This window comes from Mercenaria mercenaria, chromosome 14, assembly GCF_021730395.1.
Source record: "Mercenaria mercenaria strain notata chromosome 14, MADL_Memer_1, whole genome shotgun sequence".
NCBI classification, from domain to species: Eukaryota; Metazoa; Mollusca; class Bivalvia; order Venerida; family Veneridae; genus Mercenaria; species Mercenaria mercenaria.
The window spans coordinates 32,622,695-32,694,783 of NC_069374.1; the positions used below are offsets into that span (position 1 = coordinate 32,622,695).

At 34.8% G+C, this 72,089-nt stretch overlaps 3 protein-coding genes and 1 long non-coding RNA gene across 6 annotated transcripts; 2 read left to right on the forward strand and 2 right to left on the reverse strand.

Moving 5' to 3' along the window:
• Positions 1 to 779: 779 nt before the first annotated feature.
• On the reverse strand, positions 780 to 8,134 carry LOC128548154 (rho-related GTP-binding protein RhoQ-like). Its single transcript, XM_053522575.1, has 2 exons — positions 7,893 to 8,134; positions 780 to 1,588 (listed from the first exon to the last, which is right to left on the reverse strand). The coding sequence occupies exons 1-2, from the start codon at positions 8,035 to 8,037 to the stop codon at positions 1,197 to 1,199; spliced, it is 537 nt and encodes a 178-aa protein (XP_053378550.1). The 5' UTR covers positions 8,038 to 8,134; the 3' UTR covers positions 780 to 1,196.
• Positions 8,135 to 22,275: 14,141 nt separating this feature from the next.
• On the reverse strand, positions 22,276 to 28,492 carry LOC128548433 (GATA zinc finger domain-containing protein 14-like). The gene is made up of 2 exons (XM_053523218.1): positions 27,553 to 28,492; positions 22,276 to 26,106 (listed from the first exon to the last, which is right to left on the reverse strand). Exons 1-2 carry the CDS (start codon positions 28,133 to 28,135, stop codon positions 23,897 to 23,899), a joined length of 2,793 nt encoding a protein of 930 aa, XP_053379193.1. The 5' UTR covers positions 28,136 to 28,492; the 3' UTR covers positions 22,276 to 23,896.
• Positions 28,493 to 34,747: 6,255 nt separating this feature from the next.
• On the forward strand, positions 34,748 to 50,342 carry LOC128548434 (zonadhesin-like). Of its 3 annotated transcripts, none has more exons than XM_053523220.1 (7): positions 34,748 to 34,885; positions 36,793 to 36,935; positions 37,637 to 37,766; positions 39,459 to 39,557; positions 43,902 to 44,789; positions 47,321 to 47,420; positions 48,153 to 50,342. In XM_053523220.1, exons 1-7 carry the CDS (start codon positions 34,822 to 34,824, stop codon positions 48,640 to 48,642), a joined length of 1,914 nt encoding a protein of 637 aa, XP_053379195.1. In that variant the 5' UTR covers positions 34,748 to 34,821; the 3' UTR covers positions 48,643 to 50,342. The 3 variants fall into 3 exon arrangements, with proteins under 3 accessions (XP_053379195.1, XP_053379194.1, XP_053379196.1); XM_053523219.1 differs by having other exon boundaries at positions 43,899 to 44,789; positions 48,153 to 50,340; XM_053523221.1 differs by lacking the exons at positions 47,321 to 47,420; positions 48,153 to 50,342 and adding an exon at positions 45,405 to 47,314 and having other exon boundaries at positions 43,899 to 44,789.
• Positions 50,343 to 51,498: 1,156 nt separating this feature from the next.
• On the forward strand, positions 51,499 to 56,528 carry LOC128548276 (uncharacterized). Its single transcript, XR_008366913.1, has 3 exons — positions 51,499 to 54,023; positions 55,266 to 55,395; positions 55,764 to 56,528. It is a non-coding gene; the product is annotated as an uncharacterized LOC128548276 (long non-coding RNA).
• The last annotated feature ends 15,561 nt before the right edge of the window (positions 56,529 to 72,089 follow it).

Here is a 72,089-nt window from a genome sequence, read left to right on the forward strand (position 1 = left end):
GTGTCTCAAATCTTTCGTCCTCAAACTCTGATAGCTCATGTGGGGAAGTTGGCAGTTACTTGCGGAGAACAGGTTTGTACCGGTACAGAATCCAGGAACACTGGTTAGGTTAACTACCCGCCGTTACATGACTGAAATACTGTTGAAAAACAGCGTTAAACCCAACACAAACAAACAAACAAATATGACCCAGAAAAGAGCCTACGGCTTTAGTATCTTGAACAATGTGATGGGTCCAATCACTAAGGTGACTAAGTCTCAGACTAGCTGAAACACTATGTAGAATGTCCTGTGCTTAAATGAGATGGTGAGACCATATATCTCATATACGTATACACTCCAGTAGGATAATCAGGTCTTCACCTAGAACAAGTGAAATGATTTTATATCCGCTGCTTCTGATAACATAACACTCGTACAAGCCTAAACGTAATAATCTTCTCTTAACATGGAAGGGAGGAAAGCGCATTTGTGATGAACATTTTATTGCTCTTTTGTAATAATAGCATTGAAAAGGAGAAAATTCTCTATGATGTCTTGTACACTAGATATTTGCATTTTGCACCTAAAGGTTGACATAGCAATGACTTCAATACATGTAGATAGACAACAATATAACACAATAAGACAGTTATATGCTTTACAATTATTTATTCCAATTTGCGATCATAGCTATGAACTAGCTGATATATTATCGAGAAATATGTGCGCGTTCTGCAGCGGAAATATTTGGCGACTTTAGGAGCGCAATATTATTCCGCTACAGAACGAGTGCATATTTCTCGATGCAAAGGCTAATAATATTTTTATTACATACGTATATACACATATTAATATTGTATAAATGTGATGAATTTGTTCAATAGCCTGAATGAACAATGACAACATTGACGTAAATATAAGAAAATAACGCAACGTCAAACATAAAATGATGTCATGCACACGATATGAAATTTAAACGTCAATATTTCCGGTTCCGGTTTCACTGTAATTAAACGGAGAATAAAAACGATAATGAAATAAGTTTATTTATTTTTCTCGTTAATTTACGACTGTTCAGGCTAATATGCGGCTGCATTATTTCAGGTTTGTTTGGCGCTTTTTTCCACTTGCAGAAGAAACAACCATTCACATTATTGGAAATGTGGAGTTATGAGTTATAATTTTTCACCTTCTAAATAATTTCGAAATAATATTTACTCTCTTTTCACAATTTTCATTACAATGGCCTCAAAAAGTGCGGATGTACTTTCGAAATCATACATTGAGGCTTCCACAAAGCGAAATGCACCAATCTTTTTTGCTAGTGACATTCCTTCACTCCGTATGCCAGCTTCAGACTTGATATCAATCAAGTCACAATGTGTTGCTACCAGAACGATTTGTGTGCCTTTCAGTGTGTATTCCTTAATTTCTGGAATCCAAACCTGTAAGACGTTGTTAAAAGATGCCCGGTCAATAACAGAGTAGCAGACGATAATTGTATCGCTTTGGGCATACGGGAAGTGACGTAATCCATCCATGTCATGTTGTCCAGTTGTGTCAAAAATACTGACCGTATAGAAACCATCTTCAGTATGAATATTTCCTATGAAATAAACATAAACAAGAAATAAGATCTATTTGATAATTTGCAGTTGCTTGAAATCCAAAATTTGAATGCAAGAAATTTTTTTCATGAAAGTTAGTATGACAAGTTAAAGCATACCAAAAGTTCCTTCTAGGGCACATCTATATAAATATAAAATGACCATCTTGTAAAATTTTGGTTGCAATGTCTGTTTTATACTGCCAAAAATATCAGGTAAGTATTTACGCTAGTTATTTAACATAAATTGTTAAATCCAACAACAAATTAAATCTGTTACCTCTTTCAGTAGAGTAAATACGGCAATAAGACATTGACCTGGAGTCAATGTGTGAATTCCTTGCACATAATTAGAGGGTCACAATGGGGTTTGTTTTCACATATTAACCATGCATTTGAAGGTTACGATAATATTTGGTTGTTTACATTTAAATTTGCTGATATATGTCTATCTAGTGAATGTACATATGTTATGTTCAGGAGGAAATAAAAGAATCAATTAATCATCCTCGGGTTTAGTATTGTGTAATCCATGGAGTCGCCTCAATTGAGAAAGAGTAGTTTAACGTCGGAGGTTATTTCTAAGGTCACGGAGTGTAATTGGCCAGCTTGTAATTACAACAGCTTTCGACATCAGTAGCTCAGTCAAGCGTGACTTATTGAATTAAGATATAGTAGATGCAACTTGACCCCGATGGTTGACCTTTGTATTATAATACATAATTAGGCACAACCTATTATTGAAAAGGAGTGAACGTAAAACACGAGCTGCATGAGGAAGTGGAAATATAAATTTGTGAATATAAAAATCAGTGTATTGGAAAGTTTTAACTGATCAAATGTAAGTATACATACTTTGATAATGCTCTGTAAACGAACTAATTCCATATGAATATACATGGCTACCCTAATCACCCTTTATTTCTACAATGAAATAATCGATATGAATAATCAGCCGAAGGTCAACCATCGCGGTCAAGTTGCGACTACTATATTCCTTCTCAAGAGAAGGAATAATAAAAAAAATCAAGCTTATTGTCAATGTCAGAAATCACGTGACTCATAATATAAAGTGACTCGGCTAAGTTGGCATTTTACTCCGCGACAATTGAAAATGTAAAAGTTTTTTTTACATTCTCAATTAAAGGAATTTATGTTCTTTTGAGAAATAAATTTATGTTATTTTTCGGTAGGCACGCAAGAGATATAATTTCTGCTTCTGTTATTTCAATCCAGACCATATAACGTGTCCCAATTAATCAGTTTCACGCACAAGCAGTTCACGGGTGTGGTCATTTTGGTCGTTTAATATTTCAAACCGGTTCATACCTTCACAAATAACTAAACAAGCAAGTCGGCACTTCGTGTACAAAAATCATGTTCATCACATGTTTGAAGAGCTAGCGTTTTCCAGTAAGGATGCAAGCAAAATGCAGATAAGTTTTTGAACAAATTGTCTTTTTACTTTATTGCGCATTTCACTAAATCAAAGATGAATGAATAGATACAATTATTGTTCACTAAAGCTCATGAATAATTTCAAATACTAGTTCATGCGTTATTTATGTCGAACAATCATTGGTTATTTTATGATATCAAAAACTGGGTTCTTTTCGAGGGAAATCCCCGTTTCTTTTGAAAAGTAGCAACAATCATCATTCTTTGTTTGTCACCATTTTGTTGAGACATTGTCATTTGAAAATTGGCTGACTGTTTTACATTTGTCATATCCTAGCTTTGACACGGCGCAAAATTCTAATAATTTAGGACGAAAACACAAATGTTCACACTGCTTATACAGTCAAACCTGAACGACTACCCTAAGTGAATAAATGAAATGTCTTTGAACATTTGAGGACAGAAGGTCTCAATGCATGCATATTTTAACAGCATTATCAACAACATTTCATTTGTTTTGTTCACTACTTTCACTACTGACTTAAAGGCCAGTCTGGTGTAGGCCCTACACCCAAATTGTAGGAGGAGCTTCCTAAAAATAAGTGAATGTGAGTTAGGTCAAGAAAGGGTCAGTTTGTTAAATCCAGGTGAATCTGAGCTGTCTGACCCTGATAAAAGATATTAGCAGAGTATTTGATCCCTGTTGATCAGCTACACATGTAAATAAGGTCAGAGGAAATACTCATAATTTACTGCTAGAATTCAGCTGATTGAAGAAAAAAAAACAGTAGTAGCATACTTATTAAATCATTGTAAGTCGTCCACAAAAAACTCCTTACCAGGAAGCGATACCTTAAAATACACCTAAAATTGGAAAGTAACATCTATGTTGTACCACAGTAAAGTGGTCTTGTTTTTTCCCTACGACCAATTATAAAATGTTACAATATACGTTATTTATAGTAACAACTAAGGGAAGTTAATCTTTAAAAAAAAAGTCCACACAAAAATCTTTACCAGGTAGAGACTGGTCAAAAAACACCTCAAAATTGGATGTAGCATGCATGTTGTACTACAGAAAAGTGGTCTCGATTTTTCCCTACGACTAGTAATGAAAAAGTTACAATAACAGCTATTTAAAGTAACAACAAAGGGAAGTAATTCTAAAGAAGTGAACTGCGCATGACACTTCGTCTCATGATGGTGTATAATTGTGCCAAGTTACATCAAAATCCCTCCATGCATGAAGAAGAAATGCTTCGGACAAAGTCATTCTTGTATCTGACCTTTGGCCTCTAAGTGTGACCTTGACCTTAGACCTAGGGACCTGGATCTTGCGCACGACACTCCGTCTCGTGGTGGTGAACATTTGTGCCAAGTTATTTCAAAATCCCTCTATGGATGAAGAAGAAATGCTCCGGACAAGGTTTTCATAATTGTATCCTTTGACCTCTAAGTGTGACCTTGACCTTAGACCTAGGGACCTGGTTCTTGCGCATGACACTCCGCCTTGTGGTGGTGAACATTTGTGCCAAGATATATCAAAATCCCTCCATGCATGAAGAAAATATGCTCTGGTCAAATTTTTTTAAGAAAATATGATAAAGGGGAATAACTCCGATAATATGCAAGGTAGAGTTATTGTTCTTATACAATGCACTTCCTCCCAATGTGTTCTATCAGTGTATGAAGTTTGAAGAAAATCTCTCCTGTACTTTTGGAGTTATGCTCCGGACAAATTTTTTTAAGAAAATAAAATAAAGGGAAATAACTCAAAAAATAGGCAAGATAGAGTTATTGTTCTTGCACACTGCACTTCCTCCTAATGTGTTCTATCAGTGTATGAAGTTTGAAGAGTATCCCTCCAGTACTTTTGGAGTTTTACTCCGGACAAAGATCGTTGCGGACACACGGACGGACGGACGGACGGAGAGCATTTTTAATATCCCCTTCGCCTTTGGCGGGGGGATAAATAAAAGTCACGGCTTTATCCCATTCAATCAGCATTTGTAATTTATCGTCAATATTCAGAAGCGACAGGCCGCTCTTACTGATTTATGGTTTAAATCTAGGTCACTTTTCCACACCCTATTACCTGATGTCCACCACGCCGAGGGATGTGGCTGCCACAGAGGTAGGAAATCAATAACGGCGAATAGTGGTGTTAGTTTTTGGAGCTGTATTTTTTCATTTCGACTTTCCATGAAGATATTCTGGTGCAGGCATGTGTGTAAATGCCTAAACATATTATATGATTAATCCTGGTCGCCAACTTTGCGAAATAAAGAAGTAATTAGCTGTTTAAATTGGACGTTTATTAAAATTAATGCGAAAATCATATTCAACGGCCCAATTCGGAGTGTTTACAAAATGATTTGATCGGGTTTACCTCACACGTCAAACGAACAATCATCTGGGGATAATCCTGGCAAGTTTCAAGTCTGTCCGTACGTCTACACCGACGTTATGACCCTCCAAAGGGACCCGGGTACAGTCACGCATGATAAACTTTACCGCAGAGGGCATTTTTAAATGATGCCCATCCCGCCGAGGAATCAAAATATAGGGTATCGTTTACGACAGAGGGAAATTTTGTGTAAAAATATCTATTTTGGCTGTTTGTTTTGCTTTTGAGACCTGGGAGGTCATGGAATTATTTGCAGAATGCATTGTTTATACTTGTGTTTAATAATGGACGATTTTCAATGGCGAACACCGCTGTAACACGGTGGTAATCAGTTTAGATTGAACTTCTATCTATCTCCGACGTTGTTTTGCTACTATTTAAGTCTTCGTTTTGTAAACTCAGTTTTGTTTCAATTTCTTTTATCATGAAATATACAGAAATAACGATATCGTAAGTCCTGATGGTATCGGTACTTGCGTTCTTGCTGGATTCAGTGTTGAATTTACGGTTTATGATAAATCGTTTTGCAATCAGTCTAGATATATATCCTACATTGCAAACAATCTTATACTGTACATGTATAGTGTTCTTTTCCCACTGAAAGTCTTTGTTTTGTAAAATCATTTTTGTTTCTTTTTTATCATAATTTACAGACATTTGCTGCCAGCAATGAAATTCTGAAGCCCTGGTACTTGCGTTCTTGCTGGATTCAGTGTTGAATATAGGTTAATATAAAATATCAAATTATTTTGCATTATCAAGCTTTCATACTAAGAGGCTACTAATAGTAACATAGTTCTACATAAAAGATCCGTTAGGCTAGAAAATTTAAATATATTTCTGGTCAGTGGCATAAGTCAAGTGATCGGTTCTAAATAAAGCTGTTATTCATTAATCGTTTACAGAAATGTTCTAAACAATTTATTTTGTATTCAATTTCAGAACCAAAGATGAAGGCATACACGTGTTATTACTGTAACAATGATTTTGAAGTTAACACTGGAGTGATTGACCATTTAGTTAATTGTCATGTCAAGAGAGATCTATCAAAATGCAATGGAAATAACTAAACCATCTGTTATTACCGAGTTACTATCTGAAATGAAGATTTCATTCTGATCGATCTCTCTTGAAAACTTTAAAGATGTATTCAATTTTGATATTTTGCCCTTAACTTCAATACATGCCCACACGTTGGTCATTAGAAATGAATATTTCACCTTCATTTGGAATCACGTCGGTATATGTTTTCTGTCCTATATCCAGCATTCCAAATGTTTTCATCTTAATCCAGTTCCATGTACTTAAATGGTCAATCACTCTAGCGTAAGCTGCAAATCAGCGTCTTAGCTTTTTTAAACAATACTCATGCATTTCAAATATATATGCTTAAATATACTACTCGACAAACTGTGTTAAACTATATGATCTGATGTGTATTTAAATGAAAGCTGTATATAATAAATGCATTTAACGATTTAATACCTAATATTAACCGTAACTTCAACACAGAATCCTGCAAAAACGCAAGTATCAGGACTTCAGATATCATTATTTCTGTATATTTCATCATAAAAGAAATTGAAACAAAAATGAATTTACAAAATGAACATTTACAGCAGCAGAATCAATCTATACATGTAGCAGATAGTTAAGTATGCAATATCGGAGATAGAAATACAATCTAGACAGATTAACACTGTTACAGCGGTGTTCGCCATTGAAAATCGCCCAGTGGCATTATTAAACATAAGTATATAAACAATGCATACTGCAAATGATTCCATGACCTCCCAAGACTTTAAAGCGAAACAAACAGCCAAAATAGACGTTTTTACACCAAATTCCCCTCTGCCGTAAACGGTATCCTATATTTTGACTCCTCGGTGGGATGGGCATCATTTAAAAATGCCCTCTGCGGTAAAGTATATCATACGTGACTATACCCGGGTCCCTTTTAAGGGTCATAACGTCGGTGTAGACGTACGGACAGACTTGAAACTTGCCAGGATTATCCCCAGATGATTGGTCGTTTGACTTGTGAGGTAAATTTGATCAAAATATTTTGTAAACACTTCGAATTGGGCCGTTGAATATGGTTTTCGCATCAATTTTAATAAACGTCCAATTTAAACAGCTGAATACTTCTTTATTTCGCAAAGTTGGCGACCAGGATTAATTCTATAATATGTTAAGGCATTTACACGTATGCTTGCACCAGAATATTTTCATGGAAAGACGAAATGAAAAAATACAGCTCAAAAGACTAACACCACTATTCGCCGTTATTGATTTCTGACCTCTGTGGCAGCCGCATCCCTCTGCGTGGTGGACATCAGGTAATAGGGTGTGTTTTCATCATGGTTAAAACAACATGCCTTTCAGAGTGCGAGCGAGTCTGTCGCTTCCTATGTCCTACTGATAAAATAATTACAGAAGCAAATGTATATTTCCTTGGTTTTAAAGAATACGAAGGTCATTCAACATAGACACACTTACCAGCGAAGTTATCAAATACCGTAGGTGTCGGTCTATCAGTTCTTTCTTCTCCCAGGAACTGTTTGATTAAAGTAGTTTTTCCAACAAAACTGTCTCCTACAATGGAACATCGAACAATTCTCTCTTTAACTTTATTGCTTTCCATTTGTTTTAACTTCTCGTTTCAATCATCTAAGTAAGCTCATCTAAGCGGTCTTTTGATTTCAATAGATATAATTCTAGCAAAGTATCTTCCTTTTATTGACAGAAATGTATTATTTCTGGTAAGTGATAATTGACAGTTCTCTGTCTTTACGTTTATGTAAAATCTGTTATGTACTCACTGACTGATATACCATTATGTATCTTGCGTGTTCTGACCTTCCTTAACACTAAGCTTGTGGTTACCCCAGCAACACTTGAAAAAAATCTTGTTATTCGCTTCCAAGATAGAAACTTTTTATAATGTGCATTTTTGTATTGGTGTTGTTTCAACCCAAGCACAAGATCTGGTATGCCGCATCTTCGTATGTTTATTGCAGACAAGGTTTATGTGAATAATATCGCCAGCAACACTGGTTTATCAAAGAAAGTCTAAAAGAATCAAGCAAAGTAACAACAGACTCGGTTTGATTGAGTCTGTCCACAAGAGGTAATGAAGTGTGCAAAACCTCTCACACTCACTAGCACCGGCTTAGGTGGAACACCATTATAGTAAAATTGAATAATCAGGAATTATAAGGATCAGGAAATATAAAAAAACACTTAGTGAAAGTACTTGGAGACTCCTTACCCCAGCAATCTCATCTAGCACCAGCTTAATCGGAACATTACTAAGGTAAATTTGAATGTATTGCTTGATCCCAAAGGATCAGAAAATTGAACAACACTGATTCCAAGTACGTAGAGACCTTTTAAAGCCACCAACCGGTGTAGAACGCAACCAAGAAAACAGCCTCGGTTTTAATGCCTTTGTCACGTGGGCTTATTTGCATTTTTTTTCTCGAACTTTATACCTTTTGTTTAGATATATACACTTTTTGAACATTTACTGCCATATCCAATTTCGTACACCGTCTTATATCAGAAGCAATACTTTATGATAATTATTTTTTATAAACCCTTAGCATGCTAAATTTCTAGAATAGACTGGCCTACCATTCAATTTTGGCAATACCATTTATTATTCCAAGGGGTGTTCACTGAAAATTTACTGACTGAATAGCGAACAGTGCAGACCATGATCAGTCTGTACGGATGATTGATCTGGACTGGTCGCACATTCAGAATCACTTGCCACCAGCAGGCTAAAGGTTAAACAATTATGCCAGTGAAAATCGGAAGTAAATTCATCGAGAAATGAGAATTATTTTTTAATATATAATACGCTTACACTAGCCGGTTTTAAAACGCATGTGTGCTTTCTATAGCACTTAAAGTGCTAATTAAACTCGTTTCTGCGTTGTTAAAGTGCTAATTGAAACACGTTGGTCATCTTTCTTCGTTGTTATAAAAGATGTCTCATTGCATTTGCAGTAGATCTATTTCCGCTCCTCTCTTTTGCTGACCTTGACACCAAGCTAGGTTTGATTATGTCCTTTTAACTATAAACTTACTAAACATACACAAGAGGAGAGAAACTAGCCTGTTAACATCTTGACAGATAATTGCTACCATACACGTTATAGTTATTTGTAAAGTCTTCCTGCATTCCATCTCAAGATATCTGAGCCGTGCCATGAGAAAACCAACATAGTGGCTTTGAGACCAGCATGGTTTCAGACCAGCCTGCGCAGCCTGGTCAGGATCCATGCTGTTCGCTTTCAAAACTTATGCAATTAGAGAAAACGTTAGCGAACAGCATGGATTCCGACCAGACTGCGCGGGCTGGTGCACAGTCTGGTCTGGATCCATGCTGGTCGGAAAGCCACTATGTTGGTTTTCTCATGGCACGGCTCATCTATAGTTTACTCTGTTATTACCAGTACCATGAAAACAATTGGAAGTATCCCGATTTTGTCAGATCAACATTGATGAGTCTTTGACGCTCTAACAATTATGTAGATATTGATATGTATTCATTTCTACAGCACTTTTGAAGACATTTTTAGATTGCACTGCTGAATCAAAACTATCACAGAGGACGTTTTAAACCTACATATAATGCACCAAACCTAACATAGAAACATAAACATTTTGTACACGCTTTCATAAATATATAACTATGAATTGTGCCTTTAAATTGCATTAAATTATGAATTCCGGAAGAAAATATCCGTTGCGTTTACTATATATTTTAGATGGCCGCGATATGTATCTTCTGTCGGTAAAAGAAAGCAGTAATCGTGTTACAGCAATTTTTACAATCCATATAAATTGTATTTTTTGTAGCCATAATTTACGTTTCCCTTAGATTTAATCTTTAAATTGCTCGAAGTTAAAGTTTACTTTATTTGTTAAAACAATTACCTTCACCTGTTTTTTCCAAGTCAAATAGTCATGTACTTTCAAACATGTAATTATTATATATTAATTAAGAGCTAAAAGATAAACATCAGTATCTCTGACAGTCACTATAATAGACTTACAATTTTATCGTTTACTGCAGTGAACAACAATGAGGATGATTTTTGTATCAGCTTCCTCGTGTTTAGCCTATAATTCATCCATATCAAGTTCGTTGGATTTCGACTTCCTGAAAGGCTCAAACAACAACCAGTGTCTTTCCTGTAGGGCCTTGCATGATTAGCTCCTGTTAAAATATCTTGCCAAATCCATTTTATTTCGCAGGACGTATTTTAAAGTTTGACCAGGTTTTTTTGATAATGGTAATACTCTTTTCACTTGTTGATATCTCCTTGTGTATTGTATTTGGTGTTTGATGTTATATACAGGTCAAACACTACATTGATTCTTTGTGCTTTGTTTAAAGAAAACCAACATAGTGGCTTTGTGACCAGCATGGATCCAGACCAACCTGTGCATCCGCGCAGTCTGGTCAGGATCCATGCTGTTCACTTTCATTGTCTATTGCAATTAGAGAAACCATTAGCGAACAGCATGGATCCTGACCAGACTGCGCGGATGCGCAGGCTGGTCTGGATTCATGCTGGTCGCAAAGCCACTATGTTTGTTTTCTCATGGCACGGCTCATATGTTGTTTCTCCTATTTCCATACTTTGTAGTAATGCTTAGCCATTAAAAAGGATATGTAGACTTTTCCATGTGAGTTCACGCATATCGAGGGCTGAGCGCGGAACTATTGTATCTTGTTCTTTATTTACATACAGTTACAACAGTTTCGAGTTCAGCCCACGATCTATGTTCAAATTAATTCATTAGTTGTAGAAGAAACTATTCCCTGTGATATTGTTTTGTAAGCGAGCCCCAATACCGCTGTTTAAAGTGTTTCCAGCCAATATCTGATGAGCGGCTATAGGACCCAGTAGACTGGATTCCACAAGATATTTTCATTAATTCATTGGTATATGCAAACCACCATTTTTGTTATAAGGAATTCCCTGTATGCAGAAACTGCACATTTCAAATCCATAAGTTTAAAGTAATGAGTCCAGTCTATCTTATATACACATTTGAACAACAGTGTTAAATGTGTCGATTGATGTTATGATCGGCACGTTGTCAACGTTAGTGATATTTGGGCCAGTCTCACTGATAGACGGGTTGAAAGCCGACCACGTCGGCTGAAAATGTGTATTTAATAAAGATTAAATGCAATATCAGAAGCTGTTGCTCGTGTTGCAGTTTCTACTTCATTTCCTTTGATGAAAATGGCTTTAACGTTTGGCCTGCTGGCGGCAAGTAATTATGCCTTTGCGACCAGTGCAGACCACGATCAGCCTGCACATCCGTGCAGTCTGATCATGGTCTGTTCTGTTTGCTATTCTGTCAGTAAATGTTTAGTGAACACACCTTTGAATAATAATTGGTACTGTCCAAATCGAATGATGGACCAGTCCATTTTAGAAATTTAGCAGGATAAGGGTTAATACAGCGTTATAACGAACGTTTGAGTAGCGTTCTTTTACCATTCTAAGGAGACAAAATGACTTTCACATACTCTGGGACTTTTAATGTCTCTCTTTCGGAAGTACTGATCTAGGCAAGTTCTAGCTTAGGGGCCGGTGTAATGAAGTATTTCGACCCCCATAGAATAATGACCCCCGGTCATTATTCTATAGAAAAAATGACCCCCCGGTCATAGTTTTATGACCTCCAGATCATAGTACTATGACTTCCCCACGTGAAGTAAACTGAACCTCACGAAGAATATTGACTCCCATAAAAAAACGACCCCCGGTCATTTGGTCAAATTTAGTGATAACTCATGTACCTAAGGCCTAATTGCTGCATTTTATGCCCCCACTCGGGGGAGGGGGGCATATAGAATTGCCCTTGTCCGTCCGTCCTTCCGTTTGACCATTAGCCCCAGATACCATCACTTGACACTGAAATCAGAGTATTCCGCAACGGGAAAAGGGATTCTATTTCTAGACGCTGTATCTTGGTGTATACATTTTTGTTCAGGAAAATTTGAGATTTGGCCTAGGAAATGCATGGGTAAGGCAACTCCAGTCCGGCAGCTGACTTCATCCCACCGCTGCCACCATTTGTAACGTTTTAGTTCCACACAAATTCCGTCGGTAAAAAGCTAGCTCATCACCAAAGGTGATTTATTGCGCCTATGTACTTTCATTTTACTCCAATGACAATTGACAGGTTTACAAATTTGCAAATCAATTGAATTACTTCCCTTTATGCATTCAGTAATCGTTACAATATTATCGTCGAAAGTCTTTTTAGGAGCCGGTGTTTTACACGGAAAGGGTAACTTTTTTAAATAGAATAATGTCTGGGAATCAATATTGTATGAGAATTCGAATGTAGTAATTTCGGCAGTGAGTATTTTACATGGAAGGAGTCACTTTTTCTATAGAATAATAACCGGGGTCATTATTCTATGTGATTCGAAGGGAGTCATCTTTAGGGAGTCAGTATTTTACTTGGAGGGGTCAGTTTTTCTATAGAATAATGACCGGGGGTCGTTACTCTATAGAGTTTTCAAAGGGAGTCAGATTTTTATAAGAGGAGTCAATATTTTACAGGAAAGGAGTCACATTTTCTATAGAATAATGACCGGGGGTCGTTATTCTATGGGGGTCGAAATACTTCATTACACCGGCATTTGATATTCTGTGGAGGGAGGCCTGGGATTTCTTTTGGGGAAAAAGAAATCCTACGATGGTTTTGCTGAAAGACGTTCTTGCTTCAACATATTGACAAAAAATGCTCCCAAATCATTGTACTTTCTGAAATCAACTTTCTGCCAAGCAGTAACACGTGGTTACGTAGAAAGTACATTTTCAACCAGCTTTGAGTCACTTATTCATCGTTGTTTTTAATGAAATGTGTGTAAGGTTCAGCGGAATAACATGACTAGTTTCTGGATTTATCGATGCAGAAGCTGATGCGTGTACTTTTAAGCTCAGTGTATGCCCTGCACAATGAAATAGGTTCACTAAGTTTAGAAATTGACTCAGCCATCTGGTACAATATACTTGCAAGACAAACGTGTTTAGGAGTTCACGTTTTACCACTTCTCACTAAGTGTAGTAACTAACCAAGCAATCTTGTGAAATATACTCGCAAGACAAACGTGTTTAGGAATTCACGTTTTGCCACTTCTCATCCCATAAACAATATATTGTGCAACACTTAATATTTGTGTTTGCTTTTCGGATTCAGGATATTTAGGGTGAAATTCTTTATCTAGAAGTTCTTAGACTACGTACACTAAATTTGGAAACGTGAACAGACCTCTAAAACACAATTTGTTGCATCATTGCCACTCACACTCCGAAATGTCCCATGACGACTTTCCTGCTTTGATGGTGGAGGAAGACACCAGGTACTCCTCCGTGCAATATCTCATAAAGAGAGGGCACCTGGGTACAACTACCGACCTTCCGTAAGCCAGCTGGATGGCTTCCACACATGAAGACGAATGATGCTCGAGCCCATATTGGTGAGGGGCAAGTAATTTGATACAGCGACCTTAACCCCTCGGCCACGGAGATCCTACACCCTCTCTCTCCCCCCCCCCCCCGCCCCCCACTCCCTCCATTAAAATGCTATGTGTGCCAGTGACACAAAGTGCAACATATAACAGTAACACAAAGTCGTCACCAAAATTATAAGTCGGTATTGTCAGCATTTGATCACACGTTAGCAGTACCATAATGGGCATCACTAAGCCTATTACTATATCCCTTTCATCGGAAGGTCTATGTTGTAGACTTACAAACTGAAACTGGTTTCTCACTGCAAAGCTCCCTTGTATGATGAACTTCTAGAATAAAATTTCATATGGAATTGTTGCTGAAATCATTTCAATAAGTATTCATTACATGTTCAATAATATTTGAAATTTGCTGTATTTTTTATTTCGTTGCTATGGCCTATTTAAGTTGATGTATAAAAAAGATCATGGAAAGGTCTGTATATAGTTTGTGAACTCAGTATCTAACAGCATTTAAACATTTGTTATGAGAGTTATCCTTTGCAGCAATGGGATCGTTGACGTCAGTGAGCCGCAATTGCATTGTATTGTCAAGTTAAACATCAAATGAAATACTATCACTGACTTGGGAGGTAGTATATTTTGGTATAGACTTAGGGTATTCATGTTAAAGAGATCCAAACGTCTTTATGTTAGTCACCGACATGTCTTATTTTCTAAATGATAGAAACGGGATAGAATATGTTATAGACATGTTAATAATAATATTTATAAGCAACATAATTTTCAATCTAACACATCAGTGGCTTTTTTCCATTGTATGAATGACTTTGGATATTTCACTTTATTTTTTATTTTACATTGTCTTTAAATTTCCTTTTTGAACCACTTGGGGAGGGGGTGCTTTTCAGTTCAGATATCTTTCTTTTCGTACTAACTTTTTCACAAGGGAAGCTTTAAACCGATGGAAGTTTAAAAGGCGAAAAAAATAGTATATTTAAGAACGACAGAAAAGGATCGGCAAATCCATTAATCGCACTAGCGATTCGTGTTTAATTTGCCGATCATATTTTGGCGTTCATTTCGCATGCACTCTGAAAACAGTTGATTCGTTTCTTATATTTACATTATATTTCCTTTCCATTTGTAAACAATATTATATTATAAATTGCACGCATGTTGCTGTATTTGAAATTAAAATCAGCTTCCCGGCCATTCTGTTCACCAGACGTCATCTAAGGAACGTTCTCCCTGACTATACAAACTGTCGTCAAAACAGCAACCCTTTAGCACTAAACAGCATTGGTATCCATTTGGCGCCTTTCCTTTTGCTGCTAATTCAAAATGAACGTCATAATTTTCAATGAAAATGAATAGGGCGAATGTAAATATAAACTGAGCTAAAATCATAGCAAGTATTTCAGAAATAAAGCTGTGTTTACCTATTCTTTATCTCTATGTTATATCTTTACTATTCTCTTGAAAGTAAACAATTCCCTGAAAACTAAAGATAATTATTAGAACTCATAATTTTATAAAGTATATATAACTCCTGAAGATAGGAGTTTCATCTTACCATCATTATTAAGTCCCTTGCTACACACATACAAATAGATCCAGATATGTTTGTTTACTTATTTGTTTTGGGTTTAACGCCGTTTTTTTTCAACAGTAGTTTTGTAGTTCAGTTTAGTCTGGATTACCTGCCCCTTAACTGCTACGCAGTGGTAATATTAGTACACGCCGGGAACCAGGCTATATTTCAGTTATGTAACGGCTGGCAGTTAACATGACCAGTGTTCCTGGATTATGTACTAGTATAAACCTGTTCTCCGCAAGCAACCGCCAACTTTTCCACATGAGTCAGAGGTGGAGGACGAATGATTTAAGACACAATGTCTTTTATCAAATCGTCACATTGAACATACCCTCCCCCTACACCCCCACTGCCCCGCCCCGCCCGGGGATCGAACTCACGACCCCGCGATCCATATACGAGCGCTCTCCTTATTGAAATTAAATATGAACTATGAAACAGTTACAAATTGATAAACTTAAGCAATGCACGGGGATTTTAAGGTTCTTTCTGTGACCTATCTAGCATTAGTAGTTAATTAACGTTTTTAACCACAGTGATAATCATCTGCACATTGTTATTTCAGGCAAACTAATCACATCAAGCTTTTTGCTAAACCATCTTTTTTCTTAATATATCAGTGCTTGATTAGCTTTGAAGTTTTTCCTTCCTTCTGCAAGATTACGTTTAAATATTTTATGAGAATATCCAGGATAGAGCTGCTGGCATTACCGGAGTTGTAAGTCTGTGATATATGTTACAAAAGTTAAGAATAAGAAATACATTTTACAATCAGGAGGACCGGTAACAAAGCAGACGATTCAAGAAAAGAAAAGTAATCGAAAAATGAATGAGTTAGTTTAGCAGAAATACAACTGTGTTTTAGTGCAAATTCTATCGGAAAAATCCCCTTAAATCATCCGAGACAGTCCAAAAAAATCTAAAAAGTTATAAACATTTATTTTTTTTTCTTCAATATGACAGTAATTTTGTTAACAAGGCAATATAAAGCAAAATCTCAGGATATAACTCAAGAAAATGCCTTACAATTGAAACACGAGGCTTGTGACACAACATTTAAACTCATACTAGAGAGTTTATGCATATACTTCAAAAGAGTGAAACCGAAATGAGCCGAAAAGTGTAAAATATGCTTATTTTTCTTCTTCTTCATCATAAAATCCCTTAACGGGTCATGTACAATATACTTCAAACTTTACTTTCAGGGAAAGAGGTAAACACATGAAATTTTAGCAGTTACGCGAAGGGTAATGAATTGGTATAAAACAGAAAAAGTGGAAACTCCACAGATCGTTCAACTCGACAAAAACGAAAATGTTGCAGGCTCGATTTGATTGAGCCTGTTCATGGACGGAAGTGGAAATGCATGCTACCGTCCACGCCCTCTAGCCCCGGGTTGAGCAGAACTCAACATGTAAAAATGCTAAAAGTACAAAAAGCAATTTAGAGACATCCGCAGATGTATTCATACGGCGGTGCACATGGAACCTTCAATGATACACGTGTTGTGGCGTGTAATTCCATGAAAAGCGGCGTATGGTCCCCGGATAAAATAATGGGTTTGCCCCAAACGAGAAAACAATGGACAGAACTAAACAAACTGGAATTTAGAAGGGGGATCTGAGGTTATGGAGCCTGCATATCACAGGAACTGTCAAAAGACAAAATTAAAAAGCAGGCACCACATCCAAGGGATGATTATACAATACCTAAGGCTATGAAACCTGGAGTATTGGGACCACCCAGGCCGAAACGGTCATGCTGAGAAACTAAGCAGTACCAATAACACGACATAAAAGTCGTGCTGAACGATCTGAGAAGATCGAAATATAACAGCCCTGATTGAATGTGCGAGGAGACTTTTAAAGTCTTGCCCAGGTTGCGAAGTATACTACATCCGCAAATGAAACATAGTTCGATATCGCCAGTAGTTGCTGTGACATAAAGAATGCATATTTTGCTCGGGTCGAAGCAGCACAAAGGTATTTAATGACAATATCAAATGAAGTAGTTTAATGTCAATATCTCAAAATGAACAAGCATACATAAAATAGTTTTAACAGGAGTATTGAGTGCCTTCTAACCAACCTTCTGGATCATTGCTGACTTGACTTAGCTCAGAGTTATACTGTTATACTGCTCGTGTAGTATTAGTTTTTAAAGCTATGTAACGCATATTGATATTCTAATCGTAACTAGAATTGTGTCCTTAGGACACGGTTGCCCCCATATACTGTGCCAAGGGCATGGATGCCCCCACATACTGTGCCATCTTCTATATAGCAAAATTATCAAAGGGTAATAAATGCAGTAAAATAGTCACAGAAAAATCCCTTCCTTTAAGGTCATCTGCATATCAAGCTTGTTTATCTGTGAAAGTTTGAAGCAAATCAGGCTAATAGTGTGGGAAGAGTTGGACACACACTATTTTTCTCTGTATTCCATGTAGCAAAAACAATCAAAGGGCCATAACTGCAGTAAAAATAGTCACAGCAAAAATGCTTCCTTTATGGTCATCTGCACATCAAGCATTTTGATCTGTGAAAGTTTGCTTGATCAGGGATGACGTGTAGTCGGTGAACGCCAAGAAGAAGAAGAAGATCTGGGAAAGTTTGAAGCAAATCAGGTTATATGTGTGAGGAGTAGGACTCACAAGATTTGCCTCTATATTCCATATAGAGAAAACCATCAAAGGACCATTACTGCGGTTAAATTAGTCACAGAACAAATTCCTTCCTTTATGGTCATCTGCACATCAAGGTCGTTCATATGTAAAATGTTTGAAGCAAATCAGGCTAATAATGTGGAAGGAGTTGGGCACACACGAATACGGGACGTACGGACGGAAGTACGTACAGCAGCAACGCTATATACTCCCAATAAATGAGTGTGTGAGTGGGGGGGGGGGGGGGGGGGGGGCATAAAAATGTACAGATGTGATAATAAAGTTACCAATACTACATGTACAATAACATTGCATTCCCTTTCCATTGTTAAAAATGTACTATGTGTGTTACACTTTTATTTTTGAATTTAGAAAAGAGAGTCAGTCAAATGATTTAAAAGGAATGTTATCTTAATCTTTTAAACTAAAATTTAAGAGGTATAACAAAGTAAATCAAACCAAGACTTACTGTAGCATTGTTTTGTTGCGTTCTTCGCTCATAAGGATCTTTCTACATTATTTATTTAAAAAATGTATGATATCCGTGTGAAACTGTAATAATACGATTACGTTGAAGACTAGGTATGATCAGAAAAATTAATCGAATGCTCTTTATAAATCAATACCTATGAACAAAAGCATCATGTATTCATTTTAAGCTAGAAATTGTACTGGAAATGAATCTAACTGACTATCTGTAGGGTATGCAACTGTATGAAAAAGAAAAACATGTACAACTCTTCTATTTTAGATGTTAAAACCCAAAATATCAAAAATAAAACTGCAGATTTTGTACAAATTGTTTCACTGTTATAAATAAATCTAAGCAAACTGATAAAAGTATAACAAAATATGTAGCTCTTTATCTATTTGTAAATTTAGAAGGTCTTCTTCATTAAAATCTGATGGCACAACGCACATCAGTAGATTGCCTCTGTTGTTTCAGCGAGTTAAAGCGAAAAATCAATGTGGATATAATGAGCTTTAGTCTGATTCGCATTTGCATGGAATCCATTCTATGGAGAATGTCTACAAACAAACACGGGCAATTTCAACTGGATATAAGCATATTTCGTAATCTCTTTAGTCAGATACAATAAAGTCATAATAGAAAATTATAAAGATTTAATTTGCGATATACAATAATTTTTTTTAGTAGCATCAACGGAGACTAAGTGCAAACAAATGTCACAATAAAGAGATGAAAATCATTCACCCAATACAATCTAACACAGAAGTAAAATATTAAAAATTGTTCATCGCTTAATTTAATTAATTTAACAGGAGAATCCATTCCGTTCTCTTTACTGATTCTGATCAATGCGATATTGATCAATGCTGAAATATTTTGATGCATGAAGCCGTTCTGAAATTCTAGATATTATTTCTAACGCACAAAGAAGAAGAAAAAGCCCTAAGAATTCTATCCGTGAATAGCCATGTTTTCAATGATGTTCCAATTTTTAGTTGAGTCAAACTACATTTTCAATTACTAAATCTTTGAAAGAAGTTAAAGTAACTGTATAAAACTGTTACTTCTATGCAATTAAACTGAAATAAACGTTAATATCCATAGCAGAGAACGCACATTTTAATCAGAGCAAGTTATGTTTTATTCAAGTTTTATGCAACAGAAATCAAGTTTCGATTTATTTAATTTGTTTTCTCCTCTCAAACAGTACATGTTTAATATGCATTTACATTATTATAAACCGCTGTACAAGTCAAACGAACGGAATATAACAGAGCAGTTTAAAAGATTAGTAATTGCGATACGGAAATGAGTAATCGTAATTTCACCTAAGGTTTTATGTGCGTGCATTTTCATTCTATTTAACAAAATGATCTGTACATATTGTTCACAGTTTGACAGGCGTGTAAGATGATTTATTGGATGCACTGAAGGCAACCAAGCAAAATGATGGGAGATGTTTTAAGTCTGTTCGCAAGAGGCAACGAATAGTGCATCACCCATCACACGCTCTTCAGTTGAAGTCCAAAAAGAACATGTTCACAACGGATCATACATAATAACTACAAGTACGGTGTGATCTTTTTATGGTCGTCATGAGACACTTTAAACTTAATTATGTGGTAAATGAAGAAATAAATATCTTTTAATACATTTAAGTTTACAGATGCAAACTTTTACCATCAAAATTTGTTTGAAATTTTCTTAAATGTATGTTTACTAATTTACATTTTCAAACCATAACCTCCTTTAATTCTATTTCCATTTTCTAATTGAAATCCCAAGTATTATTTGATTACAAGAATTCATCTAGAAAACCAATTCTGCTCAGAAATGACTCAGTCTTAAAAAAAAAACACACACACACACACACACAATTTACATGTTAAGTAAGAATTAGAAACAGAAAATTGAATATTCTTTTCATTTGAAAGTACAGGTAGAACACTTTGAATCATTGATTACATCCAATTGATAGCATTTGTTTACATGCTACTCTAACATCCAGTCAATCGGAAGCAATTGCATCACATTCATACATGAGTGTAGGAATATATGATACAACTACCGTTAAATATTCTGAAAAAGCTTAAAGAGAATTCCTATAGTTTTTTTTTCCTTTCATAGATTTTTTTTTTCAAATTCACATTATATGATAGGACAATTTGTGCTGAAAACAATGAACAAATAAAACCAATGGGTCACACTTTTGTGAACTTTTTTCAATCAAAAATACCCATAGTGAAGAATATATTTTTTTAATTTTGAAAAAACTGTTTCATAGATTTTTTGCCTGTTTTTCTTGTGTATAAATAATTGTATTGTGAACATAAAAATGGCTAAAACGCATGGGTCACCAGGCTTAATTTTATGTTAAGACCGTTTGAATATAACACCTGTTCGGACGAAAAATGGCGCGAACCTGACCAAATTGATTACATGTATATCTGCTAGAAGGTTAAAAAAAAGTTTTAAAAGTTCTTAATTCTTTCTATAATTGAATACTAAATAATCTGAAAGGAGACATTGTCTTATCAATACAAAGTAAATTGTCTAACATCATATGAACAACACTATCTTTGTACTAAAATGCGCTTTCAAAACACAGCCACAAAAAATGGCAGGATACATGTCAGGCATGATACATGTCAATACAACATAAACCAGTATCAACATTTGATTGCTGATAAAACTTATCAAAAATGTTATTTTATTCAAGATTCCTCATATTTAAGATTGTCTGTCACATGTTTTAACAAATGTTGACTTCAGTTCAATTTTCCATAGATAGTGTCGGCTGCGCAGAAAGATGCGCATAAAAACTATAGGAATTCCTTTTAAGATGTTATTACTGTATAAACGTACCTTCATTATATAAAAAAGTTAACTTGTTTAATTATTCCACAGAAGATATGGTTTATCATAACTTTCTACAATAACTACTGCGATTTGACAAAAACAATATTTATATAAAGTTTATAATATAAGTCTTGCTAAAATGAGTGTCACACTGTTATGGTATTTCATCAATATGAATTTGTAGAACAACAACAACAAAAAAAAAAACAACAACAAAGAATCTTTGATATCATTGCGTGAATATAGATCAGATTGTTTATTTTGTTAGAAACTATGGCAAAATTGTTTATTTACTAAAGTATGGAGGTCAAAATAAATATTTACTCTTTCTGCCAGAAACATGACTTTCTAATGGTCGTCGCGGGCACCCATAGTCCAGGCGTAGATTTCATACTTAATCAATCACTTTCGAATGATGCAGTGTATTCTATGTCAAAATACGCGATGAAACATAAAAAAACAAATACAAATATCTTTACTATAATTACAAAAAATAAAAAGCGCATTAACATAAAAATAATATAACACGATAACAGTAGTCTATAACGCCATAATCAATGTTTGAAATGTTACTTATAATGCACTCATATGTCAGCTACACAAAGTAAATATTACAATTAAACAGCATATATATATATATATATCTCTCTCTCTCTCTTAAAAACGAAATTTAGACTGACGATTAATGTGTTACAGCTATTTGGTAAACACACGACATTAGGTCGATAAATTAATATAAGAATAGATGAGATACATTAAAACAACAGTTCATAATTTGTACAAAGCTTTATGGCTGTATATATGGTGTGACCACAAGACGACTGAATATCAACATTTTTATGTGTCACATTAAACGCAAAAACGCTTAATTTTTGACGGTAAACAAGATGATTTATCATCTTGTATATGCACTCCTTTAAAGCCCCAAATTTATCATATTGTATATGCACTCTTTTAAAGCCCCAAATTTATCATATTGTATATGCACTCCTTTAAAGCCCCAAATTTATCATATTGTATATGCAACTCTTTAAAGCCCCAAATTTATCATATTGTATATGCACTCCTTTAAAGCCCCAAATTTATCATATTGTTTACGCACTCCTTTAAAGCCCCAAATTTATCATATTGTATATGCACTCCTTTAAAGCCCCAAGTGATTTTTAACAAAACAAAGGCTGCACAATCCACTTTATGAAATTTATGGTAAGAAGTTTTAATCGTATTTGATTATTAGAACAGTGAAATGTTACAGTTTTCACAACATTGACTCGTCACGTTAAATGACACAATCGGCTTTTAGACAATATGTTTGTACATGTAGATTCGGAATTAAGCCGTTTTGTTTGAAAACACATGGTCTTGAGTAGCTAGTAACTTACCAGGAATAAAATAATCAGAGAATCTGACGATACTATAAAGTTGTTTCGGTCACAGGTCTTTTCCTATCGTTAGCATGCCTATTATGCACCACACTCATATCTTGCTGTGCTTTATTAATTTGAACCGTATTTATATTCACTATTGGCGAATGTTGTAGGTTCACATTGTGATAAGAATGCTCTGATAAACTTTTGGTGATTCATACTTTCAAAAAAATTCTCTTGTGAATGTTGATGATTCATAGTTTGACTAGAATGCTCTGATAAACTTTGGTGATTCATACTTTTATGAAAATTCTCTGGTGAATGTTGATGAATCATTGTTTGATTAGAATGCTCTGATAAACTTTCGTGATTCATACTTTTATGATAATTCTCTGGTGAATGTTGATGATTCATAATTTGATAAGAATGCCCTGGTTAACTTTGGTGATTCCTACTTTTATCAAAATTCTCTTGTGCATGTTGATGGTTCACATTGTGGTTAGAATGATCTGGTAAACTTTGGTGATTCCAACTTTTATGAAAATTCTCAGGTGAATGTTGATGGTTAACATTGTGATTAGAATGTTCTGATAAACTTTGGTGATTCATACTTTTATGAAAATTTTCTGGTTAATGTTGATGATTCATAGTTTGATTAGAATGTTCTGATAAACGTTGGTGATTCATACTTTTGTGATCTTTCTCTGGTGAATGTTGATGATTCATAGTTTGACTAGAATGTCCTGATAAACCTTGGTGATTCCTACTTTTATGAAAATTCTCTTGTGAATGTTGATGATTCATAGTTGGACTAGAATGCTCTAATAAACTTTGGTGATTCATACTTTAATGAAAATTTTCTGGTGGATGTTGATGATTCATAGTTTGATTAGAATGCTCTGATAAACTTTGGTGATTCATACTTCTATGAAAATTATCTGGTGAATGTTGATGATTCATAGTTGGACTGGTGATTCTTACTTTTATCAAAATTCTCTGGTGAATGTTGATGATTCATAGTTGGACTAGAATGCTCTGAAAAACTTTATACTTTTATGATATTTCTCCGGTGATGGTGAATGTTTATGATTCATAGTTTGGTTAGAATGATCTGATAAACTTTGGTGATTCCTACTTTTATGAAAATTCTCTGGTGAATGTTGATGGTTCACAGTTTGGTTAGAATGCTCTGATAAACTTTGATGATTCATACTTTTATCAGAATTCTCTGGTGAATGTTGATGATTCATAGTTTCATTAGAATGCTCTGATAAATTTTGGTGATTCATACTTTTATCAACATTCTCTGGTGAATGTTGATGGTTCGTAGTGTGATTATAATGCTCTGATAAACTCTGGTGATTCATACTTTTATGATAATTCTCTGGTGAATGTTGATGATTCATAGTTTGATTAGAATGCTCTGATAAACTTTGGTAATTCATACTTTTATCAAAATTCTCTGGTGAATGTTGATGATTTAAAGCTTGATTAGAATGCTCTGATAAACTTTGGTGATTCATACTTTTATGAAAATTCTCTGATGGATGTTGATGATTCATAGTTTGATTAGAATGCTCTGATAAATTTTGGTGATTCATACTTTTATCAACATTCTGTGGTGAATGTTGATGATTCGTTGTTTCATTAGAATGCTCTGATAAATTTTGGTGATTCATACTTTTATCAACATTCTCTGGTGAATGTTGATGGTTCGTAGTGTGATTAGAATGCTCTGAAAAACTTTGGTGATTCATACTTTTATCAAAATTCTGTGGTGAATGTTGATGATTTAAAGCTTGATTAGAATGCTCTGATAAACTTTGGTGATTCATACTTTTATGAAAATTCTCTGGTGGATGTTGATGATTCATAGTTTTGTTAGAATGCTCTGGTAAATTTTGGTGATTCATACTTTTATGAGCATTCTCTGGTGAATGTTGATGATTCATAGTTTGACTAGAATGCTCTGATAAACTTTGGTGATTCATACTTTTGTGAAAATTCTCTGGTGAATGTTGATGATTCGTAGTTTGATTAGAATCCTCTGATAAACTTTGGTGATTCATACTTTTGTGAAAATTCTCTGGTGAATGTTTATGATTCATAGTTTGATGAGACTGCTCAGGTAAAAGTTGGTTATCTTGAACTGTATGATGAAATGAATGTGAATCTGTTGGTTGCACATTTGCCTGTTTAGAAATGGAATATTGCCGTCTAGTTTCAAAAAGTCTCATACCGGTAGGTATTGGTCCATCTCCCATATGAACTGCTATCTGTTCTGTGTTACCTATGTTTTTGACAACAAGTGTAAGTCTGTTCATAGGGATTTGTCCATCTGTCACATCTGGAACTTTGTCACTAACGGTCTGTACATCAGACATTGAGGTAGATTTATTTACATTATTATGACGATCTGTATTTAGCGGCTTTCTATTGGTTCCATTGTTTTTGACATTTTTGGTATCCGTATCTGCAGATTTGACAGAATTATATTCATGCAAGATGCTTGAATTTCCTATATTATCTGTCTTACGTGCACTCGGCAATAAAGGCAATTCGTCGTTTTTTACCAACTGCATTAAAGTGTTAGTGGGTACCTCTAATGGTGGATTATTAACATGATCTACAAGTCCTTCATTCCAGTGTATTGTTTTGTCAGTCTGTTGATCTACAGATGGAACAGTACTACCTACGTTTCTAGCTGGGAACATAATTCTCCGATTCACAATAGGACCGTTTACGTTTATTTCACTCAAATGCATATTTAATGCTGGATCACTATTAATAGCGACTGTGCTTTCCGTTTTATCCGCAGGCCTCATTTTCTTCGTAATGGTTTCTTGCGCTAATTCTATTCTGCCTTCCTTATTCGGCACCCTGTTCAGTGGTAAGCTACGCAATGTATCAAACAGCTCATCAGGTAATAACCATATCGGATCGGCAGTGACCTTACCTGTTTTTCTTTGATTTAAGGGAAGCCTATCTAAACTGAAAATACCAAGGACATTCTGCCCCGGTGGTGAGTTAACGTTCTTTAATTGTGGTGTACCAGGCTTGTCCAGGCGATTCCTAACATTAACTTTGTCAGAAAACACTGGTAATGTATCAAGAGCAGGCTGTGACTTTAGATGTATTCGTCCTTTTCTAGAAGGAACATTCGAAATTCCATCACTCCGACAATGTATTGCCACGCACTTGGCATCCCGTCTTTGCCGACATTGACTACACATATCTGCAATAATACTCAAAATCATTGAATCGTGTGAGAGATCTCTGATCCTTACAGTACCAGAAGCTCCTTTTGTACAAAATGGCGTCCATCAACGATAAATACAGTTATGCGTATTTAAATTATAATCACCATGTCTTTCTAGCGGTCAAAGCAGATATTAGAAACATTTTATATAAACAACGAGCCATAAACTACTACATTTGTGAAGGATTCCCGTGACCTAATTTAGATGAAAAAGTATATCAAAATATATCACAGAACGCAAGCATCGACTTAAGGTGAAGTTTATTATAGAACATTGAATGGATGCTATGATCTCAAAAGAACAGGAATAACAACATCACCATGTCCACGAAGAGGACAAATTTTACGGCTACGACGAAGCATTTTGGATGGCTGCTGTGAATGATTATAAGATCTATAATAGCAATTAAAATGATAGAAAACTATGTTTGATTAAGTCTGTTCATGAGATGAAACTGTCCCTAAATCCACCCCTCTTCCGCAGCCCCCAGAACGTACAACAACACAATATGTAAATATTAGCAAATGTTCACCAAGTTCTGCCACAGGTAGTATCTTGTCTACTTCAAAGCAAATAATAGCAAAAGGATATATCTAAATAAATACACTTCTGCTACGAACAATCTGATTGCTCATTATATCCGAAAAGCGAAATATCTAAAAGAGGAAGTAATCGCCAGCTTTTAGTATTACATAGATGTACATACATACATCACTTTTAAAGATCTTCTGTTTCTCAAGATCATTATCGCCATTTCTTACTTAACACAACTGCCTGTGTCAATAATTCCCCACTCCCACTCCTAAGTAGAACATAGCCCTATCAGAAATAACAGTTTCAGACTTTGCTTTACAATCTCCAGGACCCTGCCCTTCGTTTGGTCATCTGTGCGGTGTTGAGCTTTAGAGCCTTGCATTTGCTCGTAACTTTGCTTCCTAAGTTTAAGAAAAATATTACAATTATGGACATGTGTAACCTGGCTGACACATCAGTGACTGTATCGGTATATTGACTTTAAAGATCATAGAAGCTTTATACTTAATCTTATGTGATCCAAATCCTTGTTTCCTGGATTACAGCAGAACCATATTAATACATTAAACCCAGTTATATTGTATGTCAAAAAGTAGATAACTGGTTTGAAGAGACGTAATGTACGAGTTCATTTACCACTTTGTTATACTACTATTTGAATGGCTAGTCTTTAATGTTCTCTAATGTTTCACATATTGTCGCTCGTATAGCTTCAAATTCTTCGAATCAAAATGCAAGTAACGGTAAGACTTTGGAATGAAGAAAATGGTGCTATGCATAAATATCAAAATTCTCATTTCATATTGTTCAAATTAATATGTGTTGTATATATAAATATTATTGGATCAATGTTCAAGCATAAAAAATATGACAGAAATCTTACATACCCGATTTAGTATTCGTTTTGACTGTATGAAGGACATCCGAATTCTCTGTCATTCCTTTTCCCGTGTTTAGAAAAAGCATGTTACCAATATCGAAATTATGTGATGTGTCTATTGGCTTATCCGTTACATGGTTTTTTACAGGAAAAAATATTTCGTCTTTGATTTGTTGCGGGTTAGTCTTTGCAACTCCCTTTCTTTTGGTTGGATTTCCTGAATTGGCGTCACGCGTCACTCCCTTTCTATTGGTTGGATCTTCTGAACTGGCGTCACGCGTCACTCCCTTTCTATTGGTTGGATCTCCTGAATTGGCGTCACGCGTCACTCCCTTTCTATTGGTTGGATCTCCTGAATTGGCGTCACGCGTCACTCCCTTTCTATTGGTTGAATCGCCTGAATTGGCGTCACATTTATGTTTTGCTGTTTTTGTCGTCTGGTGTTTACGAATATCATCGGCAAGATTGAACAAAGATGACAACATTGGATGGGACTTTTGAGTTATCTGTCCTGTTTTAATCGTAGAATAAACAACTCCGCTGGATGCTGAGAAAACATGAATGATTGCCAAAAGGTTTATGGTTTTCATCCTAAGTATTATCCTTTACTAATTCCGTTAATTGTCACGAGTACGATATATCAAATAAAACACTATTAAGTAAAACATTAAAACTAATTCCAAACGTACATTTTCTGCTTCAGATTATAAAAATTGTAGTTTAATTATAGATAAGATTGTAATAAATAATTATATAGTAACACTTTTAATTTGGATGTTTCAGTCTTAATGAAAGAATGGTTCGCGCAGTTAAAGTCGTTTCCCATTAGGCAATAGCTGTTTACGTATACATCATCTATGCAAATGACGCAAATAAAATTAATTAACTCAAAATTGATCCGTCTACACTTTACTATAAATAGATATCAAAACACAGTAATTGGCTTTTATATCAACTTGAAAACCTGATACGCCTCGCAGATAATAATTCACACTATTATTTAATAATATAAAAATAAGTACAAGGCGTAATAAAGATTTAAATGATTTGATGAGTGAATTTTAATCGGATTTATTTTTATATCCATGATTGACAACATGGCATAAAGCGTTCTTCATATATGTATGTGTAAGGCTTGCTTCTTACGCTAATAACGTCATACGAATGTCAAACGTTGTGTTCACATTACCGCAGGAGTGTACGCTAAAGAATAGGACTTTACCCTCTGTAGGAAACTACGTGGACTGATATATTTGTTCGGATTATTTTTTTATTAAATCGTTTTCATGTAGACGTAAATTGTAGCAAATAAATATGATTTTAGATGTTCTGTTACAAGGAAATGCTGTTGGCAGGTGTAAATGCAGTTTGTAGGATTCGTGGACAGGTATATTCTCACCTGTCAGAATAATTATATTATCCTTGTAAAGTACACGCGTCACACACAAATATTAGGGCAGGCCAACAAAATTTCAGGTTCACTAATTTAATTGTCATGTTAGAAACACGTTTATTTACCGAAAAATAATTGCTAGCTTTCGCTGTAAGATCTATTGTTAATAATTCCAGCTAGTAATCAGGGCAAAATTTAGAACGTTTTATAATTTTCTGTTAAAGAGGTAATTTTTACAAGTTAAAGCATAGCAAAAGTTCCTTCTAGGGCACATATATAATGGTCATCATGTAAATTTTGGTTGCAATTTCTTCTTTAAATATTGGTCATCAGTGTGTGGAACACTAGGATTGGACGCAATGAGAATACCATTCTACCTTATTGGCATTCCATAACCCCCGTTTAAGCGCCCCGGGGGCGTTACATTTGCACCAAAGGGGCGTTTATATCTGCACCAAAATACAAAAAAAAAAAAAAAAACACTAAAATTTTGAAAAAAAAAAAAAAGAAGATCTATGTTGTTTTCTACTGCCTGAAAACAAATGTCAAGTCCGCTAATTCCACAGTAATTACGCTAAAATAAGTTGTTAAATCCAACACCAAAGTAAATCCGTTACCACTTTTAGTTGAGTAAATACGGCAATTAAGAAACACTGGCTGTACACGTTGACCCGATTTAAACTCGTAATGTCCACGTGTTATTGGAAAATCGTACATGCGTGTAGATTTTTTGAGAAGTTTATAGAGATGATATAGCGAACAATTAAAAGTGAATAGTGGATATTTTATGGAACTTGGTGTTTTTTTTTTCTAACATGTAAAATGGATATTATACGCAAGTGTTTGGTTTTAATCAGTTACTTTTTGAAAAATATTCATCCCTTCAATAGCTGGTGATGGGATCCTAATTTACTAGTGATTTGGGTCGCCGTGATTTGATGCGCTAACAGTCTTCGACCTCGCATACAACAAATTTAGCGGTCATTAATCACGTAATTCATGGCTGTAATTTAGTAGTATCTGTCCTAAACATCCGGGCATTCGATTCATGAATTTGATGTGCACAATGAGAGGGTCGCAATGGGGTTTGTTTTCACATTATTAAACATGCATTCGAAGGAAACGACGTATGTTAAGCTTTGTGACAAATGAGATGTTTGGCCTGTTTCAACAACTCCACTTTTCCATACCCGGGTTTAGTAATGTGTAATCTGCAGAGCGCGTTCAGCCAGAGAGTCGCCTCAATTAGGAAATAATAATATAAACATCAGAGGTTATTTCTAAGGTCACGGAGTATGACTGGCCAGCTTGTAATGACAACAGCTTTCAAGGTCAATACTCAGGCATGTGTGGCTTACCCATTCTAAGTGTTCCATCTCAACAGATGGAACAATGAGGTGTTGTATTCGAATGGGATTCTGTGTACATGATAGGTCTACTAAAATTCTTTGTAGATTTATATATGTGTGAAACCTAATGTGGTAGAATCAAATAATGGAAATCCAAGATAAGCACCATTATATCAGCCTAATTATGCACATTATAAGTCCATATGTTATAAAAATATTGCATTCCTGAGAGGTTGATATGAAAACTGTTCACCTCGACATAGGTGAGTATCGACCGAGGCATCAACCGAGATCTATATTCATATCCCGAGGGGTGTACATTTTTTCATATCACCCTCTCAGGAATGCAACATCTATTCTATCATACCGAAAACATGTAGATGTTAAAACATTTACTGTAAAATAAACATAATGTGTTTAATGATTTATTGAGAGAAAAAAAGACAGTAGTAGTCTAAACTAGACAGACACCCCAAAATTGAGGCAAACTTGCTGCAAACTTTTTTTAAGCAATTAGTTTAGCCGAGACGTTCACATATCGATAAACCACATGTTTACCGTTGCCTATCAAATATTTGTAAAACGGCGATAATTTTCTTTTTTTTTCTGAACAAAACCCAAGTGTGAGCACTCATTTTCTATGTTAGATTACGTTCTGTCCTATGATCATACTTTCAATTTAAAATTTGAAAAGTAAACATATATATACATATCCATGCTCCAAACGTTATATGATTGAAGTGAACGTTTTATGGCTTAGTTTATCTCATCATGGTTTTAATATAGACGCCGTGGCTTTAAAATTTACATTTTGCTTTCATTAATTTCATAAAGAGACTCATTATCATCCCTTTGTATATATATATATATATGGTGCATTAATTTAAATGCATTTAAAATACAGTTTCATCCACTTCAGGTAAAAACACTTTAAATGCATGTTTTTAAACTTGGAATGATACAGATATATATATATATATATATATATATATATATATATATATATATATATATATATATATATATATATTTTTTTTTTTTTTTTTTTTTTGGTCGGAAGTAAAAGCAAGTGAAGGCAGTCCAGAAACCATCGCTGCATTGAGAAATGACTGACATTTTCTATGCAATGACAGGGGTTTGAATTAAAATGCAAAACAGGAAACCTTATATCAGGCAGCATTTATTTGTGATAAAATAGGTAATTAAATAAGGTAGATGTAGGTAAAAGATTGTTTACTCCATTTTTAACCTTATTTACTCTGCTTATTAGAGTTCTAATATAGAATACATGCCATCCCTCTACGCATTACCCGCATTTAGATATTTTATGTGGAGTGTTGCCAAATAAAACTAATTATTCGTTTTCATTGAACAGACGCCTTACCGGCTGAAACTTGTCTTTCAAAGATCTATACCTTTAATTAAACCTTTACACAATCATTTGAATTATTTTGACGGCTATTTTGTAATGAGAGCTAATTTGTGCCTTATGCTATATTTATATAAGATAAAGAGCAATAATGTGTTTGATGTAGTGTAATGAGGAATGCTGCTGTACATCGTATTACAAAATAGTATTGATTACTTGGAGAAATGTTAAAAAGTACTGAAAAGGCCGAAGATACTTATTTTTATTCAATGTATAAATGATTCTTCTAAATTGTTCAGGTTTTCTTCTATCTTCTACGCAATGATCTCCCTTACCTTAAGATAGAGATTTCTGAAGTAGAAGGGAAGCAACTCCTGCATGCCGTTTGACTTTTCTTAAAAAGACTGCCCCAGTCAAAATAAGAAAAGTCATATTTGGAAACTTATTATTTCGTATTGGTAACGGGAAGAGTTTGGTATGTATGGTTAAAAGCTATAATTTCCTCCATCATTTTTTACATACACATCTATTTCAGCTGGATTCTACTTGAAAAATGCATATAATGCCACTTTTAAGCTTTTGACTTGAAAATTAAAATAGTAGACTTTACTATCAAAGTCTACTCCAGGAGAAACAATCACCGTAATTCTAATTGAATTTTGACAGAGTTATGTCCCTTTTTAACTAATTAGAATATTTTTTTTAAGTTTTATATAACGTCCAATACCTCTGTTACTTTCAAAGCTATTGACTATTATGCCCCTTTACTGGCAAAGCTCTAATTCAGAGTCAAGCATATAGAAAAGTCGAGCGTGCTGTCTTACGGACAGCTCTTGTTCTAACTTTAAACTTTTTTAACGGATTAAATATGTTAAAACAAAGTTTCAATTAAGGTCTGAAATGGAGATTAACGTGCATTAACATTATTCTACTCGAGAATTGGAAATTTTGAAGATCTAAACTGGTCTGAATTAAACTCATAATGTAAAGTCCTTGCCCCACCCACTTTCGTATACAAATGCTGATCATTTAGTTTATACATACTTTATTTTAGGTCGATTGTGAAGGAAGTTTTACAACTTATATTAATCACTCTCGACACCTCATTCCTGATGGAATCATCGCCACGAGGGTATGAGAGAAGAGGCCAGTTTCCCTTTTAATGCTGAGTGCCAAGCAAGGGAGCTACTGGTACCATTTTTCAAAATTATTTAAAAGAAGTGTTTGGTATGACGCGGCCGCGGATCGAACCCACGACCTCCCGCACTCGAAACGGACGCTCTACCACTAGGCTATCGAGGCGGATCATTTGGACAGAAAAAAAACAGAAAACAGAAAAGTGACAAGCATCATACGTATTTACTCTTACCAAAATAATGTATATTGATGTTATTAGATAAATTAGTATGTTTTTTTTTTTCATCCTGTTTTCAATGAAATAAATTCGATTTTTGTAGCAACTCAATTTGGTAAACATTTGAAGAAAATGGCGTAACTGCATAAGTGGAAATAACTTTAATGTAACTAAATATAAGTATCATGATATATTATAGACGATGTGTGTAGTAGTATGTATTTATTGCGATTAAAGTCCATTTTAGAACAATCTTGGACTGGAATTATAAGTAGCGCACCAACAAATTTTGGCTCGATATTTTTCAATGGGGCAAGCGCAAGCCAAAAACAAAACAAAAAATATTTTTTTTGCATTTCTGAAATTATACGAGCGGCAAATCCGATGAATAACTTTTTAATTTGGTGAGGCCTAAACGCATATAATTATTCTGTTAACAAGCACTTTTGAAAATGTTTTTCACGAGGAAGCAATAGTTTTTCTAACATTCCTAAAACGCTTCCTTTCGGAATTAAATACCACATCATCTTTAACTATCTTTTCTTTATGACTGTGTTCGTTTAATTAATTATTTTTAAAAAGACTATATTTAGTATAGAATTTAGGATTAAATTTCAGAACTTTTGTAGTCCCTGGGTTCTCATTACTACATGTTGTCTAAACGGCAATACGGGATTAACTTTATTCATACTGACAATCTGTAACTTTGAAACATGTTTGGGATTTGTGTTCAAAGAGAGGGGGTTTGTGTTTAATTAACCTTTACCTTGTGGACTAGTCCATCATTCAGTTTAGGCAGAACCACTTATTATTTAATGGGGTGTTCACTGAAAATTTTACTTTTAAAATTACTTAAATACGCCATAACATCACCTGAATACGCCTTAACATCACCTAAATACGCCATATTATTACATAAATACCACGTTACCTAACTTACATACGCTGTAACATCGCCCAAATACACCGTAACATCACAAAGATACGCCGTAACATTACCTAAACGCGTCGTAACATCATAAAAATGCGCCGCAAATTTACCTATATTCGCCGTAATATCGCGGAAATACGCCGGAAGGGAAATGAATTGAAATCAGCGACCTTTGCAACTCCTTGGGGAAAGCATTGGATAGAGTTTGAACCTACGGTGGTCGGCCTATTAATCCAGTGCACTAACCAATGATCTACAACGGAACCACTTTATAATTGCACCTAGCACGTTCCATATACCGGTATATTTTGATTCCAAGTGAAACCTTTTGATTCCAAGTGAAACCTTGCAAAGTTAAAGCATTTCGGAAACCTCACAATCGATAACGAAAGTTAGACATGCTTGTGTTTTTGTCTTGAAATCAATTGACCGTTTTCAGGGATAAGTGTAAATGGTTAGAAACAAAAATGAACTGGTAATCTAGTCAACATCTTTTGAAAACTTACTGACCAATAATGCGAATATACTTAATAACAATATTTTTAGGGAAACCTTTCAGGAACAATTATAGTGGGCTAAGACCATTGTATTCTCAAATACTGAGAGGTAATATCGTAAACATCTATTTGAATTTGCATTTTATTTACGTTAATTATCATTTTTTTGTAGCTGTGGAATATAACTGAAACCTGATGACTAAAACATATTTTATGGTTTTTGCATTGTCACTGCTGTTACTCAGAAAAATATATGTTATCTTATTCTCTGATTTCCGTTTTCATGAATTATAATTTCAGTGAGTAATTTCTCATGTATCCTATCTTTTGACTAACTAACGTGCGGCAAAATAATCTTTGTGTCACAAGTGTAACATATCAAGATGGAAGCTTGGAATTACTTTAGATTGCTTGTCTATATTATGCGTTATTTCCACTGTCTGCAAGGCAAGTACAGTTTTACAAATTGTTGAGAAGATGTTTCGTTTTGTGCTAGAAATGCATGTAATGATAATGATATGTAAGCATTGATAGAAGTCTGTCACGTGACTGAATGAATGAATGAATGTAATAAGATAACTTTAGCATTGTAAAAGTGTCCTCAGATTAGCGATGTGGTGTTTCTGTGCACGATGTTTCCATGAATTCCATTCTTGCCTTTTATTTCAAAATTTAACATTTAAGACAGCTGAAAAGATCTAAACATCTGCGTTATTCATATAATTATTAAAACTATCTAATAGTTTCGTCAATTATAATGCAGGACGCAGAATACAGGATTCCGATATCCGATATAAAGTAGCCGGAACACCATTTGCTTCCTGAGAAAAAATGATGCCATTATTTATGAAACATGTATTGACGTCTTCCTAATGAAAAGTACTAAAATACTGTCGCTGTTCGTTGAGGAGCATCTTAACCAGTAAAATATATTCATTTTACGCTTGGTTGTCCCTGTCATTAGCTCTTGTGGACTTATTGCAAGAAGTAAGGACTCTATAATAAATTAAAGATAAATCGTATTAGACCAAGAATCTATTACAGGGCCATTATGAAAACACTTGAACATTTGAAAACACCTGTCCATTGATAAATTAGTTACATTACTACTTGAAGACGTTTTTTCATCATAAACATGGCACCAGCGGCGTTTCTACTGAAATTTAAAGCGGCGCCATAGAAATCTTTGTGGATTTTATAACGCCTGGTAATTACAGACATAATGTAATTCATGAACTCAAATTTGGCCTAGATTTGCAGTCATTAATCCTTTTAAGGGAGAACAATGGTGCAATAGTCACAAAATACGCCCGTCGAGAGCATGTTAGAAGACAAGTTTTTGTTACACAACTGCACATATAATTGAAATATTATGACACAGTAGCTTCAGAAATACGAAAACAAGTGATATCTTTAAAAACGAATGAAGCTGTCCGAATTGCATATTTGTAAGTGGATATACAACTGTGATTTCAGTCTTAGTAGGTCTCTACTCCAGGTACCCGAATATCAAATCTTGAACTTGTAGGTTTGCCATTCTTGTTATCTAACATTTCACCTTGACCTTAGACCTAGGAACCTAATTCTTGTGCATGACACTCTGTCTAATGTTGGTAAATATTTATGCAAAGTTACATAAAAAATTCCTCATGCATGAAGAAGAAATGCTCCGGACAAAGGTTGTGGACGCCGCCCGCTCGCCAATGGCATTCCCATAATATGTCTCGTCTTTCAGACGGGCGTATTAAAAATGATCAGACTAACCTTTATGTTAAATCTGTTGACATCGCTGCTGAGGTCAAGTTGCAATTTGGCAAGTGACACAGAGCCTGGTTCAATTTTACATGTCAAAGGTGTTTTTGATTCAGTAAATCAATATCCGACAGTTCTTCTTTTATTCTAATATTCAAATAATTTAGCACGATTCTGATTTTCGAACAACGGCAAAGTACACCCGTCTCCGGTTACTTTAACGTCTTTTGAAAGTCTCGAGTTAGGTTATAGCGCTCTAAGTGATTTAGGGTTTAGTGCTCTAAATTATTAATTACCTGTATTCGTAATCAAATAATATTCAGTTAAATTATCAAAATCATGACAAAACTTGAAAATGAAAATATCAAGATAGCGGTTGTTTTCTGTCAATGATTTTGGCCGAGCTGATAAAAAAATCACATGAAAGAAATCTGATATTGGCCGAAATAATCCTACATTGGCCAGGTAGAGTAAAGTATTGCCGACTTTATCTTCACTTTTACTTAGGTAATTAGCGTAGTATTGTTGTAACTGTTATTTAGTTAATTAATAATACTAATAGATAGTATTGCATTTAGTTTTTCACTTGTGTCTTTATGCAGCGACAGAGTCATCCGGTTACGTGGGTTGTTTTAGAGACGACATATTGCGAAAATCCACTTGGTGTTCGAAGACATTTTACAATTATGGCGCTTGGTGTATTCTCTGTTGCAAAGCTTCAGAGCACATATACGCCGCCACACAGGTATAATTATGTACACATTATTTCATCAATCCAAAATGCAGGATTATGTTTAAACTGATTTCATTTTGTATTTGTATCAATGCAGTTTCTTTTCAACATAAAATGCAGTTGAGTGTTCAAATTTTCTTTCATTTTTGCATGGAAAATAAACCCAGTCTACTTGAAATGATCATAGCCGGGGTTTTATATTTAGATAAAATGTTTTCTGAAAAATGACAAATACTAATTCAATGGGAAGAAATCTGTATATACATGCAACTCAGACAAACAGTCTTGGGAATTAGTAGACGAAATTAAAGGTATAACCCTACACAAGTGTGAAAATCTTGTATGACGTCAATGCGCCATTGATAATGTACTGCAGAACTCTGATGAGGAATTTTATCTCTGGATAAATAGTAGAAAACAAAGATAAAATGTGATTTCTGTGTAATTTACAAAATAAGCAGTTTATATAACATGGACCCGAAATGACAATCGACAATTTCCGTTTGATTATATACGTATTCTCCGTATGCGATTTCGGCTTTTTCCGGCAGGTACAAAAATCCATGTGATTAAACCGCCGAAGACTGACGACATAGGATACGAAACATATTACGTAATCACACGGAAATTGCCGAGTGTCATTTTGGTCGACTACCTTATACAACAGTATCATAATAAAGCACTGTAAGCATGCTATCTTTTGTATTCTGCAGTCCGAACACTGTATATGTGGTATGAAATTTCGTGGGGATCCTAAACCAGGTAATTGTGAATATAAATGTCCAGTATACCAGAATGAAACCTGCGGAGGCCCAACGAGTATGTCAGTGTATGACATAAGGTGTAAGTACAGTGCAACCTCTGAAGAGCAACAACCTTTGGGAGATACAAATATTAACTTTTATGTAGAGGTTGTTGTTCTAGAGAGATAAATTTGATAGTATATTTCAGCTTTGGGAAAGTTTGATGATGTTGTTATAGAGAGGTTTTTGCTTAAGACAGGTCCGCTCTGGAGAGATTATACTGTATCGAACTTTCTAAAAACTTGTAACAAGACAAATTTGGTGCCACATATGAGCTAAGAAACAATTCAAACAATTCTGATTTAAATTAAACAGTGAAAGACATATTAGAATCGAAATAATTTATAGCAATACCGAGTTTGAATATTATTTATACACTCCGGCTGTTGCACGTCGTGCAAAATAGATTCTGGCTACGGACTCGTGAAACTATTACACCCGACGTATAACTACTAGTCGTGTATAAATAGTGTCAAAATGTGTAACACCACGCACCTCTTTGCAGAGTATAGATCAAGAAAGTCATCAATTTTTAATACACATACTATTAGGTTAATTTACAAGATGAACTGTACTAAGAACTGATACAGGATACATATATCAGATTCATAATCATTTATTGTCCCACACCAAACTTTTAAACGATTTATACTTCTTAGCCTAAAAAAGTTTTATGTTACATAAACCTAACAACTGAATTCCTTTTCAAATCTTCCATATTCCTTATTCCTCTCTCTGTGACCCTATATGATCTTGTTCAGTTATCTTATTCCATTTATGTAAAACATTCCCAATTTTCTGATTTAATCCTCCCGATTCCGCCCTTTTTTGTAAGTACTTTCCCCAAGTACTTTATTTAAGAACTGAATCGCAATAACATGTTTAAAAGTATTTCAAATATTCATAGTTATTTCAAAAACACGCCAGTCAAAACGCCTATTATGTAATTATATTAACCGCAAAGAACAGATGTAGAACAAATCACTATTGGGTATTGTCATAAAAAAAAACGATTGGTACTAAAACAGACCAAATAACTAAGGTCAAATCTAATAGACAAAACATTCGATTGTTATTCACTTTGCTGAAGTTGTAAAATAAAGTTATTAACATTTATGACCAATTAATAATAATAAAAAACCCGACCGTTTAGCTCAGTAGGGAAAACGCAGACCTATGGATCGCGGGGTCATAAGTTCGATCTCCAGGTGGGCGTATGTTCTCCATAATGATGATAAATGATATTGTGTCTGCTATCATTCGTCCTCCATCTCTGATTAATGTAGGGAAGTTGTCAGTTACTTGCGGATTAAAGGATACAGAATCCAGAAACACTTTACTGCCAGATGTTATATAACTTAAATACTGTTGAAAAACGCCATTAAATCCAGAACAATTAATGAAACTTCCATCAAAAACAATAACAAATATATGTAATTAACGTCAACCAAAACAATTCACAATATCTGACCGATTATCATTTTTGCCAAAACGTAATGTATAAAACATTCCACTGCTTTAAAATTTGCTGGAGTAGTAAATATTAACAATGACCTAAACAAGTAAACAAAACAATTAAAATTTCTAAGAAATATTTGAATTTTCTACCCTAAACAATATCCAATTAAATAAACATAATGGTGACTGAACTGAAAAATGACATAGTGTGACATAGTTTTGCTATAAATTATTTCTTTAATAAGAACTGTACTCTAGCGTGCTTTTATTACAGTATTTGATACTAAATCGTCTCCACCAACACAAACTGACGCATTGGTAACAGCAACAGGAAGTATCAACAGTTACAATGAACAAACTACTTATAATGAAGGTAAGACTTAAGAAATAATGTTTACCTTCAAAATGCTAAAGTTATTGACGATACAATGTTGTTTGAAATTTATTTGTACGTATTTAAGACAGTTTTTCTATTTTCTTTTCTTGCAATTTAAACCCATTCAAATCGTCTGTATGGCAATATCTCAATGAGTTAAACAGGTACGTTATACCAGTTGTATTTTAACCTTACACCTGCTGGCGGTAAGTGATTCTGCCTTTGCGACCAGTGCAGACCAATATGGATATGGGTATTCAGTCAGTAATTTTTCGGTAAACATCCCTCTAAATGATAAATGGTAGTGCCCAAATTGAATGATGGACCAGTCCATATTAGAAATTTAGCAGGTTAAGGATTAAGCGTCAAAATACATCACGCACAAAACTATGACAACACAGTTCATGTTGTGTTGCAGAAACAGGGACTGTTGTGACAGAATCGACAGCCTAGCCAACTTGAAATGTCATTATGATAACCATCAAATTTAACAAATGTTTCAGCTAAACACACTTTTCATGATTAAGATCACACAAATATATAGGCTTTGATCTTATTAACCGTTTCAATAACAAAAATCACCATAAATGGTACGGTCGACTCCTTAAGATCTATTAACCTTTAATCAGGAACACGTTTTTGCTCTCTCATTATATACAAAATGAGTATTAATGATAAACAGCCAACAGTTCATTCAAATTGTGACAGCAACAGAAAATATTATCATTTCTATATCAGTTGATTAGTTTGTAATTAACGTGTCTCGATCATTAAATTTTGTTATTAAAGAGATTTTGCATTATCCAGAATTGGTAGGATACTAGTATTTAAAACCGCCTCGGTAGCCTAGTGGTAGAGCGTCCGCTTCGAGTGCGGGAGGTCGTGTGTTCGATCCCCGGCCGCGTCATACCAAAGACGTAAAAATGGTACTAGCAGCTTCCTTGCTTGGCGCTCAGCATTAAGGGGATAGTGCTAGGACTAGTCAGCCCAGTGTCAGTATAATGTGACTTGGTGCGGTATTCCAGTGAAGCAGTACTTTAAAGTTAGGAATTGTGCTCACTGCTCCAAGTAGACACCGTCGTTTATATGACTGAAAAAAAATGTTGAAAAGGACGTTAAACCCGAACACAAACACAATACTAGTATTTAAGGTTCTGAATTAGCATTCGTTAAGTCTACATATCTAAACTTGTTACCTGTAAGAAAAGGGCTTGGCTTAAACATAGTGTTATGATATACGAGAGCTATGTGTTACATATGACGTGGTTTAGACTTTATATGGTTTTTTTTTTCAAGACGAGAAAGAAATGCATGTCTAGCACATTCCTGATCAAAGTTTTATGACTGCAAGGATTGTACTTTTTATATCATTCATATTTAAAAGAAAGCAGGCAATGGCCCTGTCGCCTACATCATGGTGCCGGTTTTCGGAATTTTGTAGTATTTGGAAGAACAGCAGCATTCATTGGTAAGTTATTCTTTTTGGAATGATATCACTTACAATTGGTACATTACCCGGCTAAAACGACGGGGAGGTGAAAAAGAATTATTGTTACAAGAGATAATAGGTAAGGGCAGATTTCTCGGAATTACAGAGCACAAAAAACACAGCCCCAGAGCCACACATTTGCATAGTAGGCCTACAACAATAAGATGCTGTAATGGAAAAATATTTCAGACGGGTCGCTTCAGACATTCAACAAGTACATATTAATGGATGCTAAAGATAGATGGAGGGGAAGGAAATGGTAAAGGGCACAATATAGCCAGGGGCTGTGGAGGAGGAACCCGAAGGGGAACGTTGAACAAGGACGAATATACGAGGGAATGCCATATTCTTTAATAACAGTCACACTCGTGTACCAAAGATAAACACACAACCACGATCAACTGAATAACATGGAGAAACGAACAAGCAGCACATAAGAAAGCAGTAGGGCACCGTTATAGACTCACAATCGTACAAATGCACACACAAACTGCACGTAAATACTCGTGAAAATGTTTTCAAACAAAAAAAAAAACTAAAGAATCATTACACGCATGTAACTAATGCTGTTGCGTTCTTAAATTCATTCCAGGAAAAGACGGTCAGCTGATGACAAATATGTCTGTCTCCACAGAAAACATTTAACTGATATCTGTCACCTCCAAGGGTATGCGCCAAATAATTTCTACGACTTCAATAGAATGTTTCAAGGACAGCACTGACGAATTACAATTACTACTATACAAATCACGAAATTACATCAGGCAGGACTAGTTTCATTTGTGGCCAGGATGGCCAGTCACTATGAGTACTTTATGATTCAGTGTCCCAGATAGTGAAACATAATGTTTTCAAAAGGAAATTATGTGGCTATTGTATATAATTATGTTTAATATTTTACAAATAAACTAATTGGTTTGTTTGTTTGTTTGTTTTCGATGCAACGACAGACAGTCAACCTAACCTTGATTCTGCACTACATGAATCAGTATTGGGAGGACACAATGTCTGTGATCAAATTTTCACAGAACATACACTTCGCCCCGGGACTGAAGTTACGACCTCGCGATCCGTATAACCAACACCATGTGAGTGTGGGTGGGTGTGTGTGTGTGTGTGTGTGAATTAAAGAGAGATATGCTATGTAACATTTCGTTTTAAACATGTTTTCAAGTAAAATATTTGATCAAATGTCAGAGCGCTATTACTTGATACGTACATGGCGCTAAATATCACGTCGACGTGACGCGAACATAATATCGTTGTGATATTTTAAGCATTGCCTAGACATATTAAAGTTTGATTTCTGCTCATTTAAATAGAGCGTTATTCTGCCATATTAATCTGCTAGCAATTTAACCATGTGCGGTGTTAATAATGCAAGAAAATGTTAAATTGTTGAGGTGAAGGCGAAACGGTTCCAAGGTTTTCTTTATCGATATACACTTAGATCACTTTTGCTCTAATCTCTCATCGTCGTACCAACACGCATGGTTATTTAACAACAAAACAAACTATGGAGGTATTAACGAAATGCATTCGGGTTCGAAATCGCGATAATTGCTTATTCTGGTTGTAATAGTGTATCGTCACCTCAGCGAAAAAGTGAATGAACTGCATTTAGATAAAGATCGGGTAATTCACATTTTGCGCTAAGATGATGAAGGCGTTCCTCTTCATTTTGCAATTAAATAATTGAATTTGATGGTAGTTTCATCGACTTTGTAAAACTTTTAAGCATGTCCTGACGATTTACTTTTCATCCGGTCTTAAGTGAAATCTAGAATGGTTTCAAAATAGAATAACAATTACCCAGCGTTTTAACATGGATGAATAAATGACGAATACATGAGATATGAATGTGCGGCAATAAAAACAAATGCATTACAGAATTACTCATTTAAAACAATATAGTTTCAAACCGCATACTTTTCATTACTAATGAGCATTCATATATCTAATTTCTGTTTAACTTCCTTACTGTATCATATCAATAACAGTTTTAAGATGGAAACATGGGATTGTTTCAGTTTATTTCTTTGTCTATTGCATATGATTTCTTATTTACTTAGTAAAACATTTATTTTATACTTACTTCAAGATCTACTTTCTTGTTATTGAAACCATCAATTTGGTGCTTGCATGACATCCATGTACATACCAATAATAGACGCTAAAGTTATGAAAAATACATTCGATGTTGGGCATGTTTCAAAAATTATGTGTCTTCTACTTTATTCCTTTTTAATCCGCAGCGGAAATGTAATTCAGTGAAAGTTTTTCCAACGCTTTAAATCGACGAATTACAAAACAGTTAAAGCTGAAAACGTGAATAAAGTTTCTAACCAAAATTATATACATTTGCTACAAGAATAAATGCCTTTATCATTGTTTTTGAAACCCAGTCAAGGATGCAGAATTCTTTCATGTTACGAAGCCATGCAACTTGCAAAATTAATGAGATACTGTTGGTTTCACCTTTGATTCCACCCCTGCGATACATGTAGACCCAATGGGCATGCAACGATCAACGCAGGAATGTCGCCATACTTATATTGTTAGCACAGTGACTCGATACCAATCAAAAACAAAAGGAGTCAAACAGACGTTATTTAAAGTTTCTTATTATCCATGTTAATACGGCAATTTGTGATATCACTAGGAGCACTATTTAAAATCTTGCGTACCCAAGAAATTCTGTTAGTATGAATCTGAAGTCTGATCATTAATGTCGAGAGATATATTTTAAAATAGTATCAAGTACAAGGCAAACCCCAAAATAGTCAGTACAGTTAATGTAATTGTTGAAATACTTAACTGATAATGTTTATAAGCATGTGTATTTACAGCAGCTGTACAGAGAGTACAGGCAATAATAGCAAAACAGACAAAAACAGCAGCTGCACAGACAACAATAGCAGCTGTAAAGACAAAAACAGCAGCTGAGACAACAACAGCAGCTGTTCAGACAATAGTTACAGCTGAGACAACAATACCAGATGTTCAGAGAACAATAGCAGCTGTACAGACAACAGTAGCAGCTGAGACAACAACAGCAGCTGTTCAGACAATAATTACAGCTGAGACAACAATACCAGATGTTCAGACAACAATAGCAGATGTTCAGACAACAATACCAGATGTTCAGACAACAATAGCAGCTGTACAGACAACAATACCAGATGTTCAGACAACAACAGCAGCTGTTCAGACAATAATTACAGCTGAGACAACAATACCAGATGTTCAGAGAACAATAGCAGCTGTACAGACAACAGTAGCAGCTGAGACAACAACAGCAGCTGTTCAGACAATAATTACAGCTGAGACAACAATACCAGATGTTCAGACAACAATAGCAGATGTTCAGACAACAATACCAGATGTTCAGACAACAATAGCAGCTGTACAGACAACAATACCAGATGTTCAGACAACAACAGCAGCTGTTCAGACAATAATTACAGCTGAGACAACAATACCAGATGTTCAGACAACAATACCAGATGTTCAGACAACAATAGCAGCTGTTCAGACAACAATACCAGATGTTCAGACAACAATAGCAGCTGAGACAACAACAGCAGCTGTTCAGACAATAATTACAGCAGAGACAACAATACCAGATGTTCAGACAACAATAGCAGCTGTACAGACAACAATTCGATCTACGACACCGAACAGTTCCATGAAAACTACATCTGAAATTACATCTACTGAACAGGTTGATCTCGATACAGGTAAAAATACAAGGATAAATATCCTGTAGGAAACAATAATCAGTCATTTGTAAACTTTATGTTTCCATTGAATGTTTCATATTCTAAAGCTAGTTTTGATTTAAATTACGAAACATTTATCACCTTGTACATTTTGAACTGTATTTACATTAGAATACAAATTTGACATTTTAAAGTAAATTTCATGTAGTATCCTAACCCAGCAAACGTACATTTTAAATGTAATACTACTAAACATTTAAAGAAAATAAGATGAATAATGTTTTTTTTACTTTCTTTTTTAGTACAAAATGTACTTGAAACAATTTAATTTTTCGCTTACGGTACTACAGTATAAACGCGTTTCTTCTGTACCCTTATTTAATTTGTATTATAATATAATAGCATTAATACGTACCGTTGAGGTCATATTTATGTGTCCCACTTGTAGTGGAGGAGAGATGTTGTTTTAAGTGCTGTCCGTCTGTCTGGCAGTCTGAGTGTCACAAAGATTGTCCACACGGCTTCTCTGGCACCACTAGACGGATCTGCACCGAGTTTAACAAAAGTAACCATTAACAAGCCTAGTTCAGCATTCCGTCGGCATGTTTTGGTTTGATGACTTTCTATTTTTAGGTTTTCGACTACTTCTGTTCTACTCTCAGGCGGAGTTCCACAAAACATTACAGGAGTGATCAGTATCATGTCTCAATGTGCATATTATCGGCATGTTCCGGATCATTGATTTTCATTGGATGATTTGTCGTATTTACCTTTTCCGCGCAGTCGCTCCGATATCAAGAGGAAGCATTACACCAAATTTTACAAAAGTAATCACTGCCAAGCTTTATAGAGCGTGTCATCGCCATGTTCCGTCTCTGTTATTTTCAGTGGAGTTATGGCCCTTGGTTTGTTGTGTTTTACAGTGTTTACACTACTTGACGTATTGTCAGTGGGCCGAAGTTAGCCAAAACTTACGAGTAGTCAGTGGGAGACGTAGTTGAGCAAAACACCAGCATGTTGACATTTAATGAATTTCAGCCGACATATGACCATTGATTTGTCAATTTCTATAATGTTTGTGCTTCTTCTCTTTGGAATTCCACCAATCTTCAACTATGCGATCATAACCAAGCCTAGTTGTGTGTTTTGTTGGAATGTTATGGCTGATGATTTTCACTGGAGTTATTACCTTTAATTTGTGGCCTTTTACAATCTCTATATATGTGTGAGATATACTTTTTTCGTGAAAAGCAATCTCTACTTTCTAATTGTTGCAGCAATACCCCAAATAAAAGCTTCAGTATCTGCTAATGTGTCAACAACAGAAAAGAACAGTATTACTACAAAACATTTGGATCAAGAAATAACATTTGAAATTGGTATTCAGTTTTTTTATTGATGTACAGAACTAACGCGGTTAAATGATTTAGGCGTCGAAAAAGGGCATAAACGGGGTTCTTTTAAAGGACTAGAACCAGTTAAAAAATTCTATTCAGGCAGAGTTGCTAATTTCCCGTGATTTTTTAAAAATGTATCAACAAAAAAAACCCGGATGGAATTGTTGGTATATCTGTCCAATATTTACACTGAAAAAAAAAGCAAATAAACACGCAGTGGAATGAAGACTTACAAGTAATCTGCAGCCGTTCACTTCATATAATTATAAAATTTCTGAAATAGGTTGTTAATAATGTATATTGTAGGCAGTTGAACGAAAAAACACAAACTTCTTGTAGGCACTACATATTTTAAATATATGTGTAGTCAACTGCATCAAAGACAAAGTACTTAAAGTATCATTTTCTGAAAAAAGCAAAAAGAAAAAAAAGATCATTGGTAAAATATTTGGAAAAAAAATGGAGACAACTCTGCTACAACTTTATTGCAGCCTTTTCATCTCACCATGCACATTTTACCTTTAGGCATGATACGACATGCATAATTACTACAGTGGACCGAATTAAGGAAAGATCAAGTCATGTATGATAAGTCATATGTCAACTTTTATAGCATTTGATGGTGGCAGAAGACCCCGGGTTTCCTCACATGAAGGATTCAACGCCCCGAGCGAGGTTCGAACCCATATTGGTGAGGGACATGTGATTCAATGTAAGCGACCGTAACCACTCGGTCACGCATCACACCCCTTCCCACCCATTGAGGAGTGTGGCATTTTTGTCAACAATTTGTCAACAAAATGACATTTTTGTAAAGTCAAAATCACAGAATATCACAAGGTAATTTTTTAGGGGAAAGCGACTGCTGGAAAGGGAACAATCTCTGCTACCTACTACTTTCCGTCAAAGTATAGGAAGAAAAGCTAAAAAGATAAGAAAATTAAATGAAACAATTTCAGGACTGTTAGATGCAGGACTTTATTATCCTGTATATCAGGTAAAATAGTTAGAATGGCCATGATTAAGATTGAAAAACGGTGTTCACTCAATTATTTCACTCTTACACAGACTGTTTACCTTGTGTACAAAGGATTAAGTGTAAATTTGTATATGTTGCATCGCTAGGATCTTTCTGAGATTGATATATTTTAGGAAAAAGAACAGATGGCCTCGTTTTCGTTTACATCTCAGTTCCAGTTTTGATCACGATTGTAGCTACCATTACAGGAGTCATCGTCTTCTGTCTTAAGCGGTAAGTCGGTACTGAATCTGTAAACTTACCTGAGCAAAGGAAACCAACAAATATATCTTACACTTTCTTGTGACATACTGAGAATTATCACCGAGATATAATGAATATCATTCACACGGTGAATGTAAAACTTTCCTGATCTACTTGAACATTGTGTATGAGTTTCTACATTTTCTCGTAAAACGGGTTGAAAATTATACAATGTAGTCGAGCAATGTTCTTTATGGTATATTTCTCGACTCAAATAAAGTTTCTTATAACTTTATGCTACAAAAAAATAAAAAGAAATGGAACTTTATGTCGTGTGCTTCTTTATAACGTCTCAAGACGTCTGACGTCACTTCAGTTTACGCGCTATTATTTCCTGCATTGTCATTAAAATTCGTTGCGCTTTAACGTAACTGAGCGCTCGTGAACATATACAAAATGTTTCATTTCTCGGTGAGAAATATTGCATATTTAGCGAAAACAAACAAATATTCTCTTTCCATTTAAACTTAGTCAGAGACAAATGTCACATGATTCAATGACTGTAGAACACGATGAGAATGGCTAGGGCACACTCATGTGTATGTGTTTCTTAAAAGTCAATATTGTATAATTTCTTTGAGTGTTATAATTCGTTTTATCATAATGAAAGTATTAGTAGGCACAATAATACTTTTTATAATAAGTGTCTGAATTTACCAGCTTAGCTTTTCTTTACATTTGAACTACTATGCTGCTTTTCAGAAAAAGTCGACATGTTGATGACCAATACTTATGTTTCCGGCGAAAGAAGGTTACAAACAACAGACATCTGTGTAATACTGCAGCAAATAAAACGTACAATCTGAACACTTCCAAAGACGACAGTAATTGTTCCCATCATTCTTCGACGACTGTGCAGAACTCGAGTGCCAATTTATATGCCGAAATAACGTTTGAAACATCTGAGAATGGGTATAGCACTGTCCCCCTTGATCAACTTCAGGGGCAATACAAAACAGACGCAACACAATTTAGTGGCAGATATGACACTCTACAAATTAATTCAAAAGCAAAAACTATCAAACCATCTTGTTGTTTTCAAAACGTGTATGATCACGTGAATGTTGGTAACTATAACAACCAGACTACTGACACTGATGAATATTCACATCTGCATGCTATTGAAATAAACAATCTCCAACAAACATCGGATACAAATAGTGTCCATTGCGGTGATCAGGACCAAATCTAATCACGAATATGTCATACTCGAGCCGGAAGGATATCCTATCGTACCGGAATGAAAATACTTTCAAATCTAAGGCTTTTTTTTCAGCGCATGCCACATTTTATATGAAATAAAACAACATAATCATGAAAACATCTTAATACACGGAAGTTAAAGATAACACAATTATCATATTTAATTGTTTTAATAGGAACTTTACAAATTGTGTTTATAACTGTAGTGAAGAGTATTGGTAGGTAAGGCTATCTGTATGGAGAGCTAAATGGAAACTGAACGAAAAGTTTTAGAAACAATTTAACAACATGCTTAGAAATGATCAAGTTATGACTATAGCATTATACTTGGTCTTAAATGCTGCATATAAGCAATGAACGTTTGTTTTTCATTTGTTTCTCATATTATAAAATTTAGGTACTGTCTCAACTGTCTCCAGTACTGAATGTTTAGTTTCCATGCGAATAACCGCACACTTACTAATATAATATTACTAATCAAGCGATTTCATACTGGCCTTGTTATTTGTCCAAGAATTGTCATATTGGCCAAAATGAGTGAGTTAGATGGGTTTTACGGCGAATCGACACAAAATGGTCATATATCGCCGACATATTGGCAAAAGGTCAAAGGTAACAAATAACTATGCCAATATGAAATCACTTAATTTATGATCATTTTAGTATTCAACTTTCGAAAATAGGCGGTAACACAATAAGAACCCTTTGAGTTATTTTAAGACAGGTATGCACCTTCAGGTCAAAAATGTTGTTTAGACTTATTTTTTAAAACATAATCATTTTAGTCGTAAAACAGGCTGAGTTGTATGTAGGTACGTGTGATAAATTATAAGAGATATTATGATGCCTCGACATTATCAGCAGTGACTTGAAATTACCTTATTTATTTTCTCTAGTGAGAGTATTTTATTTGAACTGTGAAAGAAACAGAATGAATTGTCACTTCTTTGTAGGCTGCAGGAAACGAGACACTAAACTGTACACATATGTGTTGATAAAGGTACCAAGCACATATTATACACACCAATGCCTCGTTTAATTCTTATCCGAAATTGTTTGCAGTTTACAACTGGCATTCTGGTCATTATTCATCCACTTCCATGCATGTAAATCGCTATTCCTTGAAAATTGTCAGAACTTCTGAGAGGAACATTTGTTTGTACACAATATCGAATAGTCGAAAGTACCGTTATAATCTATAAAGACGTTCATTGACATCATACGTCCGCTCAGTCAAATTTGGTAATAACACGAACATGTTAGATGACATTTTTCAAAACTATGAAAAATATTGTAATGTAAAACTTTGATGTAAAACAAAATGGCGTCATTTATCTGATGGAAGTCACTTCTCCGTACTGGCCCTTTCTTTTGAACCAATCAAAATTCTTGAAATCCGTATTGGCCCTGTTTTCTATCAAGACGTTCATTGACATCATACGTCCGCTGAGTCAATTTTGGTTATAACATGAACATGTTAGATGACATTTTTGTCAAAAATATGAAAAATATTGTAATGTAAAACTTTATTGTAAAACAAAATGGCGTCATTTATCTGATGGAAGTCACTTCTCCATATTGGCCCTTTCTTTTGAACCAATCAAAATGCTTGAATTCCGTATTGGCCCTGTTTTCCCGTACTGACCCTGCTTTTATCATATTGGCTCAGTTATGCTTTGTACTAGCTCAAACTGTTTCATATGAAGTGCGCAATTGATCTAATACAGTGTGTAATATTAAGTGGAATAATAATGTAGTTTACAGTTACACTTGAAGTGTTCACTGGTCTACGATTTGGGCTGAATGAAATTAAGATAGCAGAGAGACACAGAGAGAGAGAGAGACAGAGAGAGAGAGAGAGAGAGAGAGAGCGCGTTTCATTTGTGTGATAGTGTTGTTTATTTCTAAAATTACACAGGTCATGTGCTGTACATACTAAGTCTTGCGAATGTGACAGCTATGCCGTAAGTATGTGAGTTAACATGCCATACATATGCACGACATACTTTGAAAAAATGTATACTCTAATGTCACCTGTAGGTTTCCAATTCATTGCCCTCTCCCTATCATTTTCATGTATCTTTCGGAAATCCGAAATTGGTTTTGCTGAAGAATATAATGCTTTTATTATTTATATTATTTAGGAAATGCTTCATTAAGTTTGAAAATCCATTCAAGCCTTTTTGGTGAAAATCTTTTTGTCCCAAAAATGTTGGTACTGCAAAAGAGTCCAGTGTTATAAGTCGGGAACAATCGCTGTAACATTACCTAAATACGCGTAACATTACATGAAAATATCGTAATATTACCTAAATTCGCTGTTACACCACCTGAAAACACCGTAACATCACCTTGACACTATGAAAATACGCCGTAACATTACCTAAATGCGCCGTAACATCACTGACATACGCCGTAACATTACTTATACTTGCCGTAATATCACATTATTACGCCGTAACATTACCTAGATACGCCCTTACATTACCTAAATACGCCGTAACATCACAAAAATGCGCCGCAAAATTACCTATATTCGTCGTAACATCGCGGAAGACATAACAGTTAGAGAGAAATTATTTGAAGTCAGCGACTTTGACAACTCCGCCTAGGGCACCCTCTTCTTGGGGATAGCATCGGATAGAGTTTGAACCTACGGTGGTCGGCCTATTAATCCAGTGCACTAACCAATGGTCTACAACGGAATCACTTTATAATTGCACCTTACACGTTCCATATATATAGTTTGATTCCAAGTGAAAACCTTGCAAAGTTAAAGTATTTCTAAAACCTCACAATCAAGAACGAAAGTTAGACATGCTTGTGTCTTTTTTTCAGGGATAAACAACAATGAACTAGTCAGTTAATAAAAAATCTTCTGTAAACTGACAGACCAATGATGCGATTATACCTGATAACAATAATTTTAGGGAAACTTTCCAGGAACTATTATAGCGGACCAAGACATTGCTATAATCAGATGTTGAGAGGTATTATTGTAAATTACCATTTGAATTTGCGTTTTATTTAGGTAAATTATCTTTTTCTGCAACTATGGAATATAACTGACACCTGATGACAAAAGCACATTTTATGGTTTTGCATTGTCACTTCTATTACTCAGAAAAAATGTATGTCATCTTATTCTCTGATTTCCGTTTTCATGAATTATAATTTCAATGAGTAATTTCTCATGTATCCTATCTTTTGACTAACTAACGAGCGGCAAAATAATCTTGTGGTCAAAAGTGTAACATATCAAGATGGAAGCTTGGATTTTTTTTAGATTGCTTATCTGTATTACGCGTTATTTTCACTGACTGCAAGGCAAGTACATTTTTACAATTTGTTTCTTTGAGAACATGTTTCGTTTTGTGATAGAAATGCATGTAATGATAGAAGTCCGTCGCGTGAGTGAATGAATGAATGTGATAAGATAGGTTTTATCCTCAGCTTAGCGGTGTGGGGCTTCTGTGCACGATGTTTCCATGAATTCCATTCTTGCCTTTTAATTGAAACATTGACATTTAAGACAGCTGAAAAGATCTAAATATCTGCGTTATTCGCAGAATAATTAAAACAGTCTTATAATTTCGTCAATTATAATGCAGGACATAGAATACAGGATTCTGATATCGGATATTCGGAACGCCATTTTGCTTCCTGGGAAAAATGATCCCATTATTTATGAAACATTTATTGTCGTCTTCCTAATGAAAACTACTAAACTACTGTTGCTGTTCAATGAGGAGCATCTTAACCAGTAAAATATATTGATTTTACGCTTGGTTGTCCCTGTCATTAACTCTTGTGGACTTATTGCAAGAATTAAATTAAAATATTGTTAATAGTCATATGTTTTAGTAAGGACCCTGCAATAAATTAAAGGTATATCGTATTAGACCAAGGATCTATTACAGGGCCATTATGAAAACACTTGAACATTTAAAAACACCTATCCATTGACAAATTAGTTACATTACTACTTGAAAATGTTTTAATATATACATGGCGACGAAATATTACACTTGTTTGAAAACATGTACACAGCGGCGTTTTTACTGAAATTTAAGGCGGTGCCGAAGAAATCTTTGTGGTTTTTATAACGCCCGGTAATTACAGACATATCAAATAATATGATTTATGAATAGATTTATAGTCATTATCCCTTTTAAGGGAGTTACAAAATACGCCCCTCGAGAGCTTGTTAGAAGAAAAGTTTTTGTTACAGAACTGCAAATATGACTCTAATATCATGACAGTAGCTTCAAAAATTCGAAAACAAGGGCTATCGTTAAAAACGAAGGATGCTGCCCGAATTGCATATTTCTCAGTGGATATGTAGCTAAGAATTCTTAGTAGGTCTCTAGTCCAGATACCCACATAACAAGTCTTAAGATCGTAGGTTTGTCATTCTTGTTATCTAACATTTGACCTCTTAGTTTGACCTTGACTTTAGACCTACGGACCTAATTCCTGCGCATGCCACTCCAACTTATGATGGTAAACATTTGCACCAAGTTACATCAAAATCTCTGAATGCATAAAGAAGAAATGCTCCAGACCAAAGTTGTGGACGATGCCCGATCGCCCGCCCGCAAGGGCGTTCCCATAGTTTGTCCCGTCTTTCAGATGGGCGTAAAAAAATGATCAGACTAACCTTTATTTTAAATCTTTAGACATCGCTGCTAAGGTAAAGTTGCAATTTGGCAAGGGACACAGAGCCTAATTCAGTTAACAGGTCAAAGCTTTTTTATCCAGTAAATGAATATCCGACAGTCCTTCTTTTATTCTAATATTCAAATAAATTAGCAAGATTATTATTTTTCGATTAATGGCAATGTACACCCGTCTCCCGTTACTTTAACGTTTTTTGATAGTCTCAAGTTAGGTTATAGCACTCTAAATGATTTGGATTATAGCGCACTTACTAATTTATTGTCTGTATTCGTAATCAAATAATATCAGTAAAATTATTAAAATGATGGACAAAACTTGAAAATAAAAATATCAAGATGGCGGTTGTTTTCTGCCAAAGAATTTAAACAATCAAGATGAAAGAAATCTGATATTGGTCGAAATAATCCTACATTGCTCCAGATGAAATAAAGTATTGCGACTTTATCTTCTTATAACATCGGTAATTAGCTTAGTATTGTCGCAACTATTATTTAGTTAAATAATAATAGATAGTATTGCATTTAGTTTTTCACTTGTCTTTATGCAGCACCAGGGTCATCCAGTTACTTTGGCTGTTTTAAAGACGACGTATTCCGAAAATTCAGTTGGTATCCGAAGCTAGTTTTCAATAATGGCGCCTTGTGTATTCGCTATTGCAAAGCTTCAGGGCACATATACGCTGCCACACAGGTATAATTATATACACATTATTTTATTAATACAAAATGCAGGATTATGTTCAAATTTCATTTCATTATGTATTTGTATCAATGCAGCTGCAAATCAGGGTGGTTTGTCAACATAAAATGAAGTTGAATGTTCAAATTTGCTTTCTCTTTTGCATGGAAAATAAATCCAGCTTATTTGTATCAATATCAAATACAGTCATAGTTTAAAATCTTGTCTAATGTAATTTTACATTCAAAATGTATAAAAATTTGTAATAATCATGTCAAATGCATTCTTACGTTCAAATAATATTAAATGTTATACCAATGTAAAAAACTATAGTCTTGTGTTCGAATTGTATCGATTTTATGATTAACATTTGACTCATGATATAATACAGTCAATTTTGCAGTAATATTATATACATTTTGTGTCCATATTTAACACAATCTTCTTTTCAAATTGCGTTGGTTTTTTATCCATAAAAAGAAAGTCTTATGTTTAAATTGGATTTATTTTTTGTGGATATCGTGGCAAACTTTTTATGAACTGTTGGCAATGTATTGGCTAGCGGAAATGGACAACTCTGTTCTCAAAGTAAGTAACCGACGGGAATATAACCAAGATCATAGCTGCCGTTTTTATATTGAGATAAAATATTCTCTGGAAAGAAAAAAGACAAATACTAAGTAAATCTGTATATGCATGCAACTCAGACAAAGAGTCTGGGGGAGCACTAGACAAGTGTGAAAATTGTGTATGACGTCAAAGCGTCATTGATAATGCACTGCAGAACTCTTATAAGGAATTTTATTTTTGGACCGGTAGTAGAAAACAAAGATAAAATGTGATTTCTGTTTAAATTATAAAATAATGAATCCACATAATCTATGTCATTTTGATAAATGTGACTAAGATATATTAAAGCTAAATTAGTGAAATAATTCCATATAAAATAATTGTTTCTTTCAACTTTTGCTTTATGCTTTTGTGTGCATGGTTTTCTGTTAATAAACATAAATAGTGGACCCGTAATGACAATCGACAATATCCGTTTGATTATATACGTATTCTCCGTGTGCTATTATGACTTTTTACGGCAGGTAAGAAAATCCATGTGCTTAGGACCGCCGAAAACTGACAAAGTAGGATACGGAAAATAAGTAATCGCACAGAAATTGCCGAGTGTCATTTGGGTCGGCTACCCTTAACACCAACTTTATAATAAAGCACTGTAAACATGCTATCTTTTGTATTCTGCAGTCAGTATACTGTAAATGTGGTATGAACTATCGTGGGAATCCTAAACCAGGCAATTGTGGATATAAATGTCCAGGATTACAGAATGAAATCTGCGGAGGCCCAAACAGTTTGTCAGTGTATGACACAAGGTGTAAGTATAAAACTTTCTAATAACTTGAAACAAGACAAAATTTGGCGCCATATATGCACTAAGAAACAGTTCTATCATATTTGATCTAAATTTTACAATGAAAGACATATTAGAATTGAAATAATTTATAGCAATACCGTTTTGAAACATTATTTATACACTCCTGTTATTGTACGTCGCAGAAATAATTTCACTCGGGCTACGTATTCGTGAAACTATTACGCCCGATGTATAACCGCCAATCATGTATAAATAGTGTCAAAACACAGTTGTAACACCATGCGCCTCTTGGCATAGTATACATCAATAAAGTCATCATTTTTAAAAAAAATATAAATTATTTCTTTAATAAGAACTGTTTATTACAGTAATTGATACTAAATCAACTCCATCAACACAAACTGGTGCTGTGATAACAGCAACAGAAAGTATCAACAGCTTCAATGAACAAACTGCTTATAAAGAACGTAAGGCGTGTTAACTTTCGTGTATGAAATATTATGTTTCACCTTTAACATGCTAAAGTTATTGAAGATACAATGTTGTTCGAAATCTAATTGTACGTATTTCAAATTTTCCCCCTACAGGTCCACACAATTTAGACCAAAAATGCACCATAGGCCATCATTTCGTATCTGTATTTCAAAATGTCGCAGGAATAGAGCATCCTGATCCCCACCCGCTTAAATGAAGGGATTACCCCCTTTAGTACCTCAAAAGTAAAAAGGAAAACAGAGGTCACCATTTTATACCTGTATTTCAAAAATGTCTTGAGAGAGACCCCCTGATTCAAAGTTTTATGCTTACAAGGATTATACACTTTATACATTTTAAAAGAAAAACAGGCAATGGCCAAGCCGCTTACATCTTGGTGCCGGTTTTCGGAATTTTTATAGCATTTGGAACAGCAGCATTCATTGGTAAGTTATTTTTTTTGGAATTGGAATTATATCATTTACAACTGTGACATTACATGGCTAAAAAGACAGGAAGGTGTAAAAAGGTTATTGTTACAAACCGCACGTAAATGCTCGTGAAAAGGTTTACAAACAACAAAAACCTACAGAACCACTACGCATGTACCTAATGCCGTTGCGTAAAAAGGCCATTAAATGTGCGGTGAAATAGATAAACAGTGATTATAAGAAGATTAACTGTTTAAAATACCTTTGCTATCCGAACCCTTTGTATTCCGAAAACCGGACACATTTGGGAGATCTTTTTCCTTAAATTCCTATTAAATTTATCTTTCGGATCCGAACCTTAGTCTCGGCATGATATTGACAAAACACGACCGCTAATCAGTTTAATCCCTGCCACTTAAAAAAAACAGCAAGATTTTCGGCATTGTTTACCCGGTCTAAGTTATGAGACGCATTTTTACCACCATTATTTTCGTCTGGTATCATGCTTTAAAAATATACATGAGCCACGCCATGAGAAAACCAACATAGTGGGTTTGCGGCCAGCATGAATCCAGACCAGCCTGCGCATCCGCCCAGTCTGGTCAGGATCCATACTGTTCACTTTCAAACCCTATTGCAATTAGAGAAACCGTTAGCGAACAGCATGGATCCTGACCAGACTGTGCGGATGCGCAGGCTGGTCTGGATCCATGCTGGTCGCAAAGCCACTATGTTGGTTTTCCCATGGCGCAGCTCACATATATATTCTAGGTCAGTCATTTGTAGATAATACGGGACGAATGTAGGACAAAAACCCACCCGAACAAAAAACCACCCAGTGATTTTAACACAGGCGGACAAAATATAGGAATAATAATACAGCAAAAATAGCTGGCACGATACTCACCACATATACTTTATTCCACAAACGGACAGTATAACTCTTATATGTATACATATAATATATAAACAGGTGGGTTTTTGTCCGACTACTAAATATATTTGGTGGGTTTTTGTCCGCCTGGAAAATAATTAGGGTGGGTTTATGTCCGCCTATGTAAAAATCACTGGGTGGGATTTTGTCCAGTGGGTTTTTGTCTGTCTCCCATACGGGACAGGTCGCGCAAAGTGTGCAGTTTGAGCTATTTCTGCCTAAAAATTTAGTGTCATTAAACTGGTTTTCATCATTATTTAAGCAACAGAATCGGCGAGCTGACAATGTCTTATAATGAAGAGTTAAGTATTTACATTTGCTCTACTCTTCCCTGACATTTTTTTTTTTTGCGCTGGTATCAACGCAAATTTCTGGAATTTTCAAATTTACTGGCCTCTGCCCCCAAACGCCCAGCAGTGACCATCTCTTCTAACGCCACATAACTTTTAACTGGAAGTGAAAACCACACATTCGATTTAAAGAGGCATTATGCGCATCTTACTATACATAGTGTGTTTTTGGTGAATGTTTTATAAAAGGAATTTTCGGTTGCTGTGCATTTAAATGTATTAAATTAACATATTAAATTAACGATAATGCCGCATAAGTATTTGAAGTTGATGCTTTAGAAATAAAGAAATCGGACTAATAAAATAATTGTTCTTTTCTTCAATCCTTTGCACAGTGATCTCCCTTACCTATAGGTAGAGATTTCTGTAGCTGAAGGGATGCAACTCCTGCGTGCAGTTAGACTTTTCTTAAGAAGACTGCTCCAGTCAAAATAAGAAAAGTCATATCTGGAACCTTATTATTTCGTACTGGTGGTATATTGCGTTAAAAGCTATAATTTCCTCCACTATTTTTTACACACACATCTATTTCAGCTGGATTTTTACTTGAAAGATGTGCATTTTTCCACTTTAATAAAAAATGATGTAAATTTACGACGAACATATAGCTTTCAGTAAGATATAAATGAATTTCTAAAGAGGAAAGAATATAGAGGATACTTGTTTGTTTCGAGTGAATATGGAATATATCTCACTGAGAAGTGAGAAAATTCAAATATTTTGATGAGCGCGTAGCGCGAGTGAAAATGTAAACATTTTCTCACTTTGAGGTGAGATATTCCATATTCACGAAAAACAAACAAATTTTCTTTTTATTTCATGCTTAATTACGTTGAGATATGCATTTCGCAACAAACTTTAATCTCAGCGCGGGAAACAGACGCGCATAAACGAACATGGCGTCAGACGTGTTGTGACGTTAGAAAGACGCACACGACATAAAGTTCCGTTTTGTTTTATTTCTTGCAACAAAACGTTATCAAATTCTCATTTAGTATATTAATTTGAATCGAGAAATATACTATGAAGAACAAAGTGCGGCTACGATTTTCATCCTGTTTTAAGCTTATACACCATCTACAGGTAGATCGGCAAAGCTATAGGCCTACAGTGAGTGATATGCAGTGTGTTATATGGATTATATCTCACTGATAAAACACATTATTTCATCAGTTAGCATAAAATACAAGCTTTTACCTCAAAATATTATAGTCAGCCAGATATGTGTACTTGCAGTTTAAGTACTAGTATGTTAACATTACGCTGTGATTTGATTGTTTTCAAGAACTTAGTTTATGCGATAGTGTTTGCTATACATTTATTTTGTTAGGTTTTTACAAACTACTTTTTCAATGTTGATATTCAATTTCATAAATCTATAGTCTTGTTTTTATACTAAAGGGCAAGTTTTGCTTTTGTGGCAACAGTCTCAAAATAGATTTTAAGTCTAGCACTTGTACCAGCGAATGTCCTGGAGATGTACACAAATTTTGTGGAGGGCAAAACGGAATATCACTTTATGAAACTGGGTGTATGAACAACTTTATTTCCGTGTAAATACTTACCAGAATGCTTCCGCCCTTTTTGATTTTTTAAAACTAAGTATACGTGCATACACAAGTCGTTGCTGTGTTATTTTATACCGGAGGGCAATAAAAAACATGACCTATTTAGAAAATTTAGTTTCTCATAATTTAGGGTATATATGTCACTGCTCTCTGCGTTCCTGTTAAATGTCTTTTGATCATTTATTCGAAATAAGTGTAGTGTTAAGATAGAATGTTTCTGATTGACATTGACCCATAGAGTTATGCCTTATTTTCTTATGTTTGTTTGTTTTCTATACAGCGATCATTCTTTTGTTATCAAGTGGACTTTCCTAGTTTGTGGCTTACCTAATATGATTACGGGGGTAAAAGATTTGACTTGTTTTTTCCTCGTTGTCTTGTTTACGGGTGTAACGTCACAAAGAAACAATTATAGGTCAAATGGCGATTTGGTTGAAATTTGTATAATTTTTAAACTGTACTCAATAACGAGAATGACAATTATGATTGTGATTGCTCTTCTACCTGATTTTCCTGGGAAAAATGTAAATGACCATAAACTTTGCCTATTCCATAGTTAAATTCATATCTGCCTGTACAGCCTAATATTGTCCGCTTTTATTTGTTTTGTTTACAAACTGCTAGCTTAGTCATATCCGACAGAAGTAAACGCCGGGTTTTATACTGACTTTACAGTTCGGGATGAAGGAACAACGGTTACCGTAGTTGACATAACAACAAAGTCACCAAAAACAACAACAGAAACTGCAGAGACATTCTTATCACATACACAGACTTAATCGAGCACAGAAGCAACAAGTACAACAACACTAATATCTGGAACTACAGATGCATCGAAAACAGAATGTATATCGACAGCTTTTGTCTATATTGTCATCCCCGTTGTAATCATAGTGTCTGGAGCCATTCCTTTACTCATTTGCCTGATTGTGAGGAAAAATCTTATTTTTTTTTTATAATAACCGATCACAGAACAATGGAATACGTATCCTTTGATCCGGTTTTTTGTTTCTTTGTCTTTAATCCCGTATGAAAAGAAGATCTGATAAATATAAAAGTTAATGAAATAACCCTATTTACTAATGTGAAGAGGGGAGCATCGGCATTTAGCTATACATTTGTTGTATTACCTATACATATAAAATTAGTTCTGCACGTTTGATAAACCGGAAGTGATGGCGTAACTTCATTTATTCGGAAAACGAAGAACAAAACAAGGAGTCGGCGCACGGAAAGGAAAATCACGTTATGAATTAATGGCAACCGATGAGTTAATTTATTACAACATGAACGTTACTATCTGTCTATAGCTTAAACATTACATTAAAACATCTGACACTTTAAATAATTCCAAAAAAACAAAGTATTTAAATTAGCTTGAAATGCGTGGACGTCTTTAATCCTGGGCAAATATCTAAAACAAGCACATGGGCTAATACATTTTGTTTCACCATATTGTAGGTCATATGGTTATGTAATCTGTAAGAAGTTTCTTTAAATCTACACTGTAGAACAAGTTCTATTCGCGAAACTGTCCTGTTCTCAGGATGGTGATTTTCTCATAGACTCAAATTATGAAAACTTGTTTGGGGTCATTTTATTTCAAATTAGTCTAGCAAACATTCAAGCACACGAATTTTCATAGTGTTTCTACATTGTAAAAAAATATCCGAGCGTTCAAAACTACTTTAATAAAACTGTTATCAGATATACCTTTTCAAATAAAGGTTAAGCTTGACTGTATGAACTAGAAAAAAGTGCGCTCTTGAATAGTTTTGTTCACTTTCTTTTGAAGGCGACGGCTAGTTGAATGTAAATACACAAGATATTGTACAGCGTGAGAAAGGGTATGAGAGAGGAGATGGGAAATGTACATGTACATTGTAAAAATGTTAAAGTGCGATGCCTTTAAACATGTTCAAAGTTTATGTGTAGTTCAAAAAGTCTGTACTATATGCATGGATAGAGAGTTGAGTGAAAAAAGACAGTGTGAGTTGTGTGGAAAAATTGAACTGATATTTCCGGGACAGATTACTATTGTTACCTTTTGCAGTTTGTTATTTTCTGCAGAAAATTTCAATGCTACCATCATATGACATAATTTCCAAGGTTATGCCTCCTACCCAATTCTCCAATATTTGTACAAAAATGCTACCATTCCAACTGTAATAACTAATAGTGCCGAAGTCATGTCCTTGATAGTTCCTAGTTGTAAAATCAAAATGATTGATTCCACTAATATCTTGCCAATGGCTCTTTCAAAATTGCCATCCATGTTTGAATTTTCTATATTATTTAAAAGTTACTTCCCTCATCTCTTTAACCGACAAGAGAATCAAACAACTGTATTGAATCATTTATCAGATATGAAATATTACATTCCCGTTAGATTAAAACCCGATTCAAGAACAGTCTTTATGGAGTGGTACGAAGCAAATAAACGCACACCGTTTAATTTTCAAAAGGAAATATTGAAATATTATCGGTCAGATGTGGACCTCCTAAGACGTTATTGTCTCAGGTTTAGAGCTGACTTCCTCAAAGTTACCCAGGTTGATTCTTTTAAGAAGAACATTACTATTGCCTCCGATTGTCAAACAGTCTTTAGAATAAACTTTCTTAAAGAAATCAATATTGGTATCATTCCTACACATGGTTACAATCCCAAACAGGTTCAATCTATGAAAGCTCTACATTGGGTTAAATACCATTTCTCATGCTCCGGTTATTCGTATACTACATGCTAGAAATGGGGGCGGGGGGGGGGGGGGGGGGCGGGGTTGGGTGAACATATAATTGGACCTTACAGGGTAGATAATTACGATGAAACATGTTACAAGAAAGTAGTTTTAGAGTTTCATGGTGACGTCTGGCAATGTAATCCTATGTATCTATTTTGAAGTCTGAGCTAGAGAAAGAATAAAAAAAAACAATGAAATGAGGACTGTTATAGAACAGCTTGATATGGTATCTCCCTTGCCACCTGGAAAGGTTTTATCCGGGGGTCGAACAGAGACATTTACATTTTACAAGGAAGCAAGTAATGATGAAACTATCGAATATTATGATAAAGCAAGTGGTGATAAAACTATCGAATATTATGATGAAGCATGTGATGATGAAACTATCGAATATATTGATGAAGCAAGTGATGTTGAAACTATCGAATATTATGATGTGACATTCATTTACTCATTTATCAATAAGACAGAAAACACTCCTTTGGGTCACTCTAGCATATTTACAGAACATTTTGCCGAGACTGATAAATATGAAGGGTTTATAAAATGTAAAGTAATTCCACCACCAGACTTATTTATACCTGTCCTGCCTGGTAAAATGAACGGAAAGTTACCTTTCTCTTTGTGCAAACTATGTACCAAATCCTACCAACAGACTAAATATTTGTATACAAACGATGACAGAGTTTTTTAGGCACATGGGTAACAGACGAAGTTTAAAAAAAAAGAATGATCAGGGATAAACGTTGGATAGCATTTATGAATTCTGGCATTCGAAATCATCTCTCCATATGATCCTGTTGCTAAAAAAGGAGGTCTCTTCACTAATAATGTAAACACATTTCTTAAAACAAAACAGAAAAATGTGATTGGCCAAAATGGTGGAAGATAGAAGACAAAAAACAAATGTATATTGAACAGTGTTATGAAAAAGAGAGGTCCAGCTTGATTATCCCTTGAATGAGTTCATTGATGAACAAGCCCTACACAACAAACTAAAGGATGATAGAGAAGAACTAATGGCTGTAAATTTTGTCTCTAATGAAATGGCAGAAAGTACGCTGGAAATACAGGGATGAATGTGTAGAGCCCACTGGAAAAACTAACGTGGTCATAGCGTCATATGCAACGTTTCAAGCAAGCCTCAAATTACACTCTTAAAGATACGACCCCGCGCGTTGTACGCGGAAACCGATTCTGTTGTATTTACATCAAAAGCAGGGGACTGGATACCCTCGTTAGGTAATTATTTATGTGATCTTACAGACGAAATATAAGGAAATCATATAAAACATTTGTGGCTAGTGGACCGACCAAAGAATTGTGGATATCAGTTGAAAAAACCGATGAGGCTGGTAAACAAAGTCACTTCAAAATAAAAGGGATCACTCTGAATGTTAAAAGTCAAACGTCAATAAATTTTGAAACAATCAATAATATGATTACTGGCCCATCAAACAAAGTTGTAACAGTAACTGATTCTCAAAAGATATGCAGATACCGTGATCAAGCAAGACTTTTAACAATGGTTGTAACGAAAAAACATAGGGTTGAATTTGATAAGAGAGTGAGAGATGGTTGTGTATCTTAACCGTTTGGACATTGAGTATGTATTAATATTGTAATGTGTTTTGAAGTAGAATATTATTTGTACAGTAATAAATAAAACGAATAGAACAGCATTGTTTCTTATATTTTCAAACTTCCAATTTCTCAAACTTCTGTTCTCTACCCAAACAGCAGATAAACATATTAACCTGACGTCATTTCGTTCAAATAAGTTTCAACATCCCATCCCGAAAATTGACTGCTTCGAATTCTTTCAATCAAAGATGGCGGCTTTATATAAACAAAGGAGGAAAAAAGCAAATCCAAGGAGATGCCCTCCACTACATTCGTATGTGAATCACGAATAATTAAGCTTGTTTTCAAACGTGGCTGAGTTGGACATAATATCAAAGTGAAATGAAATGAAAGAGATAACTACGTCATGAGTTAGATTATCGCAAAGGCTGCCACTCAGGGTGCCAAATTTATTCTTTACTAGTACAGACAAAGAGCGATCTTATCAGAGGGACAGAGTGAGAAAAAGCACCCGGAACACACACACACACACACACACACACACACACACACACACACACACACACACACACACACACAGAGAGACAGAGAGAGAGAGAGAGAGAGAGAAATCTGCTCTAGCTCTTCGCAATAGACATTTTGGTTGTTTAACGTGTTTGGTGCTCGTGCACCGATACACGCAAAACCGTTTTTCCTAGGAAAATTTAGTACTGCCTTCTTAGTTAGGTGGGAGACACTCAAGAGCATCCCGGTGCCCGGACCAGGATTCAAGCCCAAGGCCTCTGGATTGACAGTCAAGCTTGTTAACACTAGACCACCAGGCCACCTATATTATATATCATAAACAGAGTATATAACAACTGCTAGATGAAAGTTTTAAAAGATGAATATCATATTCATAAACACCTATAAACGAATTGATAATTCATGTGGGGAAGTTGGCAGTTACTTGCGGAGAACAGGTTTGTACTGGTACAGAACCCAGGAACACTGGTTAGGTTAACTGCCCGCCGTTACATGACTGAAATACTGTTGAAAAACGGCGTTAAACCCAAAACAAACAAACAAACTATAAACGAATTTCAGCAAGCTCATGTCGTTGTCATTATTCCTTTCAACTATATGAACTTTCACAACTACCTTCCCTGTGATAATACGAGTAGAATGACACATGCGCCATAACTCTTCCTGTCATTGCAATGGAATTATTCTCCTCTTTGTACTTTTCAACAAAATTCAGCTCGCAATTGTCAGTGTGTTAGTATCTAAAAAAAAACACGTGTCAACCAAATGGATTTTCACATATGTCTTTTCCATGATAGTACCAAATGGATGGCATAGGTTGTAATTCTCGGTAAAAGTTTTGTAAAAATAAGCCTTTTTTGGTTTTTAGCTGTTGCCAAAGAGTTAGTTTATCAGTATTTATACATCATAAGCAAATGATACTTTACACGTATTTTCGCCGCCATAGTATTGTAGTAACTCTTGCTATCATAATTATACCCCGTGTTGTACGCAACTTTCTCAATGGGTTGTAACTTTGATAATAAAATCCGAAAAGTAGATCCCTCGAAAGGACCGAGAACAAAGCAAACAGTGAAAATTGCAGACTCGATTTGATTTAGTCTGTTCATGAGCAGTAATGGAAAATGCAACACTGCCCACGCCCCCTAGCACCGGCTTAAGCAGTATTCAATCTTCAAATCTAAATGAATTGAAATCAATGATCCCGAAGGACCAGAAAATATAACAACACTGAGATGAAGTGAATATTAACGGTATTTTAAATAAATGTATGTTACATTGTCAAAGTGCCATTACAGACTCACAATTGTATGTCCTAACATCACATAGCGTTCTATGGACACATGTTTTAGTATTTTAGTTACTTTTGGTTCTTAAAGTTGCTATTTGTTTTCATACTATACCTTCAACCCCTCCTCCAATTACCCGGTCCCTATCTTTTGTCAGCCTCCGTATCTTGTGTTATACGATGTTTTTAACTGTTTCCATAGTATATCTTCACCCATCCACATATCACATCTCACTTGTTTTTTTTTTTAAATTGTCGGTTACTTTTGCTTTATAATAACACCTGGGATCTCTTTTCATTTATTATGATGCCTGCTTGCACAATCATCACATGCTTAAACATTTTACTAGATGGACTTTTGAAAAACATATTTATTTATTAATGTAAATCGTACTAATACTTTTCAGAAAGGGACGAAAACGGAGAAATTCACATAGGAATCTTCCACGTGCTACACTGGCTAATTCTGATGATTACTTAAACGCATCCTTGCCGTCTAACCTTCAATATCGTACAGCGGCAACTGACGGTGATAATTCAAACGAATTCATACCAGACAGTCCTTCCGACCACAAAGTTGCCAATGTTGACAACCACTATTTAAACGAGTCCTTGCAGAGTAACCTTTCGCATCCTGCTGCAGTAAATACTGACAGCAATTATGCAAACGGCTCATTACACGGTATTCCAATTGTCTATACTGTAGAACATGAGTATGTAGACATTAATTACGAAGAATTACTCAGCCAACACGAAACCAATCATTGCTACAGTCAGCTTAAATCGTAAAGGACTAAAATGTTCCATGTTTACAGCTTTTGTACACCATACTTAATAATTTGTTCAAATGGTCATGGTATCCAGAACTAAAAACGTTTTCAAGACAAAGGCTGAACTATCTGTAAACGGCATTGATGTAAATCTCTGTGGAGACGGTAACTATGATCATTTACAATAAACAACACTCCGAAATTAAACTGGTTTCTACTTAAACTCAATACATACTCTGTACTGTAACTGCAAGTTCTACTTACAAAAATACTAATATGTGTCTCATTTTACATCATACATAATACATTTCTAAAAATATAGGGTATTACTTTTAAATGCTTTCACATGTCTGTTCTTTTTAATGATTGCTTTCTGCATTGTAGTACATACCTGATATATGACGAAATGCATGAAATCGTTTGTAAAGATTGTTTTCACTTTTGAAGTATTTATTCGCTATATGATAAAATGTATTAGATCTTTTATAAATGTTTTCTAAATTTTCATATTTTCTGATGATTGTTTTCTATTTGTTTATACTTGTTATATGATGAAATACCTGACATCTGTTCAAAATGTATTGGTTGTTTTCTATTTTGTAGTGCAAACTTAATACAAATGTATGACATTTTTTGAAATATTTTAAATGTCTTATCTGTCGAATTAACGTTTTCTATTTTGTAGTGCAAACTTAATACAAATGTATGACATTTTTTGAAATATTTTAAATGTTTTATCTGTCGAATTAAAGTTTTCTATTTTGTAGTGCAAACTTATTACAAATGTATGACATTTTTTGAAATATTTTAAACGTTTTATCTGTCGAATTAAAGTTTTCTGTTTTGTAGTGCATACTTGACACGTGATAACATACATAGTATCATTTTAAATGTTTCCAAAATTTGCTATTTTTTTCTAACTATAGCTTTCTAGTTTGAAGTTCAAACGTGACACCTGATAACATATATTGTCCTTTTTTAAATGCCTGATAAAATGTATGAGCTATTTACTAAATGTCTCCAAAATGTTTACATTTTCTAATGATTGTTTTCTCTTTTTTTTGTTGTATATACTTCATACAAGATAAAATTATGCGATCTTTCCTGTATGTATCCAAAATGTCTATACTGGCTAATAGTTGTTTTCTATTTTGAAATACATACGTTATACTTGGTAAAATACACAGAATCTTTTTTAATGTTTTGAAATGTCTATATGATGAAATGTGTGAGATCTTTTCTGAATGTCTCAAAAGTGTCTATTTTTTCTTTTTCTTTTTCATGTACTTATTTAATACATGATAAAATACATTGCATTTTATAATATATGTTTTATATATCTGTTTGATGTATGAGATAGGTAATAAATGTTTTTAAATGTCTGTATTTTCTAACGACTTTTTCTCGTTTATATTTTCTATCTACTTAAATGATCTAGAAAGTCATTTTGAGCAAACTAACCCAGGAATTACTGTTGAATTCCATAACGATGACTTGGATCCAAACACTTAACGAGTTTTCAAATTACTGCACAACATGGGAATTTGAAATTAATATGCGTAAATCAAGGGTAATGACCTCTAGAAAAAAAACTTGAAAAATATATGTTTGCACTTGATGGTTAACCTCTTGAAACTGTCAAAAAATATGTACAAATATTTAAGAATGATGTATGTGTCCTCTAATAGCGTCCTCTAATTACGGAATCCTGTTTCCGCCATCGACTTTTCGACCAAATAGATACGCAACAACTTGAAATTAAGCATCTAACTTTAACTTGTCGTGCTATAAATTTACCGCGAAAGGTAGAAATCTAGAAGTTTTTGATCCGGATATTGTCGTGCAAACGTCAACTTGTCGACCTATAATCAAGCGCGAAAAGTCGAAATTTAACTTCTCGCGCAGAGATGTCCGGCGAAGAGTTGATGTTTTTGACGGGACAATTGTCGTGCAAACATCAACTTGCTGACCTATAATCTAGCGCGAGAAGTTGAAATTAAGCGGACTATCTTCAACTTTGGTCGATATTATCGCTTTAATTTCGCTTTGTCGTTCAAGGACGATTTTTACACCGGTAATCCGTGTCTTGGTAAAATTGTATATTATCACCGTTTTTCATTAGGTGGCAGGGGAGCGGTTTTTTGTTAGATTTTAAGCAAGTCCACGATTCGCAAATGTTTTTCTTTATAGGTTATAAGTACAAAAAAGCAGTGCTTCTGCTTTACATTGTGATATGGCACTAAGGTAAGCTTCAAAATGAAAGCATTAATTTTGACCCATGTGGTCACCTTTTAAAGGAGTAGACATTACAGCCTACCCGTAACCCCTCTAAAAATCAAGAAACTTTGAGCATTTCTTCCTTACTTCCAACACATGCCATACACTCGTTTGTGTACTTTCATACAATTACACCAGGTTTTCATATAAATCAAGCCTTATGTTGCAAAGTGCTGCTAAGCAAAGTGTCTCTAAACCAAAAAAAGCAGATCAAAGACACTTACTGTCCGTTTTGCTGTAGAAAACAGCTGATTCGTTCAAATCTGCCTCCAGAAATAATGACTCACAAAATTTATGGATCTAGGTGTAGCCAAATATTCGCATCTGCTATTTATAGTTACATGTATGTTTTTCTTTATAGGTTATAAGTACAAAAAAGCAGTGCTTCTGCTTTACATTGTGATATGGCACTAAGGTAAGCTTCAAAATGAAAGCATTAATTTTGACCCATGTGGTCACCTTTTAAAGGAGTAGACATTACAGCCTACCCGTAACCCCTCTAAAAATCAAGAAACTTTGAGCATTTCTTCCTTACTTCCAACACATGCCATACACTCGTTTGTGTACTTTCATACAATTACACCAGGTTTTCATATAATCAAGCCTTATGTTGCAAAGTGCTGCTAAGCAAAGTGTCTCTAAACCAAAAAAAGCAGATCAAAGACACTTACTGTCCGTTTTGCTGTAGAAAACAGCTGATTCGTTCAAATCTGCCTCCAGAAATAATGACTCACAAAATTTATGGATCTAGGTGTAGCCAAATATTCGCATCTGCTATTTATAGTTACATGTTTGTTTTTCTTTATAGGTTATAAGTACAAAAAAGCAGTGCTTCTGCTTTACATTGTGATATGGCACTAAGGTAAGCTTCAAAATGAAAGCATTAATTTTGACCCATGTGGTCACCTTTTAAAGGAGTAGACATTACAGCCTACCCGTAACCCCTCTAAAAATCAAGAAACTTTGAGCATTTCTTCCTTACTTCCAACACATGCCATACACTCGTTTGTGTACTTTCATACAATTACACCAGGTTTTCATATAAATCAAGCCTTATGTTGCAAAGTGCTGCTAAGCAAAGTGTCTCTTAACCAAAAAAAGCAGATCAAAGACACTTACTGTCCGTTTTGCTGTAGAAAACAGCTGATTCGTTCAAATCTGCCTCCAGAAATAATGACTCACAAAATTTATGGATCTAGGTGTAGCCAAATATTCGCATCTGCTATTTATAGTTACATGTATGTTTTTCTTTATAGGTTATAAGTACAAAAAAGCAGTGCTTCTGCTTTACATTGTGATATGGCACTAAGGTAAGCTTTAAAATGAATGCATTAATTTTGACCCATGTGGTCACCTTTTAAAGGAGTAGACATTACAGCCTACCCGTAACCCCTCTAAAAATCAAGAAACTTTGAGCATTTCTTCCTTACTTCCAACACATGCCATACACTCGTTTGTGTACTTTCATACAATTACACCAGGTTTTCATATAAATCAAGCCTTATGTTGCAAAGTGCTGCTAAGCAAAGTGTCTCTAAACCAAAAAAAGCAGATCAAAGACACTTACTGTCCGTTTTGCTGTAGAAAACAGCTGATTCGTTCAAATCTGCCTCCAGAAATAATGACTCACAAAATTTATGGATCTAGGTGTAGCCAAATATTCGCATCTGCTATTTATAGTTACATGTATGTTTTTCTTTATAGGTTATAAGTACAAAAAAGCAGTGCTTCTGCTTTACATTGTGATATGGCACTAAGGTAAGCTTCAAAATGAAAGCATTAATTTTGACCCATGTGGTCACCTTTTAAAGGAGTAGACATTACAGCCTACCCGTAACCCCTCTAAAAATCAAGAAACTTTGAGCATTTCTTCCTTACTTCCAACACATGCCATACACTCGTTTGTATACTTTCATACAATTACACCAGGTTTTCATATAAATCAAGCCTTATGTTGCAAAGTGCTGCTAAGCAAAGTGTCTCTAAACCAAAAAAAGCAGATCAAAGACACTTACTGTCCGTTTTGCTGTAGAAAACAGCTGATTCGTTCAAATCTGCCTCCAGAAATAATGACTCACAAAATTTATGGATCTAGGTGAAGCCAAATATTCGCATCTGCTATTTATAGCTACATGTATGTACACATTGATTTCTTTTAGAATAAATTCAAACATTACTATTAAATACACTTTAAACAAAGCTACCCTAAATATTTAAAAATTAGACTGGGGTCATAACTCGAAATTGCTCCCCTACAACCGTAAGTTTTTTATATGTCATTTTTAGATGTTCAATATGTTATATTTTACAGATTTGTTCTATTTCTAATCTTATAAAAGAAAGAAAACTTTTAAAATTATATTGTGTCTAGTTTTATATACAATTAACAGCCAAGGGAAGTAACAGCTGCTTTTTTGACTGATGTTTCAAAAATGATATTGTCTTTTTTTCTAATTTAAATAATGAAATGTTGCCTTTTGTATGCCTGTCAGAAGCAAGAACCAGCTTCAGCATGCAACGCAATCAATGACTAGACTCGGCGAGGGTGTTCTGCTTAAAACAAAATGAGCTGTATAGCACCCGCAACCCCCAAAAGGCAATCGAAACTAAGCAACAGCTTTTTCCTCAGTAGAAAAGCATAATAATTTATTCAAATTGACCTTTTGCACTTAAAACAATGATTACAGTATCAATTTAGAGCATTAATAGTCTTGCAGTGAAACATTCACAGTGTCTGTGCCATGATAGTCACTCATCTCTATAGATAAAAAATGTCACTATGAGGCGAGAGAGGCAATTCAGAAACCAAAAGTATTGTTCAAATCCTCTCCAGGTAAGTAGAGAGAAAAAGAACAGACAGCTAATGAAAAAATGTATGTCAAGATTAAATTAGCACCCACTTCATGATTTACCATGAAACCTGCTTCCAGTCTGCGTTTGAGAATTCGGTTGGAGCTAACGTCTGAAAACGGTCTGCAAAGGTACGGCTAGTTTCGTCCATAAAGCACATGCCTCCGTAAACAATATACTGGATTGCTTCCAAGGTAACCACACACTCTGTCGACAGAAATCTGTAGTGTGTACTGCACATCTGAAAACAATACACAATGTCACATTTACCATACGGCAAATATCTCAAACAAGCAGATAGTAATGTCATGTATTGAAAAATACTGCGGTTTAGAACAGATGAAGAACGCTGCAGAGTTAAACACTACAAATAGTTGTGAAAATATGCACAGCAGATTGTTTTGATATGCACCAAAAAGAACAGAACAGAACAGAACAAAAAAAAAATAAAAATTTGACATACCATGAAGTGAAACTATAGAAAATAGCGGCTCCTTCAAATATGATTTTCTCAGCTGATTACTCGTCCAAATGTATCTCCGTATTGTAGTATTGTACAAAACAAGATTAAATAACCTTATAGTATAGAAAGCTTAATAACTAGTATCAGCTTTAACATTTAGCATTGACATCATGCATTACGCTGGGCCCACTAATCTGGTAAATAATTTAAGTATATACAATGTATACATACCTGTTTGCAATGATTTACGGCCTTAATGATGAGTATATCCCGAATGATAGTAGAAAAGGCATCGATAAATGTGTAACAATGTATGTAGCAGTTATATTTACTTTTCATCAGTATAACAAATTGTTATAGTTTTGGTCATAATACAAATGGCAATAAATGATAGCAAAGTATGCATGTAAATTAGTAACTTCAGTAACCCTTTAAAATT

Excerpts from the sequence above, each read along its gene's own strand:
- LOC128548434 (XM_053523219.1), top strand. The coding sequence starts at position 34,822 with ATGGAAGCTTGGAATTACTTTAGATTGCTTGTCTATATTATGCGTTAT. Across the intron at positions 44,790-47,320 it reads ACAGGTTGATCTCGATACAG|GAAAAAGAACAGATGGCCTC; the intron begins GTAAAAATACAA and ends GATATATTTTAG. Across the intron at positions 47,421-48,152 it reads ATCGTCTTCTGTCTTAAGCG|AAAAAGTCGACATGTTGATG; the intron begins GTAAGTCGGTAC and ends GCTGCTTTTCAG.
- LOC128548433 (XM_053523218.1), bottom strand. The coding sequence starts at position 28,135 with ATGAAAACCATAAACCTTTTGGCAATCATTCATGTTTTCTCAGCATCC. Across the intron at positions 26,107-27,552 it reads CAAAACGAATACTAAATCGG|ATATGTGTAGTCAATGTCGG; the intron begins GTATGTAAGATT and ends GTATTATTGCAG.
- LOC128548154 (XM_053522575.1), bottom strand. The coding sequence starts at position 8,037 with ATGGAAAGCAATAAAGTTAAAGAGAGAATTGTTCGATGTTCCATTGTA. Across the intron at positions 1,589-7,892 it reads GGTATTTGATAACTTCGCTG|GAAATATTCATACTGAAGAT; the intron begins GTAAGTGTGTCT and ends TTTATTTCATAG.